This window comes from Neomonachus schauinslandi, chromosome 6, assembly GCF_002201575.2.
Source record: "Neomonachus schauinslandi chromosome 6, ASM220157v2, whole genome shotgun sequence".
In the NCBI taxonomy this organism is placed as follows: Eukaryota; Metazoa; Chordata; class Mammalia; order Carnivora; family Phocidae; genus Neomonachus; species Neomonachus schauinslandi.
Window position 1 is genome coordinate 126375262 of NC_058408.1, and position 71216 is coordinate 126446477.

Below are 71216 nucleotides of genomic sequence, written 5' to 3' on the forward strand. Positions count from 1 at the left end.
ACACCTGGACCCAGGGAGAGGCAGTGAGAAAAATAAGCAGCAGTTCTGAGGAAAAGTACAGTCTAGAATGCATATGCTCTTCACGCAGGCAGCAGCTTCCGATGGAAGGAAAACATGTAGAAACAGCAACTGGGAAAAACTAGAGACTCTACTCTCTTTTAACTTTATTCCTGGCTCGGGCCCTTAACCCCACTTCTTCCTGTTGCCTTCAAGACTTTGCTCCATCGACTTTCACCTTCCTTTCACCTACTGAATCTCTTCTTCTCAGCTGGCTCTTTCCCCTCAGAGAAGAATAGAGTACTAAACATACTAAGAGACATACTAATTAATAAAGGACCATGCCAATTAACACACATATGAACTGATAAAGGAACACACATACCGAAAAAGAAACCTAAGAAAGGAGCACACACACTAACTGAAAATGAAACTTCCAGGGCGCCTGGGTGGCTCAGTCGGTTGAGCGGCTGCCTTTGGCTCAGGTCATGATCCCGGAGTCCTAGGATTGAGCCCCGCATCGGGCTCCCCGCTCAGCGAGGAGCCTGCTTCTCCCTCTGACTCTCTCCCCTTTCATGCTGTTTCCCACTCTCTCTCAAATAAATAAATAAATATCTTTAAAAAAAAGAAAGAAACTTCCTTCTCTTCTGTTTCCAATTTCTCAAAAGAGCAGTCCATGCTCTCTAAGTGCTTTACCTCTTAGTTCCTGAGACCACTGCACTCTGGTTTCCCACTCCCACCATTCTCTTACCCTGTAACTGCCAATGGTCTCTCCTGGTCTCCAAAACCAGTCTCTCTTCATTTAGAGTCTACAAACTTGGTATCTTTACCTCTCCCAACACTGCTCTAACCACTTTCAGCTCTCTTTGCCTACCACCTAGATGAAGATATATGCCCCCACCAGAGTGGTGCTTTCCTTGTCATTCTATTTCCTCTGAAACAATTTGATCCTACTCAGCTTTGTTTTTCATCTTTATGGGACCAACTCCCCAAAGCCTACTCTTCCACATTGACATTGCTTATATACTCTATAGAAAGATCACTTCCAACTATATGTTGGATGTTCTGCCAACACTTCACTATCACATGTTCACTATCAAATTCATTATTTGCTCCTCCTACTGGGCCTCAAAAAATATCTTTCACAGAAATAACCCAAATACCTCCATGCTCTTTCCACTCCTGGCACTAAATTCATATGCAAAATGGCTACCATAAATATCTATAGCAGCGATCTTAATCCAAATCTAATAACTACTATAAGAACTGCCACAAGTCAGGCCTATGTTAAGATCTACAACAAAAGGATTTCAAAACGTATATCTCACCACAGTGGTTAAAAACAACAAACAAAAATCTGTCCCTCAATTTTTTGCCTAAAGGAGCCCCAGGTGATTGAAGCAAGGGGAGAGAAGATTGCTTACATAAGGGCCAAAGCCAGCTGCAGAGAATAAAGGCCAAGATGGACGATGATGGGGAAGGATGGGGAGGACACAGACAGCAAAGGAATTACAGAAGCTTTCCAGAGAAGTAAGAGACCAAGAAAGAGGAAATGTGAAGAGCAGTGGAGTCATTTTAGACAAAAATAAGTCGAATGATCCAAGAAGCCATAGACTGACAGCAGGTGAAGGGAAAACAAAAACAAAATCTGAGTGTTTTTTAAAATGGCCAGACATTAAAAAGAACCACTAAAAGAGATTCAGGGGACTAAAGAGGGAACAATTTTAACCTGAAATTAAAAAGTGGACCGGGAACCTAAGAAAAGACAAAGGGAGTGAGAAAGGTGAGGATCAACACTAAATACTTCAATTTCCAAAAGCTTAGTGAGATACAGAGCGATAGCTAGTTAGGAATCTAACAAACAAGCTGTATGTATCTAGCAGTGTTACACGGTGAGACCACATACATGGGAATTTTTTTCAACATAATTTATACGTTAAGTATGCCCTATACCATAGTCAAATAGTTGATTCCTCTGGTTGGCTGCAGGAGTATTTATTGGGTTGTGAGAGTACAAGGAGAGTAGGGAAGGGTGGGAGACTACAAAGGAAAAAAATGCCAGAGTCTCAAGGGTATAGACACAGACTTTGGGAAAGAAACCCACTCTCTCAGCAGTAATGGCAGAAGAATCCAGCCACAAATTTCCCAGGAGACTAATTCCTGGGACACTTTATTATGCTGATTACAAACACACAAAATTTCAACTTACCCAGATAAGTAATGTTTTCAGCTAACTCACACCCATCAACATCTTGGAAGTATTTTACTGTTTCCTGGTTATTAGCACCCAGCACATATGTCTGAATAGGAGCTAGTGAGAAAAACAGACATGACACCATACAGTTACCAGATCTGCTTTGGAATTTGAGAAATATTTCCCCATAGGAAAAATAATCATAGCAAAAGCAATGAATCTGCAATCCTATTTGTGGAATGTGCTCACCACTTAGGATATCCTACCCAACCTGTGGCCTATTTAATAGTATCAGTGGTTGATGAAGTGACATCTTAAAGAGGATGGTTAATGTATAATAAGGAAAACATAGACCCTAAAGAGCTTCATAAAAAAAACATTCAAACTGGAAAAAGGAAAGGACGCATGTGGTTGAATTTCTTCAATTCCTGCCTACTTAGAAGAGAATTATTTTTCTTCTTTTTTTTTAAGATTTATTTATTTGAAAGAGAGAGTGTGTGCGCATGAGTACGAGTGAGGGAAAGGGCAGAGGGAGAGAGAGAATCCTCAAGCAGATTCCCCATTGAGCACAGAGCCCAAAGCAGGGCTCGGTCCCACAACCCTGAGATCGTGACCTGAGTCAAAATCAAGAGTTAGATGCTCAACTGACTGAGCCACCCAGGCACCCCAAGAATTCTTTTTCTAAACCAAATCCAACCGAATTCAAAATGTGATCATTTAGATGTATAGGCATCCTTCCCAGCTCAATGAGGAGCTCAAAGGGAAATTCTTAAATAACTAATATGTGTGAAAAACAACCCAGCAAGAATTATATAACCTTGAAACCTTGTTAGAAATCATTTGTTAAATAAAAATAATTTCTATACCTTTCTTGATGCCAGTTTTATACTCCTCCCATTCAGCATCTGGAGTGGAGCCAAAGAAATTTCCTACACACAACAGCAGCTAAAATGAGTTTTTTAAACAGATATATGAGATTTTTTATCAAATTGTACATAATTGACAGTAACATAATTCAGCTAGTTATCCCACTTAATGGCCTCAAAGTAGGTTTTTTTCCTTAATCAATCTGCAGACTCTCAAAACATAATTCTTCAGCAGCAATTGCAGTAGTTGATCTGATTCTAATTACTAAATTTTGGCTCACTGGCCATCAAATTCAAGTTGGGATGGGGAAGAGGGCGTCAGGGAAAAATGGAGAAATCTACTTCCAAGAATCTCTCTCGAAATACAAAACATTAAATATTAGATACCCTGAGAGATACAGGACACAAAAAACACACTTCCTGCCTGTTGTCTTTACTCCATCTTTAACCCAATGAACAGATTGTCCCCATACCTAGAATACTCTTTTGTTCGCTAGGGATTTAGAGTCTAGTTGGCAGCCCTACATAACATTTACATAAGGCTCTTCAGTTTGTGAAGCATTTGTACATGTTATCTGACTTAATCCATACCAAACATCCATGAAATACATCTGCGGTTCCCAAACCCGGGGGTTAGAATCACCTGGGGAGGTTTTGCTCCTCTGTTTTCAGTTTTGTGCATGGTAAGAAAGTAACTAGATTCAAATTCAAAAAGTATAAAAAGGTAAAGAGGTCTCCCTTTCCCTACCATTCCACGGCTACTAAGTTCCTACGCTCACAAAAGGAACTCAGTCTCACAAAAAACGAGAGTGTGTGTTCCATCAAGAAAGGAATAAAGGAGTCCAAACTTTATTTTAGTGTGTTTGACTATAACAGTAAAATTAGATTCAGTAACAGGAAATGTCTTACATCAAAGTTTCCACTTTTCTTCTGAATTGCTCGAACTCTGTTGAATAAAACATCAAACTTTCCTTCAACATCTCCACAAGCCAAGCTGCAAACAAGAGATACATGTTAAGGCAATTCAGGAAACATGAATGGGCCTGCCGGGTTTAGTACATAGTGTCTTCCTGGATCGGGTAGATATGTGACCCAGTCTCTCTGAGGTTACTGGAGAGGTTCAGTGCATGTGAAGTATTACTGACCACGGGGCAGCTCCACCTAAAAGTCACCAAAACCTTCAACTCACCGCATCTACAAGTCAGCTTATCATTTCCTCCAAAATCGAACCAGCTTCTTCTCCTCGCTTCCCAAGCTTTGTGGATGGCTGTATTGCCAAGTTGGTCACCAAGAGTCAAAAATCCCCTATCCGGTCATCAAGTCTCATCAATCCCCTTTTCCAAACATCTTTCACATTCATCCCACCCTTTTCCTTTCCACTGCCACTATCAATCATCCATCCAACAACCATGTACCAGACACCTACAATACGCTAAGGCAATATGCCCCGTACTAGGCTAAGAACCTGCTAGGAGTACAAAGAGGAAAAAGACTCAGTTCAAACCTCAAAAAGTTGACAACCAGGGAAGGGGAGATACCCTGATAAAAATGTACATGAAAAAGGCTACAATAGGAGATATGTGTAAAGTGTTAAGGAGCAGAGAGGTAGAAAGTGGCAGGAGCTGAGGTTTGTAAGACAGACTGGCCCTAAGTTGTGAAGTAACTTGTTCTATCAACTCACTTCTGAGTTTTTATAATTCTAACTTCCACGGTTTTTCTATTTCTCATACCACTTCTTAACGTCTTTGAACTCATCTTAAAATATTATAGTTCTTATTGTTTTGTCAGTATGTCTTTCTGGTGTGTCCGTATCACTGAACATTTTCAAGCTGGGTAGTGAGCTGTTTTAAAAAGTTCCTTTTAGCAACAGTGAAATATGGTCTGCAGGAACAAGTAACTATAAGCAAAAATACCAGCAAAAAGGGCAATATTGAAGATAGGAAGGAGAGAAACGGATGAAAAATTTAGAATTCTGAACACTTGAACACAGTTTGAACTGGGGAAGTAGGGTGGGAAATGAGGGAGGAGGGAAGAACGGAGGACACTCCGAGGCAGAGCCACTAAGAGACCTGTGATATGGCAGAGGCAGAATCGGAGAGAGATCTAATGAATCAGGTACTGGATACAACGTAGGGAGTACGCTTACATTTATTTCCTCTAATGCCTACTCTTCTTCCTAACCATCCTATATAAAGCCAACAATTTAATGTTCTTTCCTCAAAAACATAAGAGAACTCCACTGCCTCCAGAGCCACGGCCTTCTACAAGTCTTTGGGCCCTCTCCCCAGGGCTTTCTCCAAGTTTCCATAACAGAAACCTCCCCTACTGTCAGTCTGGTCACTCTCTGCGTCTGCCATTCCCTAAGGTAGTTACCTCTCCTAACAGCCCCACCCTAGCCACTCTGAATCTAAATTTTTCCCATCCTTGAAGGCCCAGCACATCTTTAAAGCCTTCTTGACTGGCTCAGAAAATCACTCTCTTCTCAAACTTCAGAAACCCATACAGCATCTCAGAGCAAGCGCTGTAATAAACTACCAGTTGTTTTTTATTTACCTCCAAGCACCACCTCCTCTAGGAAGTCCTCCAGTCCCTATCAGTCACCAATTCCAGGTGTTCCCACAGGATCCTGACTTCCTCTATCATAGCAGTTGTCACATGGATTTATAATTGTTTCTTGAAGAGCCATCATCCAGTTTGTACATCACAGGACACCTCAAAGTTTGTCATCTCCCCAACCAGGCCCTTTTCCAGTGTTTCCTATCCCACTGAAGGGCAGAAATTTTGGACCCCACAGTGCCAACTCCTTTTCACAGCCCAACCACCTCCAAGCCCTGTTAATTTCATCTCCTTAATAAGCCTTGAATCCCTGCACTTTGCTCTGCCATCACTCTACCTAATCCTAGCTGCCCTCTTCTTTGACTCTAATTTGTTCACATTGCAGCCAGAATCGCTTTCCAAAACAAAAATCTGATCCTGCGAAGGAGTTCTTAAACATTTCAATGACTTTAGAATAAAGACAAAAATATTAACCAAGCCTCAATCCTCCCTCTCCTGATTCCTCACAATAAGCCATATACCCCTCTTATAACTGCTTCCAGAACCGTGAAGCTTTTCTTCCTGATATTTATCACCACCATAATTTTATATTAATCTGGATTCTTTGATTAATATCTACTCAACACTCTAAGCTCCATCAAGGCAGGAACTCCAACTGTGCAACGTCTAGCACAGTGCCTGGCACACTGCAACTGTTCAATAAGTATTTGTTCAATGGGTGGATGGACGGACGGACGGACGGAGTCTCTTCACTCCAGCGCCGCCTCCTCCCAAAAAAAAGTGCGCCTGCGCAGGAGCCCTATCTAGCTCGTCTGTTCACAACTGACCAGAGCCCACCAATGGGGCCCACGCCTAGGAATTTTCGTCGATAAATAAATGGGGTGTGGGGAGAAGTGAAGGGGAAATGTGTCAGAGTCCAGGACGGCCTAAGATGGAGGAGGCCTGACGCTGGGAGCTTCCGCCTCTTCCAGCGTGTGTCTCCGAGAATCCCCTCTCGGAAGCGAAAGGAGACCGCCTCCGGCCGAGCAAAGACGTGATCGGAGCTCACCAGCCGCCACCACGCTCCCACCCCCGCCTTTTCCTCCTCCCTTCCAGGCACGAGAAAGCCCCCGGCCAGCACATAGGCGCGCGCGCACACACAGACACACGCGCGCGCGCGCTTCTGAGCTACGGTCACTCACAGACGCAGCGGTTTCTCAGCCATTTGTTCCGACAGCCTGGACTGACTGGGACGACCACCAAAAATTGGAACCCTGAACCCACACTCCTCTGAAAAACGCGGCAGCACTACACTAAGACGTGAGTGCACCCAGCCAATGAGGGTTCGCTTATCTACGGAGAGCGCCGAGGGACAGACGCTTCTCTCAGGTGACTTGGCCTCCAAGAGGAATGGAGGAAGCGCAGTAGAGGAAGGAAGGGGTAATGGCAAAAAGGATTTCAATTATGATTTTTTATTTCGGAGCAACTGAAGTTATGGAGCTGCTAGAAGGTTCCCAACACAGTGGGCCCTAACCATATCAGTCCAGTGGGCAAGACAGACTCCCTTCGCACACACTTTCTTGGTTAAGTTTTTAACCCATCCTAAAGTTAAAAGGTCATCACCTTGATTCAGTAAGTGTCAACATATTGCCACATTGTCTTCCTCCCTCTCCCTCAAGGTGAACAGCACTGTTATTCTCACTGAATCATGTGAAAGTAAACTGCAGACATCAGAAATACCTCAGAGTGTATTTCCTAAGAATAAGGACATTACCTATTAACACACCTAAAAAAAATTAATTCAATAATATCATCGGGCGCCTGGGTGGCTCAGATGGTTAAGCGTCTGCCTTCGGCTCAGGTCATGATCCCAGGGTCCTGGGATCAAGTCCCACATCGGGCTCCCAGCTCAGTGGGGAGCCTGCTTCTCCCTCTGACCCTCTCCCCTCTCATGCTGTTTCTCTCTCGCTCGCTCTCTAAAAAATAAATAAAATCTTTAAAAATAATAATAATATCATCTAATACACATCCATATTTAAAGTTCTCCATTTGTGCCCCCCCATTTTTTTTTTTTTTATATCTAGGGCTTGTTTTAATTCAGGATACACTTAAGTTTCACACTAATATTCAGTCTGTCTCTAGTCTTTTCAAATCTACAATAGCCCACCTACCTTTTGGTTTTGTTTTTCATGACATTGACTTTTTGGAGGAGTTCAGTCCAATTTGTAGGAGACAACAGTGTATGAGGAAATGGAAACTAAGGTGTTTCTGAAAACTGAGGGGCAGGGAAAATTCACTAAGGTCTGCCAAGTAACTAGAAATTACCTAAAACATAAATAAGTTTAAGGAAGAACCACAAAGTTCTAGTTTTCCTCACTTTAGAGAGAAATGTTAAATTCCCTGTCTCATTAACTATTGATGCCCCTGCTTTGATGGCACACAAAGCATGTGTTTTTTCTACTTTGGGGGCAATCCAGCACAGCCCAGGAGTAGAAATCAGGACTGAATCTAGAAGAGTAGAAGTTTGCCAAATATGGGCAGGTAATCACTTCAGGAAGAGGAAACAATAGTAAGATATGAAAACTCATCAGTGGAATTCTGTATTATCTTTATAACTCTTACAAATCTAAATCTACTCTGAAATATAAAGTTTATGGAAAGAAAGCTCATCCATGGGAATTTAAGCTAGCTCAAGATAGCTGAATACAGTGTAAGTGTCAGAGTAATAGAAAATGAAATTGGAAAAAAATGAAAGAAATAGGGGTCTTGATGCATGCTAAGAAATCTGGCTTTAAAATACACATTCTTTTCAAGTGCATGGAAAATTTCTCCAGGATAGATATGTTAGGCCACAAACCAAGTCTCAACAAATTCAAGTACATAGAAATTACATCAAGTATCTTTTCAACCACAATGATTTGAAACTAGAATTCAATAAGAAATAAGGAAGAAAATTAGAAAGTTAAAAAATACATAGAAATTAAACAACACACTCCTGAACAACTAATAGTCCAAAGAAGAAATCACAAGGAAAAATAAGAAATATCTTGAGACAAATGAAAAGGGAAACACAACACACCAAAACTTGTGGAATGCAACAAAAGCAATTCTAAGAGGAAAGTTGATAACTGTAAATGTCTATATTAAGAAGAAAGAAAGGTCTCGGATAAACAACATTACACATCAAAGAACTAGAAAAAGAAGAATAACCAGGCCCCAAATAAGCAGACGACAGGAAATAATAAAGATTACAGCAGAAATAAGTGAAATAGAGAATAGGAAAACAATAGAAAAGATCAATGAAACTAAGAGGTGGTTTTTGAAAAAGATAAGCAAAATTGACAAACCTTTAGCTAAACTAATCAAGAAAAAGAGGGGACTCAGATAAATGAAATTATCAATGAAAAAAGAGACATTTCAACCAATACCACAGAAATACAAAGATCATATCAGACCACTGTGAATAATTATATACCAATAAATTGGACAACCAAGAAGAAATGGATAGATTTCTAGAAACGTAAAACTTAACAAGACTGAAGAAGAAATAGAAAATCTCAACAGACCAATAATGAGTAAGGAGTTTGAATCAGTAATCAAAAAACTCCTAACAAAGAAAATCCCAGAACCAGATTATTTCACTGAATTCTGCCAAACATTTAAAGAATTAATGCCAATCTTGGGTGCCTGGGTGGCTCAGTTGATTAAGCGTCTGCCTTCAGCTCAGGTCATGATCCTAAGGTCCTGGGATCGAGCCCCATATTGGGCTCCCTCCCCCCTGCTCATGCTCTCTCTCTCGCTTGCTCTCTCAAATAAATAAAATCTTAAAAAAAAGAATCAATGCCAATCTTTCTCAAACTCTTCCAAAAAACTGAAGAGGAAGGAACACGCCCAGACTCATTATATTACGAAAGCCAGCCAGATAAGGATACTATTAAGAAAAGAAAACCACAGGCCAATATCCCTGATGAGTATAGATATAAAATTCTCAACAAAATACTGGCAAACTGAATTCAACAGCACATTAAAGGGATCATACACCATGATCAAGTGGGCCTTGTCCCTGGGATATAAGGATGGTTCAACATACTGAAATCAATAAATGTAATAAGCCTCATTTATAGAATGAAAGATAAAAATCATGATCATCTCAATAGATGTAGAAAGAGCATTTGACAAATTTCAACATCCTTTCATGATTAAAAAAACTCTTAACAAAATTGTGCATAGAATGTACCTCAATATAATAAAGGCGCTATATGACAAGCCCACAACTAACATCATACTCAAAAAAGGGTGAAGGCTTTTCCTCTAAGATGAGGAACAAGACAAGGGTGCCCACTACCAGAGTTCTAGCCAGAACAATTAGGCAGGAAAAAGAAAGAAAAGGGATCCATATTGGAAAGGAAGAGGTAAAACTGTCTCTGTTTGCAGATGACATCATCTTATAGATAAAAAATCCTAAATAACCAAAAAACAAAACAAAAACAGAATAAATGAATTCGGTAAAGTTGCAGGATACAAAATCAACATACAAAAATCAGTTGTGTTTGTATACACTAATAACAAACTATCTGAAAAAGAAAACAATCCCGTTTATAATAGCCTCAAAAACAGTAAGATATTAGGGCGCCTGGGTGGCTCAGTTGGTTAAGCGACTGCCTTCAGCTCAGGTCATGATCCCAGGTCCTGGGATCGAGTCCCGCATCGGGCTCCCTGCTCTGCAGGGAGCCTGCTTCTCCCTCTCCCACTCCCCCTGCTTGTGTTCCCTCTCTTGCTGTGTCTCTCTCTCTCAAATAAATAAATAAAATCTTTAAAAAAAAACAAAACAAAACAGAAATAAGCATTTAAAAAAAAAAAAAAACCAGTAAGATATTTAACAATACATTTAACCAAAATGGTGAAAGATCTGTATACTGAAAACCATAAGATACTGATGAAAGAAACTGAAGAAGATACAAATAAGTGGAAAATATTTTGCCCTCATGGATTAGAATTAATAGTAAAATATCCATACTACCCAAAGCCATTTATAGATTCAATGCAGTCTCTATCAAAATCTAATGGCAGGGCGCCTGGGTGGCTCAGTCGTTTGAGCATCTGCCTTCGGCTCGGGTTGTGATCCCAGGGTCCTGGGATCAAGCCCCACATCGGGCTCCTGGCTTAGCGGGTAGCCTGCTTCTCCCTCTCCCTCTGCCTCTCCCCCTGCTCATGCTCTCTCTCTCTCTCTGTATCTCAAATGAATGAATAAAATCTTTAAAATAAATAAATAAATAAAATTTTTTAGGGACACCTGGGTGGCTCAGTTGGTTAAGCGTCTGCCTTCGGCCCAGATCATGATCCCAGGGTCCTGGGTTCGAGTCCCACATCGGGCTCCTTGCTCAGCAGGGAACCTGCTTCTCCCTCTCTCTCCCTCTGCTTGTGCTCTCTCTGTCAAATAAATAAAATCTTTAAAAAAAAAAAAATCTAAAATTTTTTAAAAATCCAGTGGCATTTTTCACAGAAATAGAAAAAACAATCTTAAAATTTGTATGGAACCAGAAAAGACCCTGAATAGCCAAAGCAATCTTGAGAAAGTAGAATAAAGCTTGAGGTATCACACTTCCTGATTTTAAACTATGTTACAAAGCGATAGTAATCAAAACAGTATAGTACTGATGTAAAAACAGATACATAGACCAATGGAGCAGAATCAAGAGCCCAGAAATAAACCCATGCATATACAGTCAACTAATATTTGACAAAGGAGCCAAGAATACTCAATGGGTAAAGGACAGTCTCTTCAATAAATGGTATTGGGAAAATTGGATATTCTCATGTAAAAGAATGAAACTGGACCCCTATCTTTCACCACTCACAAGCATTATTTCAAAATGGATTAAAGACTTAAATATAAGACCTAAAACTGTAAAACTCCTGGAAGAAACAGGAAGCACTTTGACATTGGTCTTGGCAATGATTTTTTGGATATGACACTAAAAGCACAAGTAACAAAAACAAACATTAACAAGTGGGACTATATCAAACAAAAAAGCTTCTGCACAGCAAAAGGAACAAACAACAAAATGAAAATGCAACCTATGGAATGGTAGAAATGGTAGAAAATATTGGCAAACTATCTATCAGATAAGGAGTTAATATCCAAAATATATAAGGAACTCAAATAACTCAATAGCAAAAAAGCAAATAATCTGATTTTAAAAATGGGCAAAGGATCTAAATAGACACTTTTCCAAAGACTACCAATGGCTAATACATACATGAAAAGGTGCTCAACATCACTAGCCATCAGGAAATGCAAATCCAAATCACAATGAGATATCACCTCACACCACACAACAGTGAGAATGGCTATTATCAAAAAGATAAGAGATAAGTGTTGATGAATTTGTGGAGAAAAGGGAACCTTTGTGCACTGCTGCTGAGAACGCAAATTGGTAGTCACTATGGAAAACAGCATGAAGCTTCTTCAGGAAATTAGAATAGAACTATCATATGATCCAGCAGTCCCATTTCTGGGTATATATCCCAAGGAAATGAAATCACAGTATCTGCAACCCCACATTTTCAGCAGCATTATTCATGATAACCAATACATGAAAACAACCTAAATGTCCATTGTTGGATGAATGAATAAAGAAAATGTAGTGTAATGAAAAAAGAAGGAAATCCTGCCATTTGCGGTAACATGGATGAAGCACAGGGGCATTATGCTAAGTGAAATAAGTCAGAAAAAGACAAGTAGTGTATGATCTCACTTATGTGAAATCTAAAAAAAAACAAAACTCATAGAAACAAAGTAGACTGGTGGTTGGCAGGAGTTGGGGGAGGGGGGTGGAGAGATGTTGGTCAAAGGGTGTAACTCCAGTTATGAATAAGCTCTGGGGATCTAATGTACAGTATGGTGACTGTAGTTAACAATACTGTATCATACACAGTTTACCCTTGAACAACGCAGGGTTAGAGGCGCTGACCCCTGCACAGTCAAAAATCTGTATATAACTTTGACCCTTCTCATTGTTGACTGGAAGCCTTACCGATAACATAAACAATTGATTAACATGTATTTTGCATGTTATATGTATTATATACTCTATTCTTAGAATAAAGGAAGCTAGAGAATAAAAAATGTTAAGAAAATAATGAAAAAATACACATATAGTACTCTATCTTAAAAAATCTGCATATAAGCCGACCCATACAGTTCAAACACATGTTGTTCATGGGTCAACTATATCTAAAAGTTGCTAAGAGTAGATTTTTTTTTTTTAAAGATTTTATTTATTTATTTGAGAGAGAGAATGAGATAGAGACAGAGAGAGCATGAGATGGGGGAGCGTCAGAGGGAGAAGCAGACTTCCTGCTGAGCAGGGAGCCCGATGCGGGACTCGATCCTGGGACTCCAGGATCATGACCTGAGCTGAAGGCAGTCGCTTAACCAACTGAGCCACTCAGGCGCCCGTAGATCTTAAATGTTCTTACCACACACGCACAGAAGGTAACTATGTGGAGTAATAGCTATGTCAGCTAAACTTATTATGTAGTCATTTCACAATATAAACATATACCAAATCATCACATTATACATCTTAAACTTACACAATGTTGTATGTCAATTATAGCTCAATAAAACTGGAAAAAAAAATAAAGTAGAACTTACAACCCCCCACCCCCCTCAACACACACACACACAGAAAAAAAACTGGTATTTTCAGATCTATCTTGGGAGAACCCTGTATCCTAAATATAACTGGGGAGCTTGTCCACTACATATATCAATTCCAAAATACTAGTTTCTGTGTCAGAATATATATCTGGCCAAATGTTTCAAATCTTATATAAAAAAGTTACAGAAAGTTTAATAAAGAACCCAAGGGAATTTCATTAGACAAGTTCATCCTGAGAAACACAAAAGTGAATTGAAATGTTTCATTAAAATTTTGGTTTCTGGGGTGCCTGGGTGGCGCAGTCAGTTAATTATTTGCCTTCGGCTCAGGTCATGATCCCAGGGTCCTGGGATCGAGCCCCACATCAGGCTCCCTGCTCAGCGGGTAGTCTGCTTCTCCCTCTGCCCCTGTCCCTGCCCCTGCTCTCACTCTCTCAAATAAATAAATAAAATCTTAAAAAAATAAATAAAATTTTGGTTTCTGGATAAAGAAACAAAAAGAGTCTGGCTTTTTCAAAGAGGCTATGAGAAGTCACTAAAGGATTCTAAGCAGGAGGGGAAGACTGTTCTGACAGCAGTGTGGAAGGCGCACTGGGGGATCATTACAGCAAGAAGACACAGCTATAGTGCAGCAGAGCAGGGGACAAATAACGGTCTGGAATAGAGACAGTGGGAAGGGACAGAAAAAGGGTTAAGAACTCTTTGGGAGAGAGAATTGAGGACGTCAGACCCCTTCCTAGCTGCTAACACCCAACTCTGAATAAGGATGCCTGTCCTCCAAACTAGACTAGCCAGTATCCTCCATCCATTGATGTCTTTAGTCTGAAAGGAAGACAATCGGGTCCCTAGGAGCCCCCTCTGACCCCGCAGGCACAAGTAGGAAGATGTTTTAGAAAATGCTTTATTTTCTGAGTGGCAGCCCCACCTCCCCACCTAACACATACACAGACATACACACTCTTTGTCTTTATCACATTTCCAAAAGGGACCATGTGTCAAGATGTCATCCATCTCCAGACATCTGACTCACACAGAGAAGAGATGGGGAGGGGCCCATTACATACATCAAGCTATCAAAACACTCCTTTCCCTGCTTCTGCTCAATCTAGAAGACTCGGCCTGAAATTATTTTAAGATTTTCTGTTATTTGCAATGTTATGGAAAAGTAAATTACTGACATTCACAAGGTGATAATCTGTAAAGAACAAGTTTGTTTTCCTTTTTTAATTTAGGATCTTATTAGCAATACATCAGCATCATTAATAGAAAAAAACACTGTTGACACAGAAACTCAAAAAAACCAGCCATTAAGAAAATAATGTAGTAATCAACCACTATGAGAGAAAATGGGTCCTCTCATTTGATTCTACTGGCAAGCCCAGGTTTATCCTGAACTCTGAGAGACTCTGTCCTGAGTGGATGATGAAACATTCAAGTAAAAGGTAAAGAGTTATAAGTGTGAGTTTCTGAGAGATACTGCCTCAAAAGAAGTTCAGGGGTAGCCACAGTCCTCCAGTTCACTCCAATGTTGGGACGTTTCTGGGACGACCAGCATAGTTTCCTCTTGAGGAGTTCTGACAATTCATCAGCCTCAGGATTCAGGTCTTATAAAACGTTCTTCCATGTTAAAAAAGACTTTGTTCCACAGGAATAAGTTTTTCATCGCTTCTCCAGCTTCTTGTACTTGGCTTCTGCCAGGGAGAAAGGGGGGAAATTAAATCTTTAAAACAAGCTCTTACAAAAATCTTTTTAGTCAGCGTTTCCAGGCAAATTCAACAACATCTATTACATTAAAAAAAAAAATCTATTGCCTTCAATCTCATAATCTGTCCAAACTGGGTCTAAATTGGAGGCACACCACAAATGTTAACTATCATATTAGCTAAGGACAGATATTTAGATATCAATCATCAACATGCACAACCTAAGATAAGGAGTCAAACACACACCCACCCACACACACACACACAATTAAGAAGAAGTTCACTAAGTTCTAACCCTGTCAACAGCACCTGCTCAGACATCTCCACCAGGAGTAAGCAGAGCTACTGGCACTGGAGTCACAGGGAGCCTTACTAAGCACAGGAAATTGCTTCTCCAGGCACTGTCCCCGGCACTCGCAGGGAGCCAGACTGGAACTCTCTGAACGTATAACTCTATTTTTCCCCTTTTATTTTCTTATTCCAATACCTCGCTATAGGAAAGCAATTTTGAAAGACACAGAGATTTAAAAGACCATCAAATAAGCCTCTTAATGTGATAGATTATCTTTTTCTTTAAAACCTTGAAAAAAACGGGACACCTGGGTGGCTCAGTCGTTAAGCGTCTGCCTTCAGCTCAGGTCGTGATCCTGGGGTCCTGGGATCGAGCCCCGCATCGGGCTCCCTGCTCAGCGGGAAGCCTGCTTCTCCCTCTCCCACTCCCCCTGCTTGTGTTCCCTCTCTGGCTATCTCTCTCTCTGTCAAATAAATAAATAAAATCTTAAAAAAAAAAAAAAAAAAAAAACCTTGAAAAAAACAAAACGAACCAAAACAAACCTTGAAAGCATCTGGTACAATGCCTTCTATACAGTAAGGTTCACCATGTAGTCACCACTTAGTAAATTTAATTGTGGACAATGAACTGTTATTCACCACTCATGTCACATCTCAGTCTGTTACAGACCTCTCTCCTGAAGTAGTCAACAGTTGTCCATGATGAAAATAAAATAATCTGTAAATTATATCTAGGATAAAGACAACTTCCTTGTTTTTAATCATGGATGTAAGAGCCAGAGCCAGTTAGCAAGCCATCAGCAATACAAGTACCAGTTTCCTCCTTAAAGGAAAAGTAGTCCTTCAAGAAAACTCTTGATTGACTTTTCTATTTTTTAAGACATATGTATCTACATTACTAAAGATGCTTCAGCCTGCTGAACCACAATTTTAAGAGCTTGAGCTTTGTAATCAAACAGACCTGGTTTGGAATATAGCTCTTTCACATGCTAGCTTGTATCCTTATGCAAGTTATTTAATCCCTTCGACCAGTTTCTTCCTTCAAAGAATGGGGATAAAAATCACGTACTTATCTCATAGATTACTGGGAGGATACAGAGGGTCAAACATGTAAAGCACTAAGAACAGTGCCTGACAGGGCGCCTGGGTGGCTCAGATGGTTAGGCGTCTGCCTTCGGCTCAGGTCATGATCCTAGGGTCCTGGGATCGAGTCCCGCATCGGGCTCCCTGCTCCTTGGGAGCCTGCTTCTCTCTCTCTCTCTCTCTGTCTCTCATGAATAAATAAATAAAATCTTAAAAAAAAAAAGAACAGTGCCTGATATGTATCATTAAGTACTCAGGAAATAGTATTTTTATTACTACTACTACCATTAAAAAATTACTCTCACTAGGTTTTTGTGAAGCTTAATTAAAATAGATCATCACTGGTGCACCATAAATGTGAACTATCCTATTAGCTAAGGTCATACTGGGGGGCAGGGTACTCTCATTAATCAAAATAGAAATAAAAATGGTTACCCAGTTTTTTTGAATATGCATCCAACTTGTAGGCTGCCTGCTCAAGAGCTGCTACTTGCTCTTCAATTACATTGATCTGATCCAGATAAGGCTGCAGTCCAGCATCTTTGAAAACAAAGACAGACCACATGTTCATACAGCCTCAACACAGAGTATAGAAAAGAGTAAGGAGTAAGAAAGTAAAAATGCTAGTGTCCCTCCAGCTCTGCCCAATACACACTAGGTGGGGTGACATGATTCTGATCACTCGCAGGACAAACACTAGCAGATCACGCAGAACTGTGACCTGGACAAAGCAAGTCTCTCTCATCCACTGATTTTCCTCTCTTTTAAATTCCTTGATCCTCAAGCAATCTTTCCATTACTGGTTCAGTTTCTTGAGTAATCCCCTACCAAGAATTAGTACCCTAGAGATAGGGAACACAAATATAAGGCAATGGAAAAATATATTCTACCAGTCTAAATTAGCATTTTCCATTTATAGATGTTCTGGTTTTCTGCTTATAGAGTAGTCCTTTACGGATTCCACTGTTAAATAAATTCACTAAAATCTGACTACCCTTTCTCCCCCCTCTCCCTTTTCAGGAATAAACTGATCGATCACATCAAGATTCAGAAGCAGAAATAACCATACCAAAATATGCTAATCCTCAAAATGGAAGAAATTCTCCGTAACTTTATAATTCACTTCTAGAGAATGAGCTCCCTCAGGACAGGTGCCATGTTCCCTCCACTTCTCCACAACCCCAAGCACAAAAGAACACTAAATACAAACATGTTTAATTATAAAAATTATTACTTACATTTCTGGTTTAAGTCCTTTAAGTTTCTACTAATGTTTATAGCAATATCTTTCATTTCAAGATACTTCAGGCTGGTTAGTTTATTCATATTTTCCAGGAGCTTATAGTCTTCGCTGGTGGCTTTAAAATAAACAGAAGATGTGATGCCTTTAAGATTTGTCATAGATTACTGGAATGTGGAATCATAGGCCAAATGGTAGTTCAAGAAGGGTTCAGTGAATGTCAAAGGAGCAGGCCACTACTGATTTATGACATTTATACTCAGAACTGTGTAGTCTGAATGTCTAAGTAGAAACTCAGGTAATAATTAGCAAACTATTTAAACCAAATAAGATCCAGAGACTTCAGAACCTTTGTTAAAAAGGAAAATAATAAATTCATGTCCTGGGGCGCCTGGGTGGCTTAGTCATTAAGTGTCTGCCTTCGGCTCAGGTCATAATCCCAGGATGCTGGGATCGAGCCCCGCATTGGGCTCCCTGCTCTGCAGGAAGCCTGCTTCTCCCTCTCCCACTCCCCCTGCTTGTGTTCCCTCTCTCGCTGTGTCTGTCTCTGTCATACAAATAAATAAAATCTTTAAAAATTTTTTTAATTAAAAAAAATAAATTCATGTCCTAAGAAAAGAGAAGGTGACATAATATTGGTATTTCTATGGTATGATAACATGTAATCTGGAGGACTGCATCATAAATACATATAAAATCAACTAGGAATCATTTCTTAGTAACTCATTTATTACTGTGTGATTCTGTATCGCATTTTATGCACTCCTTCTCCTATCCTTTGTTCCCTTCCCCATCCCTACTCAAAGCAAATGGCTTTTCCTCCAATTTTCCTGAAAAGTGGAAAATTCCACCTACATGAGCTGCCTCAACCTTTCTGCCTCACTTCAAAACTTCTCTGTACCTTTCTATCTTCCCAAGAGGCAGGAGTGCTCCTATTCTTGCCAAGACAACTTCTCCCGTGCTCTTGCTTCCACTTCTTCAGGGCCTCTTTTCAATCATCTCCTTTCCCTGGCATTTCCAAATTCTCTATCCTGGCAGTTTCCTCACTATCTAGAAATATATTCAGGTTTTTCTCCAGCCCAAAAGCACTCTCTCTCTTCTGCTACACCTACATCATTTGCTCAGTAAAGCAAAGGAGCTTCACTGCTAACCCTTGTGAAAGACCAGCTCATATTCACTGCTTCCTCTTCCTCACCATTCACTCATGTAAACCCTTGCAGCCTGGCCTTTGCCCCCACCAGCCAGGGAAATTACATGCTCCAAGGTCATCGGTGCTCTCCAAAGCACCAAATCCACAGCGGCGTTTTCTGTTATTATCCTCCTCAACCTCTCCATAGTACCTGACACGGTGATCTCCCTCTTTTCACAAAATGCTCATTTCCCTTGGCTGCTACATCATCGTATTACCCTGATTTTCTCATCTCTTTCAATCCACTCTTTGTAGGTTTCTATGCTAGATCCTTTCTCATTCATCCTTAACTATCACTTCCCAATTTTTTCTCAGCTGTGACCCAACTGACGTTTACATGGGTGGCACATTCCTATGGGCATTCCCAGGGTGATGCTAGCTTCCTTTCAAACTCAAAAAAGCATTTGTGCAAGTAAGAATGACAATCACAGGGAATTACATTCTGTTTAAAATTAATTTTATAAGTAAATCATTTATAAACCTAGGTACTTTAAGAACTGTTGTTAGAAAAAATTAATTGCCCTATACAAGCATTCACTGAGATTATAGTTGAGGCCCTCAGCTACCCCTAAGCACATCCCTGCCAATCTCATCCTGCAGAGCCTTGACTCACACTGCTGTGCATGTGACTCCCAAATCTGTTTCCCCTGCTCAGATCACTCGCTGAGCTCAGGACTCACAAGTGCAAGTCACCTGAGTGTCCTGGTAATATCTAAAATCAGCCAAGCCAAAACCAAAAATATTTTTTACACTAAACATGGTTCTGCTTTCCCACTTCCCTATTTTAGATGATGGTACCATCAGTTTAAAACCTAGAACACCTCTTAAGCTGCTCCCATCCCTCCATAGGCACTTCAACAAGTCCTATAAATTCCACTTCTGTGATATTCTTGCAGACATGCTCTCCTTTCCATTTCTTTTACCATCACCCTGTCACTGACCATCGTCATTACTCTTCATTCGAAATCTTGCTCATGTGTCTGAGCTCTCTCCTCCACAACCATACTCTGCTAGCAAATTAGTCTCTCTAAAAAAAAAAAAACAAGGGTCACACTCTAATACCTAGGAGCCTGCAAGATCATGTAAATGAATGAAGTAAGCCAGGTGTTTGCATGTTAAAAACATAATATTATTCACTTCCACAAAGAAATATGCTCTCTCCCATTTCTTAGAACATGCAGTCATCTTACCTATCATTTACTTTACCAACTTGGATAGAAATATTGGTCCAGAAAATCATTTCTCTACCACTACTAAAAAAAAAAACAACACTGTAAGAACAGTGATAAATGGCAACTGACCAGGTCCCAGTAAAAGGGAGAAAAAAGAGTAGTGGGGACACACTGCATTGCACTAGACCATTTAGAGGAGACAGCTGCTCAGCTCTAGTCAATCACAGCATCACAAGAATGAGGAACTAGTATTGCCAAATCTTTGGAATTTTTAAAGAGAAGCCAAAAATCTAGATTTTGTTACTTGGTTTCTCTTGCTCAGAAATAACTAAAAAAACTGATCAGACTGATAGAGCCTCACAAGCCCTCCCACTCTCCATCAGGCATTTTCTCATTAATCCTGGTTCCCAAATTTAGCTCACGGCAATTTCCTGGGGAAGTGAAACAATGCTTATGAGAGGCCACACAGGACCAAACTTCACTTTTTGGACCTTTCTCCACACACAGGTCATGTGTTCACCTGGAAATACACAAGGAACCCAAAATTAATCATGTCCCCAAGTGTGGGTCACCAAATCCTCAGACCAACCTAGTAGGTCCCTAAATCTGCAGGTCACTCTCCATTCCCCAATTTCATTTCTCTTTGCCCTAGTAAATACATCTGCTTTAAGGGAACAAACTGCTTGCTTATACGCCTCACTCACCAATCGTTTCCCCCTTTTTGGTCAGTCATTCCCTTCACAATTCTGCTCAAAATACACCTCCTCCAAGGAAGCACTTCTTGATGAATTCTTTTTTGTCTTCTCATACTTAGTCTACACCACCAAGGCTTGCAGTTATATTAGGTGTTTTTATGTATTTCTGAAATTAGCTAGTGAATTTCTCCAGGGAAGGAATGGACCTTCTTTCCCATTCATAACCTTCCCAAACTTCCAACAGGCACATTTCAGGGCATGGGGAGTGTTGGGGAGGGAGCCACAGACTGATGCTGCTAAAGCACCTCACAGCTCCCAGAGGCAAACTACAGCTCCAGCGAGTGGCGCAGGGCAGTACCCGAATCAGCCCACACCCCGCCTCACCCGTCAGTTCCCCAGTCAGGTAAGTTGCCATTTTGGAGAACATGTCCCGGCAGAGCTCAGTGATGTCAGCCTCAGCCGGCTCCTTTGCCTCCTCAGCTGTCTCCACGGCGGCATCGTCTGAATCAAAGGAGAACGAGTAAGTGTCCCGCCCTACTCCGGGTCCTAATCCAGCCACGGCACCCTCTCCCCACATCCCTCCACCTGCCTCATTCGATCAAGTCGGCTCCATTCTCCATGTGCCGTAATTCCAAGTCCCTTACTTTGTCCTTGCCCCACCTGACACGCCAACTCCGCTCCCCTGCACCGGCCCTTGGCTCAGACCCGATCCCGTGGCCAAACCACCCCAGTCCTCAGGTCAGGTGCGCCCCTCCGACCTGCTCGCTCCTGCCAGGTGAGCCCCCAGCCTCCTGCTGGACACTTCATCCCCAGCTACTCGACGTACCTCGAACCGGCTCCTCTCTTTGGGTCGCGGAGACACCCTGAGCCGCCGCAGCCGCCGCCGCCATGCCTGGCCCCGCGCTGCTTCCGGTTGTGGGATGCCCGCGCCTGCGCACCGGGCGTGCCCCGCCCTCCCCGCCCTCCCCGCCTTGGGTTCGCAGCCCTGGGATACACCCACCTCTCCACTGAGTCATGCGGTTTACGCTTACACGAGAAATAACAAAGAGTAAGCTTGAAGCTGAAATTGAAGCTAAGATAAGGTATTGTGAGTTGATCCGTTGCCAAGAGTCTCGACGTCTGGAACTGAGAATGCGCTCATCCCTGTCACTAGTGTAGTAAGACCCACGACCTCTCTGGGATTGGTTTACAGCTCTGGTGGCCTACTGACCAAAGTCACAGGGACAGGTTATCCTCTCCCTAGACACTCCCCACCCAGGCTGGTATTCGTCGCCAAAGACTGCTCAGGGAATCCATGCTTTTGAAGGTAGTCTCATCCAGCCTTTGGGAAACCTTCACTCATTGATCCCTGAGCCGAAATACTGGCCCTTCCAATGTCTTGGTTAAACAACTCATTTGCCCCTTTTTCTTGAGCTGCAAGTTGGCACCTACTTCTCTTCAGCTGATACAGTCTTTCTGGAAGAAAGCTTTGTAACTTTTTACGGCTGAGGATACACTCTGGTTATCTTGATTGCATTTAGCTGTTTCACAAGTCTCCTAGGTGTATAGAGTGTATGTGATGGGATGGTGAAAAGGGTGGGAGAAGGGAATGGATGAGAAAAAGCAACTGGGGAGCAAGGTGCAAAATGAGAAAGAGGTAAAGATTATAGGAGAAGGGAAAAAGGTATATAGTGGGTCTTGGGACACAGACCTATACACCCAAAATCCTAGTGTAGAAGTTTTTAGTCCTGTTCTTAGTTATTCTCCATCTCACCCTCTTACCTCCCACACCCTACACCACACACACACACACACACACACACACACACGCAACCCAGCTACCCCTCATACCAGTGTAAGGGCTACCTTACTCTTTTCATCCTGAGGACCAGGTCTCCCTAGGTCACTGTCTCCACTCTCTAAATGGTACAGTCATAATGCCCACCATTTCAAATCATTCCTATGAGCCAGAAGTTCTTATTTCAGCCCCTTCACATTGTCACAGCTGCCAGTCTACCCCTCCTGGCAAGGATGAGTGCTCCAGCCCAAATACAAGAATGGTTCACAGCTCCAGCCTCTCTTCTTCCCCCTACAATCCCAGAAGCAAATGCAAAGTCCTGATTTTTCTAAGGATTTTTATTGATAGTCACCAGAGAAACCCATATGTCCTTTGCAAGAATAGTGTCAGAGCCGACCACATTTTATTCCAAAGATCTCTGAATCCAGAAATCATTTCTTTGTCTGATTCTCCTAAGGCCCCATCTATGTCCCTGTTTACAGCCCTGTCAGTTCCCAGTGTTTAGTGGAATGTCGTGAGCAGCCTCCTCAACTGAGCCTTCATGGTCTTTGCCCTGGATGGAGGGGCATTCCAACACCTCTGCAACATTATAATCTCCACATGTGAGAAAGTTTCCTCTCCTCCAAGGCTTCCCCTTCTCTTTCACCTGGAAACTCTATGAGGAAGACAAGAATCCCATGGGTGCTAGCAGCAGATCTCTAGATGCACAAAGGATAAGATTCACTGGCAAATAGGAAGACATTTAGAGAATGCTGCTCTCTAGCCTTCTACTTTTTTCACAAATCGTGGCTATCCAAATGCCAGGTGCTTAGGGAACATAACCCTGCCTTCCTTTATTCTGTTTATTATTAACTTTTGTTTTTTCATCACAGCAGAGCTGAGAGCACAGGGAGTGAGGGGCCCAGTGGCAAATGTATCTCAAAGAGCTACACAGAGCTACATGGCTACACATAGAAACACTGAGTCACAAGCCTAAGCATGATGCAAGCTACACGTAGAAAATTGGTTCAAGAGGCCAAACACAGGGTGGGACTCTGCAGTAGCAGTGGAGGGAACTGCTGCCCTAGAAGTGGAGGGCATGTCCTGAGGAGGTCTCTGGGGAGGCAGTGAGAGAGGAGGCTGCTGTCTGATGCTTTAGGGCCCCTCCCCCACCACTCTCCTGCCCACCCTGGACTCCCCAGGGGGCTGGAGTCACAGCTGGGGTTTGCTGCAGGTGCTCCCAAATGCCTTGATCTCCCTGTTGGAAGAAAAAGGGACAGGTCATTTGAAGAAGGAGTTTGTGTCCCACTTCCTTTCATCTAGAAAATCTGGGTCTGATTCTTCAACCTCAGACTGTCTCCTGGAGGCCAAGGCAGCCCTCAGGCCAGAGCAACCAACTTCAGGCCTTCCCTCCACTTCAGGCCTTCCCTTCCCACTGATACAGTGACTGCTATGAACATGTTGCCCCAGGAGCCTGGAAACAGACTCTTTCAAAAATGGTTTGCTTCCACCCACTGAGTAGAAAAGATGGTAGAGTTCAAATGTGGGGAACCAAGAGGAATCAGGTGAAGGGCCACTCACCAGGCCTGGGGAGGAAGCTAGCTGCCCCTTCCTCTCCAGGATCTTTAGCTTTGAGCCCACAGCATCCACCTGGGACATGACTCCTTCCAGGACAATCTCCAACTGAAGAACTCTCCTTGTGAGTCTGCAGGATTTGAGAGAGACTGAGGGAGCAGAAATATGCATCTGTGGGGCTAAGCGTCTATAGGGGTAGGAGAGCCATTATGGTCTGTGTCTGGATGGGTGCAAGGAAGGTAAGGCCCAGCCTTGTAGGGAGAATTAAAGGGGGGCAGAGGTTCTCCCTGGACTAGGACGGAAAATTAGAAGGTTGAGAAAAAAGCTCAGGGTAGGACATTACAAACACACTCAGCCCTGGGCCCCTGGCTGCACATACGTGTAGAATTCTTCTCCTGAAACCCAGCCACCTGCTCTGGTAGCCTCTGGACCCGACTTGCCTGGTGGACTACTCACAATGGGCTGGCCCAGGTTCTCAATCTCGACGTTGAGGGCCACCTGATCAGGAAGTGAGAGAGGAGAAGATGACTCTGGGAAGTATCAGCTCCTATTTCATCACCTGCTCTCATGGTCTCCCAGGACAAGGCCCTTGGGCTCCAGTTCGTGCATTCCCCTTCCCTCCCAAACTCTAGAGATAATAGGATCAGTGTGGTGGTGCTGGACACAAAGCTGGACCAACCTCTGGGAGAGAATCACCTCCCACAGAAACAAAACATGAGCTCTTGGAAGCCTTGATTAATGAGACCTCACTAGAAGCCAACTCAGTTTGGGAAAGGAAGAACAGTACCAGAATTCCTGCCACTTTCCCTCCTGCCCTTGATTTTTGGGTCTACACTGGATAGGGATGAAGCAGGCACAGCAGGGGCAGCTAAGGATCCGAGTTTGAAAGTCCCAAGGAGAAGGCAAGTCCTCAGAAAGAATTGTCAGGGATTCTCGGGTAATTGAACCTTTCCCCCTCAGACTCTGTTTTAGAGCAGTGGTTCTCAACCTTGGCTATGCATTGGAATCAACTGGTGAGTTTTTTAAAGTACTGATGTCTGGGTCCCTCACTCCCCCAGAGATTCTGTCTAGGGTATGTGACCTGAGTATGAGGATTATTTGACTCCCCACCCCCACCCCACCAGGGTATTCTAATGTGCAACAGTTTGAGAACCACTATTCTAGAGACTTCTTTCCTGTCCATCTATTGAAGGGTTTTCAGTCTGGATTTGTGTTCTGGGTGTGTTCGCAGGGAGGGGAGAGTGAATGGTTTTCTTTCACTGCCTCTCCCCCAACCAACTGGGCTCACCCTCTTCTCCTCCAAGTCCTGTTGCATTTGTTCTTGCTCTTTCTTGTCCAGGATGTGATTCCCATCTTGATCAAACCTGGTGAAGGCAGCTGTGAGCTCAGTGATTTCATGCTCTGCGTGCCTGAGTCTGAGGAAAACAGTATGATGAAATGACTTCTGACTTGCTGTGGCTGTGATCTCTCAATTATGGACTCCCCCCTTTTTTTTCCAGACTCTCTGACTTTTGCTCTCTGTGGAAGAATGGGACCACATAGGAAAGCCAGGATTTCCAAGGTCTAGCAATTTTACCCCCAATAAATTGTTTTAAATCTATGTCTTCCTTCTCTTAGTCCTGCTGACTAGGTTCAGGCCCTCTTGGTGTTCTATAGGAATTATTGCAAAATCTCTTTACCTCTAAATAATCCATCCCCCCACTCCCACCCCACTGGCTTCCCCTTCACTCCCTACCCCTGAAATCCATCCTCTATAATGCAACTAAAGTAATTAATCTTTCTAAAGTGCATGTCTAAATACACCCCTTCTCTGCTTAAAATCCCTCCTGGACACCCTATTCTTTGGATAGAATGGTGGTATTCAAAGCCTTTCCCAATGTAGCCCTTGTTCATTACTCTGGTCTCATCTCTTGCTATGCCCCACTTTTATTTGATACCTTAGCAATGCTTAGCTACTTATTAGTCCTATACATGTTGCTCAACTTAACACTTTTATGCCTTTGTATGTGCTTTCATCTTTCTTGGAATGGACTTCCCCTGCTTGTCTACAGGTAGGCTATTCATCCTCCTGTAGGTATTCATGCATCACCTCTTCCTGGAAGCCTTCCCTTAAGCTTAAAAATAGAATTGAATACTCTCTTTACTTTGTGCTCCCTCTCTTCTAGTCACTTCTTTGTTGAACTTGTTCTGTGATTCAGTTTATTTGCTTACATGTGTATGAGCTCCTGGAGGACAAGGCTTTGTCTCATTAATTGTGTGCCCTACTTAGTGCCTGGCTTACAACTGGTGCTCACAATATATTTGTTCAGTGTTTGCTTATATGTTTAACTGGGAAACAGGGATGCTAAGAGAATAGGTCAATGTTTGTGGGGGAGCACAGAACCAACTACAGAGTTTTGCGGGAGTGAGAAATGTATGTAATGTTGAAGAAATTGTATTATTACATTAGTCCTACAAGTTGTTCAGTGAGGTCCAGAATGTTCTAGAGCATGGTCAGAGACCTTTAAACCAAGGGCACAATTCTGAAGATCAGAATCAGAGATATATAGGCCAAAGTCAAAGGCCAAAAGCCAAGGTCAGAGGCCCATAGGCCAACATCAGAGGTTTTTAGGCAAAGGGTATATGGTCGAGGGCCAAGGACTTATAGACCAATATCAGAAGGTTGGATTTCTGGTTGCTCACTCCCTCAAGGTGTTGGTGAAATCCTCAAATTGGATCTCCTGCTCCCCACCCTGCAGGACCTTCTGTGCATCTGAAACCTGGTCCTTCCTCAAACGCAGCCTCAGTAGGGTCTTGTTGTAGCCCTGGAAGGGAAAAGGAAATAAGTACCAGTTCCTATAGCCTTCTCATCATCCCTTGCCCCCTTCCTCACCCACAAGATGCCAGGCTTCCAGGGATAAGTCAAAGCCACACAAGGGTGGGCACAGGGCCCTACACCAGTCAGGAATAGACCAGGACACAGAGCCTTGGACCTGGTCCCTGACACAGATGTGTGGCTCAAGGAGACTGAGTGGTTACCTGTTTCAGGAGGTCAGAAAGTTGCAGCTCATCCTTCTGTCCAGCCAACTCTTCCTTGACCTCTGAATATGTGTCATTGATGATGGCCAGGAACATGTTCTGGAGATAAAGTAGGGACCTGGGTCTTCACCCCCAGACCCACTAACAGCAATCAGCCCACTAACCCTATTAATATCCCAGACACATGTTCTAAAGGAGCCAATGCTTTCAGTTGCAGCTCTGCAGCCCACTAACCCCCACATCTCAGGGTCCCCAGAGCCCCGTTCAGCACAATCCTATTAGGGATGGATCAAGCTCCCTCACCCAACTGCTATCCTCACTCAGTTGTTCTGCAGTAACCTGACTACAATGATACCCCATCATATGCAAGAGTTCACCTCCATATAGGGGCCAACCAATCACTGAGAGTATAGTTTTGCTATCTTTATCATATAACCCCAATCTAACCCATCTATCCCTAACTATGATCAAATAAAGAAACCTGCTGGCTTTGTTAATAAATATTAAACCCAGATCTTTCATAGTTGGCAGAGAGAAAGAGAGACTATAAAGTAATGGTGATAGAAACAGCCAGAGATGCCTAGAGGAAGGAGAGAATAGATATAGAAGCTTCTAGGTTCAACCACTTCTCTTCATGGGGCACATTTCTCTCCCTTTCCATCCTTGGAAAATAGAGGCTTCGTTTTACTGAGGGAGCCTGCAGATCTCCTTATACTCTGCAAATTACCTGGCTGTGCTGGCAATATTGAGCACATTAGCCAGCTCTCAGGAGACCCAGAGCTCCCCCACCTCATTCTCCACCCATGATTTGAGACACCCATCTTAATCCTGAGTACAGACCATGGTGGGGGGCAAAACCTCACCCTCAGGTCCTTTATGTTTCCACCCCTCAATCTCCCAATGCCCACCTCTCAGAGAGACCCTCACCAGAAGCACGAAGAAGACAAAGAAGACATAGGTGACAAAGTAGGCAGGTCCCAGGATGCGGTTGGCATTGTCAATAGCGTTGTAGTCAAAATCCCCAAGGATGATCCGGAACTGAGTGAAACTGAGAGACCAGTGTCTGGGCTTCACCCAGAGCCTAACCATAACCCTGACCCCTATTCACACCCCAACCCCCACTTTCCTAATTGCTGCTCTTTGGTGAACTCAGACCTCTCACTGCACTTCCAACCTGATAGAGAGTGAGGTACAGAGATACTTGAGCACACACACCAGAGATTCTGGGGATTCTCACACAGATGCTTTAAGCACAGACACACCTGCACACATACACCCAGCTTCCCCAAGGATACACACACCCACAGAGCTGGAGGGTGAGGGCCCAGGGAGGAGTGAAGGGGGCAGGACACACACATGCACTTGATGAAAGTGCTAAAGTTTTCCACTTGGGTTCCAAAAAGCAGGTAGCCAAGTTGGGCATAGGCGAAGAAAACGATGAAGAACATGATGGCAAAGCCCAGGATGTCCTTGGCACAGCGGGCCAGCGTGGAGGAGAGCTGAGTCATGGTTTTGTTGAAGCTGATGTACTTGAATATCTGGAAGTGCCATGTTGAACCAAGCAGTGAGGGAAGAAAAGAGAAAAGCTTTGAATAGTCCACTCCAGGGGCCTATGGAGGTCACCAGAGTTGCCAAACCAGACAAGGAAAATGAGACAAGTACTGAGGAAGGGAGAATGAGTGCCGTGAGGTGTTGCTGGGGATGAGGGGTCCCAACGTACCTTGATCCAGGCAAAGAAGAGGTTCACAGCATTCATGTTGTTGTACTGTGTCTGCCAGAAGGCGAGGAACTCAAAGTCAGCATACATGTTTGGCTGCTGCAGGAGCTTCCCCAACAGCCGATTCACCTCAAGGGTTCGGAATGTGTGGAAGCCCACGGCCACAATGGAGAGCTGTCATCACAGGGGTCAGAGGCATCAGAGAAGTCGGGATCTCAAGGGAAGTTCAATGATAAGGTCCTAGGGGAGAGCTGGGGTAGGTAAGTCAAGTGGGAAAAAAAATCCTTCCCTTCTGAGTTGTTGACTATTTCAGGTACAAATGAAACTGAATAGGATGATTGGGGGAACGTCTTTTTTTTTTTTTTTTAAGATTTTATTCATTTATTTGAGACAGAGAGAATGAGAGAGAGAGAGCACATGAGAAGGGGGAGGGTCAGAGGCAGAAGCAGGCTCCCCGCCGAGCAGGGAGCCCGATGCGGGACTCGATCCCGGGACTCCAGGATCATGACCTGAGCCGAAGGCAGTGGCTTAACCAACTGAGCCACCCAGGCGCCCTGGGGGAACGTCTTAAATCCCAAGGAGAAGGCTTTGGAGCCTGTGGTACATATGTAGGTTGTAAAGGATCATGGAGAATTGGGGCCAAGTAATGTTATTTCTCCCACCACTTCCTAGCCTTGGTCAAGAAATTAATGTATCCTGTTAATAGGAAGAAGATGAAGATGAAGAGGCAGAATATTTTAATAGAAGAAAAGAGAGAAGGTAGGGGTTTCAAAGGGACAGGTCATTAAGGCGAAAGACAGAAGAGAAAATAGTACATAAAAAAAGGCAGCGCCTGATCACAGGTCAGAGGGAGAAGGCATATGGGAGACAGGGTTTTCCCAGGGGCTGAGCTAGGGGAACATAAGCCTCTGGCTTAGGGAGCTTTCACACAGTGATTTGACCAGAGGTGATAAAGAGGACTTGGCACTCCAAAAGGAAGAACTTGGAGTCCCTAACAGGGTAGATCCCCTTCCTCCTCCTACTATGTCCCAAGTATAAGATATCTGTCCCTCACCAAGATAACCACCAGGTCCAGAATGTTCCAGATGCTGCTGAGGTAACGAAGCCGGTGGATGTGGAGCTCCAGGATCTCCTCTACCACGTAGTAGAGGATGAAGATGCAGAAGATGATTTCACAGCCAATGATAAAGAAGTCCCAGTTGCTGACATAGCGGATCAGCTTAACCGTGCGGATTTGCCAGGATGGGATGGCACCTCCTGTAGCTGGAAACTCCACTACCAGTCTGTGGGAGGAGGGGGAGATAACTGGTGAGGCCTGGACTGGGGTAGTTCTTCCCATCCCCTCTCCTCCACAACCCCACCATAGGGTACAAGTTTAAGGAAGGGTCTCAATCAGAGAAGGGAACCAGGAACCATGGATGGAGGGAAGATAAGGAAAGGGGACCCACCTCAAAACACAGAAAAGATTGATGTTGGCATTGTAGACTGAGAAGTCGATGAAGACCACTCGAGTGCCCCTGTCTAGCCATAGGCCCTCCTGAAGGTCCTGGAGTGCTTTTGCACTGGCCTGTCGAGATCCTGGAAGGTCCAGATAGTAGCCACCTCCACTGTAGCTTGTCAACTGACCCCAGTGAGAGGAGCCCCCCAGCTCATCCTGTGAATGGTATGTCCACCTGTCACAGAAGAAACCACCTGAGCAGAGAGGTCTGAGCCAGTCCAAAAGCTGATCTCCCAAGGCAATGGCAACACTTTATGATTGCTTGGGCTTTACAATTTCATATATATTATATATACATATCACATATAATATATATTTCACATGTATTATCTTGTTTGATACTAACAACCATGTGAGAAAGGAAGGTAAATATTATCCACATTTGAAGATGAGGAACGTAAGACTCAGAGATGTCTGAGATAATGCAGCTAGTTAGTGGCTGAACTGAAACTCAAATATAAATTTCCTGATTTCTCATGATGTTCCCCAAAACTAAGGATGGCAAACTCATGCCTCACTTTTGACCCCAGTCTGAGTAGTTCCCACTAGGGAAACACCTGGCTCACATAACCCAGAAAAGACACTTCCTGTTCTTGTGGTTGTGCACCTGGCTGCTTCACCCCACCATTCTCTGTTCTGTCCACAGATTTCCTCCCTGGGCCCTCCCTTCCTTCCCCTTCTTTCATGTCCTATCCATCCTTTCCCCCCTTCTTTCCTAATTCTTCATCCATCCTCAACTCCTTGCTGCTTCCCCTGTCAGGTCCAAGGGTCAGACTCTTCCAATTACGATTTGTGTAGCAACATCAGTGTTTCATCCATTCTCCATACACCTAAGAACATCTGGGCAAGAAAGGATGCTTTCTCTGGCAGGACTGCCTCCAGAGTAGGGCAAATGTGACTGCAATCTGTGTAGGGAAACGAGTCCAGAGGCTATGGCTCTGTTTGCTAATGTACCTTCTCTGTTCCTGAGTGACCCAAACCAAGACCTCCAAACAGTCAAAGATGGGACTCAGAGAGATGCTCCCCACCCTCCGCTCCCCTAAGGCTCTTTAAGACTAGTGGAAATGGTTCCCAAACCTCAGGATGGTGTGTCAGGCTTAGAGAAGCAAGCCCGGCAACGTTGGTGGGGGGACTCACTCACGCTGTGCCATTGAGAGGCCCAAAGGGGAGCTGCTCTTCCTTGTCTGGAGAGTAGACATCGTAGCAGCTCAGAATGTCCTCGCGGAAGTCCTCATGCACCACACAGGAGTCATTGCGGACCCTCAGCTGCCGTAGCCTTGGAACCCCCAGCAACAGGTTCTCATAGTAGATGAAGGAGTGGGAGCCTTGGCCCAGGCTCTGGTTGTTGTACCATTTGGTCCAATACAAACTGTCCAGTAGTGGGCCCTGGGCAAACTAGACCACAAGCTGGGTTGAGCTTGACCCTGCCTCATCCTGACCTTTATTCTTGGAATGACCTTTGCTTTCACTCCTTGACCCCCCAGCTTTTCTCTAGTCTGCTTCTGTTGGACTCCAGCTGACCCATGAACCTTGACCAGTTCTTGACCTGATGTGGCCCTACTCTTTATTTAAAATGCATTTTGAATTTCAGCCTTACCTCTGACTCTCAGTACTAGTTTAACTCTGGCTTGACTCCCTGATCATCATCCCTTCACCTTCATCATCCCTCTCATCTACCTTCACCTAAACTCCAGTCTGACCCATTGATTCTTGCTTGACCCTTTGACTCAGCCTGGTCCCAGAATGATCTGGTCTCTGGATATGGCCTGGTCTACTGTCTGACACTCCTGAGCCCTGGCCTGTGGCTTTTTGCTTCAGGCCATTGAAAAGGAGAGGGGAGAGGTAGAGGGAATCTCATACTCACATCCCAGAAGTCCGCCATGCTGCTGATGGCCTGGAAGGAGACTCCGGTGTCTGACGGGGTATGTAAGAAGAGCTCGGACATCACTTTTGTGTAATAATAGGCACTGGAGCTTGTCATTCCGTAGGTCACTAGAAACCAACCCAAGAGGCTGTGTCCTGCTCACTGTTTCCTATATCCATTCTCCAGAGGAGACAGGAAAGCCCATTTGCCCTGGGGCCAGAGATGCTACCTAGATGGGATCCCATTGGGCCTACCCTCCCCTAGAGTTGTCTGGGGAGGCTAATAAGGCATTGGGGAAACCAGGTAATATCTTAGCCTACAAGGTCTCCTCTTCTCCTCTCAACTTACCTCAGAAAGACTGAACTCCACTCAGAAATTGTCTCTTGATATTGTCATTCTGAAAATTCACTTTTCTCTTCCTAAACCAGCTTAACTTCCTAGTTCTTATTCCCCAGAACCAAGATATTTCCACCTTCTGCATTCTTTCATTTGTCCTATATCTATGCCCTTGGGAAATACCTCCAAATTCTGGAATACTCCAAGGCCCTGGCCAAACACCTTACAGTGGAGATGGGGTCTCCTGGACCTGACACCTCTGGCCCCAGGGCATCCTGATGGGCACAGCTGTCTCCTGATGGAAGGACTCAGAGCATCCCCAGATCAAAAAAAGACCTGACCTTTGCCCTGGAGAACTCAATCTTCCTTAACCACCCTAACCCATACACCCAGTCTAAAGTCAGGCTGTTAGGGAAGCTATACGTTCTCTAGTTAAAAGGCAGTATTTGAAGAATATAAGCCATTTATTTTATAGATTGTCCCTCAATTTAGATTTGCCTGATATTTCCCTATGTTTAAATTCGGGTTATACATTAGGCAAAGAAGACCCAAAAAGTGATGTGTTCATCTCAGAGCTTCCTATCAGGAGGCACACACTGTCTAATTGTATCATTACTGGTGATGTTAACTTTCATCCCATGTTAAGGCAGCTGTCTTCCAGCCTTCTTCAATGTAAAATTATTTTTCTCTTTGTAATTAATATGTATTTTGTGGGGAAATACTTTGAAATTATGTAAACATCCTATTACTCAACAATCTTGCACCTACTAGTTTTAATATCCAATAATATCTAGTTTTAATGACTTTTACCTGATTATTACTACCATGGTTATCAAGTTGTGATTTTCTCATTCCATCATTCCTTTTGCATTTGTTAGTTAGCATTCTCCTTAGGAAGAACTTTTCCTTCTTCCTCATTTAGTTAGTCATTTATACATACCAGCATGAACTCATGGATTCTTGTTTTTTCTATAGTTTATAATTTGTTAGTATTAAGATATTGTTACTTAATTTTTAGCCAAGTCATGCAAGATAAAGAAAGACTAAAGAATTGTTCTAGATTTAAAAAGACTTAAGAAACATAAAAATTAAATGTAATATGTGCATTTAGTTAGGATTAAATCCTGGACAATAGTTTTTTCCTTTTACTATGAAGTCTGTTAGTGGAATAATCGATGAAATTGTAATAAGGTCTGTTCATTAGATGATAGTACTAAATCAATGATAATTTCCTGACTTTAGTAAGAGAATTTCCTTATTTTTAGAGTTACATATTAAAGTATTTAGGAGCAACAGGGAATTATGTCTGCAATTTATTCTCAAATAGTGTGTGTGTGTGTCTGTGTGTGTGTGTAAAGAGAGAGAGAGAGATTGGGAAAGAGAACAATAAAAGAAATGCAAGCCTGGTAAAATATACATATTTGGGAAACTGGGGTGAAATATATATAAGAATTCTTTGTATTATTCTTGCAGCTTTTCTGTAAGTCTGGAATTACACCAAAAAAATTAAAGTAGGATTTGTCAGTCTCTTGTGAGCAATTCTCTTTAAGAATTTTCCTTTTTAGGGGTGCCTGGGTGGTTCAGTTGGTTAAGCGCCTGCCTTTGGCTCAGGTCATGATCCCAGGGTCCTGGGATGGAGTCCCACGTCGGGCTCCCTGCTCAGTGGGGAGTCTGCTTCTCCCTCTCCCCCTGCCCTTGCTCTTTCTCTCTCTCTCTGTCTCTCTCTCTCACACACACACACACACACACTCTCTCTCTCTCTCACGTACGTGCACTCTAATAAATAAAATCGTAAAAAAAAAAAAAAAGAATTTTCCTTTTCAAATATTGGGTCACATTTGCTCCTACCACCCCTGGAGCTCATCCATAGAAAGAAGGACTTGTGAGTTGTCATAGATTAGGCATAAACAACATCACACTTTTCCAGGGGGAAATCAGCAAAGAAGGAAAGCATTATGATTTCACATTTCCCCACTCCACTCTATTAAGTTCAGGAAACAACTTTAATTCTCTCTGATTCAAATCTGTGATTACCTGCCCTTAGTATCTGGAGGACTCATACTCAACTTTTCCAGATCTAGAAAATGGATTGGAAGTCAAGCTTCTGTCTGCTGAGAACCCACCACAGAGTTATAAGGATGGTCAGTGTGCTGAATTTTTCCTAATGCCAAAGGATGATTAAATTGTTACAGCATCTGGATGGCCACTAGGTGGTACCCCTTGCTGTATCTTTTTCTCCTCCAATTCTCCAGTTCTAAATTACTACTCAGAATTAACCTGCTCTGAACTGGTTGTCAACGATTACGGAGGCATAACATCTTTGATTATTACCCAAGGTAGTAAAGACTATGTATTTTGAGAAAAATTATTTCACCTGGTCAAATGCCCACTGACACTCAGAAATTCAGTATTCTTTGTAACTTTTTAACTGAAGTACATGCAAACAGAAAAGACCAAGAAACTATTTTAAAACTTTCTAAATTAAGGTTTGTGCCTTGTGTAGTACCTATTAAATACCTTCTCTCCACCCAAATACCTTCTATTCCTTGTTAATTCTTATTTCAGCAAATTTTGTACTTTGTCTCAGGAGATGAGGTAGCCACCCCCCCCCACCTCTATGAAATTCAAATTACTACTTCTCATACCCCAAATCGATACTTGGTAGAGCATATTATCAGTCTACCAACCTGATTATTCTAAAGACACATTTTATATTCATTAAGCAAACATTACTCAAAGTCTAACGTGTGAAACACCTTACTGGGTCATTGGTTTCTATCCTTAAAAATGTCTATTGAGAAACATGTCCCAGAATTAACTTTTTTTTTAGTACATCTTTAACATTTAAAATTGAATTATACAGAATAGAAGCTTTTAATAGTATGCTGACCTACCTGCTCATGTATGCACTCAGAATGAATTTATTGTTGTAGAATGAGCATGAGCTTTGGAGCCAGACTGACCTAGGTTCAAATCCTAGTTCTGTCACTTACAGTATAGACTTGGACTCTGAGTCTCAGATTCCTCATCACTAAATGGGGGAATACAATATCTTTCTTGTAATATTATGAAGATGAAAGATGATGCCTTTAGAATGCATTGAACACAGTGGGTGCTTAACAACTAGTTCTAGTCACCCTATTATATGCTCCTCAGGGGACAAGGACTATGTTTCATTCAATTAGCAAAGTGCCTAGTATTTAATAGTTTCTCAGTAAGTGTTTGTTGGGCTGAACCAAAAGTGGTGGAAAAAACACAAAAAGAGTAGAATGAAATAAATGAATAATTTTCAAAAATAAAGTATTATGACTCCATATTTGACACATAGCAGCAAAGTCATCAAAATAGTCAAGGCTAATTCCTATTTAATAGATGTTGGAAGGAGGCTGGAATGTTCCTCAGTCCAAAGAGAGCAATAAATTCATAGTCTTGGGCAAGAGAAACAAAGCCAGTTCTTAGCTGGCCTAGGGAGCAAGTACAGTTGGCCAGGAATCCTTACACAATGTGATGGTAGAAATGTTGATAGCACAGCTCAATCTTCCTAATATGAACCATCCAGAATATCAGTTGAGTATCAAACTTAGAGATTACTGCAATCTGAACCCAAAAGCAGGGCAGAGGAAACCCAGGATTGTTAGATGGAGTGATGATTTCAGCTCCTATGTCTCATATGTCCCCATCATTATATGATATGGTGACTGCAACATGCATCAGAATTACTTGGAAGGCTTACTAAAACACAGACTGCTAAGAATGGGGCTCAATAATTTTCATTTCCAATACATTCCCATGTAATGTTTATGCTACTGGTTCTGGGACCACACTAGAAACACTGCCTTGACCTGTTGCTACATAATCCCACTTGTCTTTGATAGAGTTGTCAAGAAGGCAGGGTGTTTCCCAGTGCCCGTTTCCATGACTCGCACGACTGGGAGTGAGGAAGAAGAAATAACATCTTTCCCAAGAGGCTGTCAGAACCTTCCTTCTGCGATAGGGATGGATAGGAAAGCTTTTACAAACTACATAGACCTCTTAGAACACCCCCTCCTCCCTCCAAGGGAAAAATCACTGAATCTATTGCCCTATGGAGCCACAGGCAGTCATGGGAGTGGACCACATCCCTCTAGCATATTGTAGGAGAAGAAGATTGAAAACAACTTGTTGATCTTTCCTGCTGTCTCCCTTCCCCCACTCCACCCCATTAATTTCCATTCAGGTAAATCATTTGACTTTACCATGAAGAACCAGCTTGTCCAAGTGGAACACCCGGTTCAGAGATTTCTGAATCTGACAGGGACTCAGCGTATCCATTCTACCATCATCCTTCTCCATATCAGGAGAAAGAATAGACCAGACTAGCCATTTATTACCTCAGAACATCTATTATATGCCCTATGCTAAGTGCTTCACATGCTTCTTTCATTTAACCCGACAACAGCACTATATATATATTAGGTGCTATTATTATCATCCCTGTTTTCCAGTCTCAAACAGCTGAAGTAACTTCCCCAAGGAGCCAGGATTCAAATGCAAATCTATCTGCTCCCACAGTAAACTCATTCTGTTCTGCTCCTAGGACTGAGCTATATCCAAGGAGTAGAAGTTATAGGAGGAACCATGTAAACTCCATCAAAGGCAGAATTTCCTGACCACTAGTGCTTTCAGATTATGAAATGGACCACTTCACAAACACCCATTTCCTCTCTGAGAGTGTCAGCAATCCTGCCTGCTGAGGATCACATGGAGGGGGCTCCTGCAAGGGGCCTCCCTGGTTCTTTCCTTTAAGGTCCAGTGAAGGAGTCGAATTGTTCCATTTCAAAAAGCAACACTAGACCAGGGAATGGGTGGGAACTGGAAGGAATCAGAGTTTGAGTCAGTATATGGAAAGTCCATACGTCAGTACATTACTACCTTTTTAATATAGTGAGGGCCTCATTGCAGGAAGTTTTCAGACACTGGACAATGACTGCATGAGAATGCTATCAAGAAGATCGGAGACCAGGTGTTGGTCTCACCATCCAGCACAGAGTATCTGCTTTTTTTTCTCTTGGACAGAAATTAAGTTCTCTTGCATACACTATGTCATGCCTTTTAACCTTAGCCTCAGATTGAATTCACAGCTGCTGAATATTAACAATAACTGACATCACTGACACATATTGTGCACTGGGCTTTGCCACATTGTCTCCAATAAGCCCATAAAAACCTCATAAAGTAGGAACTACCATTGCATTTTATTAAATAACTTGTCCAAAGAGCATATAGCAAGTAAATAGAACTTGGATTCAAACTCAGGTCTGCCTTACTCCAAAGACCGTGAATTTAGCCACTATACATTACACTACCATATCCTCTACCACTCAAATCCTTCTGATTAGGGACTCTGACTCTCTTCCGAAAATCAAGCCAAATGTTTGGTATTACACAAGTTTATAAGGCACCCTTATAAGAAAACTCTATTTGGAGAGTCTAATATCTGAGTTAGGAGGTGAATTGTAAAAAAGTACTTGGTAAACTCAAACATCACCATCATAAAGGAAGCGCCAAATTCCTTCATTATGGTATAAACAGATAATTGTATAAATCTGTATCAAGAGTCATACTCTGACATAGCTGAGTCCCAGAGGAGGAAAAACTCACATGCCCAAAAATGTGACCTGGGTTGTTCATACTATCAAAAGATTGTAAACAACCTAAATGTCCTACAAAGAGGCAATATTGAAGGAAAGTATGATATCATTGAGCCACTTAATGGAGTATTATACAGCCATTGACATGGTAGTAAACACAGAATGCAAAATTGTTTGTGCTGTTGTGACAATTAAATATTTTACAAAAATACTAGGTATGTAAAAACTTGAAGGAAAAATGGACTTTTTGACAAATGAGTAGTATAATAGGTGGGTTTTATTTCTCCTCATTCTCATGGAGTTCAAGTAATGCTATCATAATAATACAATATAAAAATAATAAAATTATCCTTAAAAATCTGTCCACCTCTTTGTTTCCAAGTTACAGGCTGAAATTTCTAGGTGCTGGATGCTGTATTGGATTTCGTGACTGCTTCCTTAAGAGCCTCTCCTGGTTAAAACCATGATTTTATTTGAGATATCACACCTCTGTGGGTCATCTCACATATGTGGCTAGAAGCTGAATTCAACCCTGGCTCTAGGATTTGGAAGGGACGCTTAGGCCCAGATTAATCCACAAATGTCCCTCCCACGACGCCATTACAGCTTCAGGGATGAGCATGTAACCCATTTCAGACCAAAGGGTCATGAAGAGAGAGTTCTGGAACCTTTTAGGACCTTCTCTCTCATAGTAGATATGAATGAGAAAGCCCCAGAGGATTCAGCCCCAAGATGAAACTGATCGCACAACTGGCAGAACTGAATAACACAAACAGACCGGGCTTTGATGATATCATTAAGCCACTGGATGGATCATCTCTGAACTCTGCCCTCCTTTGGACTTTCATTATCTAGACAATAAATCCCGTATGGGCTAAGCCAGTGTTCACTGCATTTTACTTCATTGTAACATGGTCCTTACCTATGTGAAAACCATGACATTTTCAAAGAGATTGCATTATTCCTGAGGAAAAGGGAGCTAGAAAAGCTTCTGCTACTGTTTGAACATCTCTGGAGTGCAGTCAATGACTTTAGCATATTTGTGCTGAAGTCCACATTAATTAAAATACATTATTACCTTATATTAAAGGGGGCCTGCTGACCAAATCAACTGATGATGATATTCTAGGAACATACCTACCATTAATTCCTCAAGGCTCTCCAAGCTTTATTTCTGGGTAAATCCAGGTCTCTAGAATACAATAAAAATTTACACACACACACACACACACACATATGTGTATGTGTGTTTATAAGCACTTATAAATGTATATATATGCATATACACATATATATGCAAATATGTATATCTGTATGTAAAGTATACATATATATCCCTACTCTTTTTTTTTTTTAAAGATTTTATTTATTTATTTGAGAGAGAGAATGAGAGAGAGCACAAGAGGGAAGAGGGTCAGAGGGAGAAGCAGACCCCACGCTGAGCAGGGAGCCCGATGTGGGACTCGATCCCAGGACTCCAGGATCATGACCTGAGCTGTAGGCAGTCGCTTAACCAACTGAGCCACCCAGGCGCCCCAGTATATATCCCTACTCTTAAAAATGCTTTAAGAATGAGGATTTAATATGGATTTTTAAAGGAGGCAGATATAAAACACAGTCAAAAGAGAAGTAGCCTCAGTCTTGAATATTGCTTTTATCCTGACTCATATAAAATCCAACAAAGCCAGCTCTTCCCAGAGCTAGGGTCTCCTTATTAACTGGTGTGCTTTCTCTTAGTCACCAGTGAGAACTGTGCAACCTATTTATGTTTTCTTCTTGCTTTTGGTTGCCAGGAACCTCAGGCTTTGTTCTTATTTGCTGTACTTTGTTGATCTTAGGTTTTCCGGTACAAGGTATCTTCCTCCCCTACCTTTTCCCACTTTTTTTGCTAACTCTTTTTATTATAGTTCTAATGGGCTATATTTTATTGTGTCTGTGCTTTGTAATGTAAGCTGGCTTAGGTCGCTTTTAGACACAGGTGGGGCATAAATATATAATATATATAAATATATATATTAATATTATTATTAAAGAAGTATGACTGTAATAATCATTATTAATCATCATGAGCTTGGATAATAACTTGATTTTATCCATTCCAGTGTTTATAGTAGAGACTGAATATGACTGTCCTCTCTTTTGAACTGTTGAAAGACCTTCCCAGCTCAGAGCAATAGCAAGAAGTCAGCAGTTGCTTTCTGTGCCTACTTTCCCAGGTGATTGCCATATAGGCCGTCATATGCTACTGAGCTCCTTTCTTGTTCCTAATTACCATGTGATGGAATTTAGCTATCATTTTCCAACAGCAGTCTCCTTGGGCAGGAGGGTATCAACTAATTGACAAAGAAACTTGAAGGGCTGGGGTGCTTCTGCTAGCAAGTGTATAATTATAATTCCTTTATATGTTTATACTACTGCTCTTTTGGAAACTCTGTGCCTTCAAGTTTTTGAAACTCAAAAGACAAATACTCCTTCCTAAGCTGAATAGCTGTGAGGAAACGTATGGAAGATGCTTCTCTAGAAATCTGGAGGTCTCTTCCCTCTACCCCCAAAACCAGCCCTGACAGTCATTGTGTGGCTAGAACTCCCACTGTTCCATCCATCTTCCAGTTGTTGAAGAATTGGAAGTTCCTCGGGCTTTACCTATTTTATAAATTTACCCTGTGGCTACTCTGATGGCCTCTTCCTGAGTCCCTCTTATCACCTGGATTGCTGAGAAGCTCTCTGAAACATCTCTCTACCTATTTCTTAGGGACCTAAGAGCTGGAGCTGGAGCATGAGGTGGAAGCCGTATGTTGAGAATGACAACACAAAGAGGTAGAAGCAGTCTGGGCCCCATCTTAGTCCAGGGCTTCAGCACGCTCAGCACGGAGCCTGACCTGGGGCTCAATCTCATGACCCTGAGATCATGCCCTGAGCTGATATCAAAGAATCAGACGCTTAACTGACTGAGCCACCCACGTGCCCCCAGTCCAGGGCTTCTTACACAATTTAGATTATTATGTGAGTGAGAAATAAACTTCTATTCTATTTAAGCACTGTTACTACAGCTAAATCAATATCCCAACGGAAGCATTTCATATGATTACATCCATGTCAGATGGATATTTTGGAAAAGGAATTTTTCTAGGAAAATTAGGGAAAAAGTCAAATGTTCTGTTAAGAAAAAGTCAAATCTAATCACAGATCTCTTGGTTAAAACCATTTACTGAGTTTACAAAACCCTTTATCCTTTGCTTAGTAGGAAGTTCCCTATTAAGAAATCCTCTTAAGGTGCCTGGGTGGCTCAGATGGTTAAGCATCTGCCTTCGGCTCAGGTCATGATCTCAGGGTCCTGGGATCCAGTCCCGCATCGGGTTCCCTGCTCAGTGCAGAGCCTGCTTCTCCCTCTCCCTCTGCCACTCCTTCTGCTTGTGCTCTTCTGTCTATCTCTCTGTCGAATAAATAAATAAAATCTTAAAAAAAAAAAAAGAAATCCTCTTATTGCTGCTATTCTCCTTGGGCAATTCCTTCTTCCACTCACATATTCTAATTAATGCTATTAGGTCAGGTCATTTAAAATTGGATTCCAAATGCCTCATGTTTCTTAAGATGGAAAGTAGGCAGAAGAAAATTGCAACTTAGAAATGAGGGAAGGGTTAAATCCTCAGAGCATTCACTAGAGGATTATAAAACCAGTGCATTTCACTAAAATTCAAATATATTTCTATGTGCCCAGAAAATGGCTGAAATGATATATACCAAACTCTTAATAGTTAATAATAGTGGCCTTTAACATTTTCCATATTATTTGACTTTTTTTTTTTAAACAAGAACTATATTAGTTAAACTTTTAATAAAGATATTCCCATGGTTTGGGGGCGGGGGAAGGGGTAGAATTCTTTTGTAATGAAATGAGGAGAAACACTGCTTTATATTTTCCTTTCATACTTGCCCTTCCGAACTCTGACTCTGGCAAAGCTCTTGCATATTCATAGCCTGAGGCCTTAGTTGGCTCTTGGCTCCCACGCCTGCCTTCTCCAGGCTGAGAGCCAATAATGTTAAAACAAAGCAAAACAAAAAACACAAGCAAATGACAATGATTTTGGTCTCCTCAGACTTGAATGGTTGCCTGCTTCTGAGACCCACAAGAGTTCCCAGGTCTCTCTGAACATTTTGTCCTCCGACATCTTGCCATCATCCTGGAGCAACCCCACCCCCACCCCACCCCCAGTGTCCGTAGCACGGCAGGTCACTATGGGTTGAAGGCCGCCATTGGCTTCCACTGCTCCTTGAAGGCAGGTGTGTCTCCTGCATTTCAAAGCCTTTAACAGTTAGGAGGGTCTGCCACATAATAGGACTTTGTAAAATATGAATGAATGAATGTGTGAATAGCCAGGATCTTGTCCTTAGTTTGAACCTTTTGCTAATGAGCTCTTAACATTTCATTTGTTGAGCACTCCATGCTGTGAAATAATCTGATTTGACCAGCTCAAATTCATTCTCCAAACCAGTGGTTGTCAAACATTTCGTTCTCAGAACCACTTTGTAACTCTTAAAAATTATTAGGAACTCCAAAAAGGTTTTATTTGGGTTATAGCTAACTTTATAGAAATTACTTTATAGAAATTAAAACTGAGGAAAAATTTAGACATTTGTAATAATGATTCATTTTAAAATAATGATAACAAACCCCGTATACGTAAGCATGAACAACATATTATTATGAAAAACAACTATTTTCTAAAACAAAACAAATAAATTCAGTGAGAAAAATGGGATTATTTAATATTTTTGCAAGCCTGTTTAACACCTGGGTTTAAAGAAGATTGCTGGATTCTCATATCTGCTTCAGAATTCAATCTGCTGCTATAGGTTGTTTTGGTTGAAGTATGTGAAGAAAATATGACCTCCCACAAAGATGTAATTTGGTAAGGGAAAGGGTCTCAGGAAGCCCCAGGGGTCCTTGGAGCACACCTTTGAGAACATTGCCCTTTGCCTTGTATCTGTGACTAGAACTTCCACACAGCCTTAATGATCTGCCTCAACTTAAAATCCTAGATTTATTGCTGCCTCCACCTAATAGCATAAAGAGATCATTATCCATATTACTATAATCCCTTATGTGGGTCCCATGTTCCATAGTTTTCATAGTGTTTTCCCATGCAATGTCTCCCAGTAACTTACCAGGTATGGTCTGACCTTGCCAATGAGCAGTTTTTCTAATGTTAAATGTCACAATTCAATCAAGTAAGTTTTAAAGATCTAATTAGCTTTATTAGTTAAACCGTGAATCAGGCAGCATCCCATCTAGCAAGTAGAGGAGAGCCCCAAAGGGCTACAGAAAAGGAAAGGTTTTTAAAGGTACAGAATGGAAAAAAGGAAATTATTAGCAAAGAAGCCATTGTTTTTGGCAAGGTAGCCCTTCTGTGGGGAATGGAAGGGTTCTATCTGTAAATTTCCTAGTGCTGGCCAAGAAATTTCCATGTTGACTGGTTAAAGGTTACATTTTTGGGGGGTTGAAACTGCAGTTAGGTTAGGTATTAAGTCTTGATTTACTGACATGGGGCCTCAACCTAAGTGACACCATTTGGGACCTGTGGTTTTATTTTTAACACTATGAATCATGAAATTCAAATTTATATGATCTGCTCAGGGCCATTCAGCTGGGAAGAGACAGAGTCAACACTCAGACTCATGCTTTATGAATGCAAACTACATGTTCATTCTCTGACTCCTTATACCAGCAGAGCCCCAGACTGATCTCATCTACAAAAATGTAGAATATCTAGATTTTATCAGCCACTGCTGCCTACTCTTCTATACTTGATCAAAGCATAGTTATAGGTAAAAATTCTTTCCCTGATTCCAAGAACTGGCATTTAAATGTACTACAGTAGAGCGCCTGGGTGGCTCAGTCGGTTAAGTGTCTGCCTTCAGCTCAGGTCATGATCCCGGGGTCCTGGGATCGAGCCCTGCATCAGGCTCCCTGCTCAGCAGGGAGCCTGCTTCTCCCTCTCTCTCTGCGCCTCCCCCCTGCTCATGCTCTCTCTCTCTCTCTAATAAATAAATAGAATCTTAAAAAAAAAAAGAAAGTTACTATGATGAGAAAAACAATTTTAGTTTAAAAAAAAAAAAATGTACTACAGTATTCCTAGAGACCAGTGACAGCCCCACATCAGGGAAAACTATATGACAGGTTGTTACCTAGCATTGAACAACAGGATATGTCCAGGCTCACCAATCTTGTAACAGTGATCCAGGCCCTCAGAATTCTGGAGCACCAGGGAATTCTGCTACAGCAAATTTAGGGCAAAGCCTAAATAATCCCTATTATTTAGGTTGAGTTGACTCAGATGACCTCACCCTAGTACTAGAAGGACTTTGTAATTCTCTGTGTCTGGATAGGCCATGGGTAACTGAGCATGCTAGGAAAAGCATGAAATCATGATCCCATGGCCAGTCTTGATCCCTGGCAACTGCTTCTAGAGGACCTAGTCTTTCTGATCCTTGATAAGCATTATCCTGATGCTTTCTCAGATCTCAAGGTTCCAGTGGGTTAAACTTTACATTTCAATATTTTCCTAATTTATACCTTGACGTGGAACGACAACTGATATTTTTTGAAAGCCCACCATATGCCAGGCACTGTACTATTTGTACTTACTTATTTTCCACCAATCTCACAAAGGCAGTCATTACCATCATTAGATATATAAGGAAAACGGGGCTTCCAGAGATTTAAGTATCTTGACCTAGCTTGCCAAAGGCAGTGGCTAATAACTGGTTGCACCATCATTTGAACCATGTCATCTTATTCCAGGTCCCATGCTCTCTCCATCACCATTGCACCTTCACTAATGTCATGGTTCTTTGTGACCAATTATCTTCTGTCATCATTACAGTCACATAGGGTATAGGAGCTCACCCATAGACATTTTCTGAACCTCCAACATATTTCTATTCCTTTCCTTGTCAATTCGAGGAATGCTTAGTCAAGAAAGACATCTTCTATGGAGGTTCCTCAAAAAATTAAAATAGAATTACCATATGAACCGGCAATTCCACTCCTGGATATTTATCTGAAGAAAATGATATCACTATCTCAAAAAACATATCTGCACCCCTATGTTCATTGCAGCATTATTTACAATAGCCAAGACATGGAAACAATCTGAGTGTCCGTTGACAAACGAATGGATAAAGAAAATGTGGTACATATATATGATGGAATATTATTCATCCACCAATAAAGGAAAGGCTGCTATTTACAACAACATGGATGGACATTAAGGACATTATGCTAAGTGAAATAAGTCAGACAGAGAAAGACAAATATAGGATGTCACATATATGTGGAATCTAAAACAAAAACAAAACCCATCAAACTCATAGATACAGAGAACAGACTGGTAGTTGCCAGACATAGGGATGTGTGTGAGGGGGGGTGTGAAATTGGTGAAGGTGGTCAAAAGGTACAAAATTCCAATTATAAGATAAACAAATCCAGCATGGTGATGTAGTGTACAGCATGGTAACTACAGTTAACAATGCTGTATTGTATATTTGAAGGTTGCTAAGAGACTAAATCTTAAAAATTCTCATCACAAGAAAAATTAGTAACTACGTGTAGTGAGGAATGTTAACTAATTGTGATCATTTCCCAATATATACATATATCAAATCATTATGTTTTACACCTAAAACGAATACAGTGTTGTATGTCAATTATATCTCATAAAGAAAAAAAGAAAGACATCTTTTTCCTAGCCTCCAAACTTACTTCAACCTCTCCTATTAATATAAGATCCCACCAATCTATGGACAGAACCTTGACATCCACTCAAAAGAGGCAGAGTGAATAGAGGTATGCATTTCCTTACAACCAGTGATGAATAAAGAACATCCAGTGACACAAGTCACCAAAGGCTGAGGGTCTCTGCCCTCCTCCCCAACTGCATGGTGACCAGACCCAGCCTTGTCCTGTCTCAGAACCGCTCCTAAACAGGGCCAGGCCCAGGTGCACCTTTGAGATAACAATACTGTCTCCTAAAACAAACAGCCATTGTTTCCACACAAAGACCTTCAATGTTTCCTCCATCAACAAAAGGCTACAGCCATCCTGCCAAGACGACAAAGAGCTGGAAGCCCTTTCCTAAATATCATGATGGTGGGAGGGAAGGAGTGGAGGCAGGAAGATCATTCTCCAGTGCTTTCTATGTGGAGGAATAGGACCAACTCCACCCATCAGGGACCATTCTGAATTACTGATCATTCCTGGACTATTCATAATGACAATAATAACGGCTTCCTAGGGCGCCTGGGTGGCTCAGTTGGTTAAGCGACTGCCTTCGGCTCAGGTCATGATCCTGGAGTCCCAGGATCGAGTCCCGCATCGGGCTCCCTGCTCAGCGGGGAGTCTGCTTCTCCCTCTGACCCTCCCCCCTCTCATGCTCTCTCTATCTCATTCTCTCTCAAATGAATAAATAAAATCTTAAAAAAAATAAAAAAAAAAATAACGGCTTCCTAATCTATGAAATGGAAATAATATCTATCCCTTACAGGACTGCTGTCAGGATCAAATGAGATAATAGGTATACAAGCTCTTTGTAAGATTTAAAAGGCTACCCAACTGATATGGTTATTGTGGGAAGATAGATGGTTCACCCACATTGCCTGCATAAAAAAGATAGCTCTATTTCAGCTGATGAAAGTCCAAATAGCTCTGGTATCTAGCTCCACCCAGGTCCTTGAATAAAGCATAAGGGAGAAGAAATGTGGTCAGTATGGCTTACCACTATAATTTATGAGGGCCCATCCCAAGCCAAAGTTAGGCTAGTATTTCCTAGCTCCAGGAACCCAAATCCTGGAAATGAGTTCCCTGGTGTTTGGTCCCTCACCTAGGGTTTTAATACTCCAAACTTTACTCCCCACCCCCTCACTTATCCCTCTTAAAACATACCTTCCTTAAGCAATTTACACCAAAGTAGATTTACATAATAAATTAAAGCATGGGAAAACTATCCACCCTCACTGGTGATTAAAGACAAATTAAGGTTTTATGCCTACTTAATAATAAAAATTAAAAATGAGACTATCCAATGTTGGTGAGACTGTGACAAAATTGGTTTGATCTCAGAGTACTAGCAGCATAATAAATTTGTATGATCCCCTACAAAGGCAAAATGACAACACATAAGCAAGTACTAAGAAGGTATCCCTTTTTTTTTTTTTTAAGATTTTATTTATTTTATTTGAGAGAGAGAGAAAGCACGTACAGAGGGAGAGTGAGAGGGAGAAGCAGACTCCCCACTGAGCGGAGAACCCGATGCGGGGCTCGATCCCAGGACCCTGAGATCATGACCTGAGCCGAAGGCAGACGCTTAACCAACTGAGCCACCCAGGGACCCCTAAGAAGGTATTCCTATCTTTTGTCCTAGCATCTCCCTCCCTGGAAATTCCCAAGGAAATACTTCAACAGAAATGGCAAAAAGTAGCAAGTATAGATATATTTACCTGCGGTTGGCAAATATTGAAATAACGAGAGAATGTTTTAGTTAATTATGATGTGACTGTAGTCATTAAGATGAAAATATAAAAATGACTTACAAACATGAGGAAATATTTAAGATATAATTGTAAGTGAAAGGGAACCATATAAGGGGTGCCTGGGTGGCTTATTTGGTTAAGTGGCTGCCTTCAGCTCAGGTTCTGAGCAGGCTCCCTCCCTGCTCTGTAGGGGAGTCTGCTTCTGCCCCTCCCTCCCTGCTCATGCTCTCTCACTCTCTCTCTGAAATAAATAGATAAAATCTTAAAAAAAAAAAAGAAAGGAAGAAAATATAAGGGCTGGTTCAGTGACGATATCTTTGGTGTTGTGGTGGTAAATTATAGGTGAATTATATTTCAAAATGTTCTTTAATGTTTTTAAATCATTTAAAAAATACAGCAATAAAAAGAAAAAAGTAATGAGCCAGTAGAATTCAAAATTATGCTTCTACTAAGGTAGGACATGTAGTTATCCTTGCTAAGATGTTAACAGGTGTTAATAAATTAATGTGTAACACATTTGCATGCAGAGAGGCTGTAGTAGACTCTAGTTAAAAGCCTCAAAAATTGAGTCAGGTCAATAGTCACTGCATTGGATTCCTGCTTCTGCTACTCACTTGCTGTGTGGCCTTGGGCAAGCTATTTGACATATCTAAACCTTTCCTGATTTATAAAATGGAAGTGGTAACAGAACCAATACCCTAGAATCATTGTGCGTAGTCAATAAGATAAGGTACATGGTGTAATGCTTTTATTCAATAAAAGGTTGGTGTGCATGCTGTTAATAACAATGATGATAGTGGTGGTTGTAGTGATTTACTGAGGTCTTCCAGAGAAAATGCCCTAACTTAAATGATGCTGTTCAAATGATATTATCCCTTTTGTGAAGCCAACTACAAACCAAATAGATCTTACTTTTTAGAGCAGTTTTAGGTTCAAAGCAAAATTGAATGGAAGGTATAGAGATTTCCCATATACCCTTGCCTCTGCGTATGGACAGCCTTCCCTCTATCAAAATCCCCCACCAGAGTGGCCCATTTACTACAATCAATGAACCTGCATTGACACATTATTATTCAAAGTCCATACTTTACATTAGGTGTTGTACATTATATGGGTTTGGACAAATGTATAATGACATGTATCTACCATAATATTGTCATATAGAGTAGTTCCGCTGTCTTAAAAATTCTCTGCACACCACCTACTCATCTCCCTCTCCTCCCAGATCCCTGGCAACCACTGATCCTTTTACTACCTTCATAATTTTGCCTTTCTCAAAATGTCATACAGTAAAAATCATACAATATGTAGCCCTTTCAGATTTGCTTCTTTCTTGAAAGGTAATTTTTATAACCAGTCTAGAGGACCAAGTAAGTATTTTGAAATTCCACTAGAGAATACAAAGATGATTACTATCAGTGATTGTGTAAGATTATTTATATATGTTATCTCCATAAGATAAGTATTATTCTCTTTGTTCTACCAAAAGGAAGTACCCAAAGTCACGAGACCAGTAAGTGGCAGAGGTATTTGAATCCAGTTTGTCTGACTGCAATGTTTATATCTTTCCATTATGCCACAGTGTTTACCCTAATACCAAATATGGGTCCTAGAGCATCTGAACCCAGTCACAGGAACTGACAGGGAAAAGCACACTGATAAAGATGCGTATCCAAATACATGTCATTGAAGCTCTTAGAAGACAGCCTCCTGATGGAATAACACAACAGCCATTGTATTTTGTGTCAGATTTTATGGCTAGGACTTGCATCCTTATCATTAGGCAGGAGAGCTTAGCACACAGGCTAGCAAAATTACAAGGGTTTAGTTCAATGTTTCTTAACCTTTTTTGGCATTATCCCTCAACTCAGGGGCATCTTTAGACATTTTCTTCCCAATCACCCCTCACCCCAGTTAAATTTTAATAGCACATAAATACTACATTTGTTTATGTACTGTGGCCTTTTCCGGGGCCAAAAACTTTTGCAATGTCTAAGTTGGTTTTTCTCTTTTTTCTTCTTTCTTTGCCCTCCAAGAAACTATTTCTACTCCCTCGGGGGTATATGATCCCCACTGAGAATATGTAGTCTAGTTGCAGATGGTCAGAGCTCAGGGAGGCTGACAGGGAGCTGAGATGCCAGGGAGGTTGAGGTCAGAACCTTGGAGAGTGCCAAAGTAGCCCTACTGAGACCATGTCCAAGGCTCATGATTGCTTCTAGTTTTGCCTGAAAGAAGAAAGAGGCCTGGGAGAGGATGGGGGGTAGGAAGCTAGTAACAGTACTCTTTTACTTCATGTCTGAAGCATCAAAACGTAAAGGCCCTCAGAGCCCTAGGCACATGCTGTTCTCCCTTCCCAGGAACTTTCCTTCTTTTCACCTTCCTTTCAAGGAGCTAAATCCTCCTCATCTTTCAGCTTCTGGTTCAGATATCACTTCCTCTGCTGTTATCATAGATTTCCCAAATCTGAATACAACTGAATTGCATCACAGAACTCTGTACTGGCCATACGCCCATGGAGTATTTTGTCCAGTACTGGGCATCATATAGGGAGGCCCATCATATAGGGAGGGCATCAGGTCTGGAGACCAGGGTGGTGACCATTATGGAATATTTTTTACCATATGCCTATTTATTTACTGGTACTAGTTACTCTTTACTGGGGTAATGACTTCATGAATATTATCTCATGTGAACCTCATATAATCCTATTGGATTGGATAGGTATGGACTAGGAAACTGAAACTCAGAGAAATTAAGCAACTTGCTCAAGTTTCCTCAACTGGTGAATGGTAGAGCCTGGTGTTTGCACCCAAGTCTGTGTAAATTCAGAGCCTATACCTTGAATCTATAATTCTTTGACTCTATCCTTCCATGGTGCACTTGTTCTATCCTTTCACTTGGTATTCTCGAATCAGACACCAAACCTTTCCAGTTTGTATCTGTAGCTAGAACTTCAAATAAGCTTCCTCCAATGCCTGTGGCATGGTGGTCTCTCACATGGGAGAATCTTAGCTGCATTGGCCACACTACACCACTTGCATCTTTAGCCCTTTTATTGGGATTCTGAGCTCTAAGGCCTGCTGAACCTTTCTCCTTCTGCTTTTAAACAAATGGGGATCAGACCTAGCATAATAATCACATGAAACCCACCAAACTATTCTTCATTCCAAATAGAAAGGAACTGTTTTCCACTTTTTATAGAAGGGTAAAAACTTCCACTTGCCAACAGAACATGGTGGCTGCTGAGTTGGTGTCAGGAACGTGAACTTAAAAACTGTATTTCCCTTGCAACTCTTGACAAAGTAACTTTAACAGCTTTCTAACAATCTGCCTTCTTCTCCTGAACTCAGTGACAAGTTCTTTTTAATCAAAACATCTTAAGCTGAAAAGGTAATCAATCCCAGGACATAGCCGGCTCACAGATAGATGCTGTCTCCTCAGGCATTGCTGTGGAAGTGTGTATACAGATGTTGTACACATAGATGCTTCTTACAGCCAGAGGTACACAGAGACAGATGTTACTCACAGAAACAGATATCCACCAGGAACACGATGTATATTAACAGCTCCCGCAGGGTGGTCTTGACGTAAAGCTCCTGGTTCTCAGCTGTGTTCTCAGTCAGCGTTGTTCCCCAAAGTCCTAAGGGACAGAGATGCCTAGGATCGCTAGCAGCAGGTTCCTCCCAGATGCCCAACCCACCAGTCCCTGGATATTACTCCCATTTCTACCCCGGCCCTTTGCTCACCCATCACCATGTATCTTGGCTGAATCTGGCTACTCTAACCACACTCAAGCCTGCCCTCCTTCATCAAACACCCCGAGGTAGACAGTGGAAAAGACATTGGGTAGCAGAGAATGAAGACATGGAAAGGAGGTCCTTGTTTCAGGTGGGACAGCCTAGGTAGGGGATCATCACAAACATGTCCTCCTTCAAGCTAACTCCCTCCGTACCCTTCTGTGCCCCCAGAGATGACTCTACCAGGCTCTCCCTCTAAGAGACCACTACACTGGCCTCTGTGTTCTGGGGCCTTCAGCTCTAACAGACAATTCATAAAGCCCAAAGAGACTGAGATCCCACCTCTTCTTCAGGTCACATCTCCCCCGCCCTGCAAAGCTTTTGGGACTCCCTTCCTAACTCCAGTATCCGAGGAGAACTCTCCTCCCACCAGGTACCTCTGATGCCACGACAGATCTGGAAGCAGCAGCTGGATACCAGGGTCCTATAGGCCTTCTCCTGGGATCCATCTTCAGGCTTTTTGGGTTGGGGCTGGGGGGGCACTGCCCTGGAGATGGTGCAGATCCTCAGTGTCCCATGTGGGGAGGGGGGACCACTGTAGGCAGGGTTGTCCCAGGCTCCACTCCCCATCTTTTGGAGCTCTTGCCCCTCGGGACTTTCCACAGCATTCATGGGGAATGAGGTAGGGGGCCTGGCACCACAGGTACCCACTGTCCCCTGAAGAAAGGGGGAGCAAAGACACAGCCCAGTCTAGCCAGCAGAAGGCAAAGGAACGTGAGAGCAGCTGGTCTCAGGAAGCCTCTGCTTCCTGCCTTTTGTAGTGGGAATCTGTCCCCACTGGGGGAGGGGCAGGTGGGAGGGGGTGGGGAATGGCTATCAGTCCTGTCAGGGGCTCTCTCTCTCTTCCTCTAGCTTCAAGACAGGGCGTGGAAGGGAGCTGGAAGTCAGGGGTTTGGCAGGAGAGAGAGAAGCCTGGGAGGGAGATGTGGTGACTGGGGTGGAAGGAAGGAGGGGTGAGAGAGGCCAGTGCTGGGCGGGGGAGGAGGGCTGTTTACAGAAGCGGCCTGGTGGGGGGGGTGGTCCCAGTCAGACAGAAGAGGAGATGAGAGAGCAGTGGGAGGGGCTGGCGGACTCCAGCCAGTCTGGGCGAATTTCCACTAAAAGCTCCTGAAAGGGCCGCCATGGATTGGGCTGCAGGCCAAGGCCGGGGACAGGAGACTGGGAAGTGCTGCTTCCCTTCCAGGCTCATTCAATGGTGTCTGAGGCTCCTTTAATGTCTCACCTTGAGCTGTCCCTGGTGGAGTGGAAAAGGGGGGGCTCCCCTTCTTCACTCTACCCCTATAGCTGGGCGAAAAGCTAGTGGCAGGAGGAGCTTCTGTTTCAGACACTTAAGGGTCAGGGTCTCTGACTGCTGTTGAGGTTGGGGCGGGCGCAGAGACGGGGGGGGGGGGGGGGATTGGGGTTCCAGATTATCTGAATCCTTTGAGGGCTGCCCTCATACGGCTTATGAGAGAACTACACTGACAGAAAGGTGTTCCTTAAGGGTGTGGGGCTCAGCCTAGGGAAGAGCCTAAACCCTGATTGGGAGAATGCATGAGAGAGCAAAGGGCAAGGACAGTGTGACTTGGGACTCCTTAAGAGGAGTGGATGTCTGGACCCAGCTCAGCTGACAACTTTACCTAAGGGTTCGTAGTATTGGACTGAGGACTACTAAGCATGAGCACAAAATGGAACTAGGAGAGGTATCCGAACTGATCTGCTTTCTTTTCCATCTCTGGTGTCTGTGCCCCGAGCACATCCCTGCCTAGGCCCTGCTCCGGCCTCCGATCACTTGTCCTGGCTCCCCTAAAAGCATGTGCTGTGGCCCAGAATGGTACTGGCCCCACAGGGGCAGGGGGTTACCTTCTCCTTGACAGCTGCAGTGGGGGCTGCCCTCTCTCCAACAGCTGGTTCCCCATCTGGGCCACTCTATTGCCCCACTTGACCGAAGCCCATGTTCCCCCGCTCAGTAAAACACCAGCCTAGTGGAAGTCACCAGTCCTGAGTGTCCCCATAAAGAGATCCTGATCCCAGACAACCCAAGGCTGGCCTCGGGCCCTTGATAAATAGATGCTTTCCAACACCCGAGAAAGGGCTGGAAAAGCAGCAGCTCTCTTACCCCTGGCTCTGCAGCATGCATCTCCTGCCCCAGGCCCAGATACTGTTAGGGAATTAACTGTCTGGGCTGGAGTTAAGGCCTCTCTGTGAGCTTCCCTAGATGGAAGAGTTTCATCTCTACATTTTAGCAGCTAATGAGACATATTCCAAGGTGCTTGTTATCTTTGGAAAGACAAAAGATCCTTTTGTATGAAATCAGCGGATAGTGAAGGAACCGGAGCTGCTGCCTCTCACCTACAAGCTTTTCAAACAATTGGAAAAGGACCCCTGGCTTGCAAAACTGAACATTAGGACAGAGGTAATGAACAGGAAGCTAGCAGCAGAGTCCAAAGAAACAGCAAGAGGAACAGGAGATGGTTTCGGATTCCTTGGGGGATAATTTTATATTCTGAGAGAGGCTAGTGATCAACAAGGTTTTGGATAGACTCAAAGAGGTTCATCATGCGACAGGTCCCACACCCTTGTGACATTAAGGCCAGAGCTGGACTGCTTTATTCATGGTCACCCACCGAGGAAACATTGCTTTTCCCTGCTCAGTCTTGAGCATTCCCCACGGATCAATCATAATACCCCCGGGAAGCACAGGTTATATAACCAGCTTGAGAAATTTTCTCAAAAGATGCTGGGCAGGGGCGCCTGGGTGGCTCAGTCAGTTAAGCGGCTGCCTTCGGCTCAGGTCATGATCCTGGAGTCCCGGGATCGAGTCCCGCATCGGGCTCCCTGCTCGGCAGGGAGTCTGCTTCTCCCTCTGACCCTCCCCTCTCTCATGATCTCTGTCTCATTCTCTCTCTCAAATAAATAAATAAAATCTTTAAAAAAAAAAAAAGATGCTGGGCATTCCTAGGTTATTTAGTCTTACTCAAGAAGTCCTAAGTATGGTAATCAAGTGGGAGTTCCTGATGCTTTCGTCTGCCAGTTCTTCATGTCCTCAAGTTTCTGTGGCACTTGGTTTTTCCTGAGTGGCCAGTTAATAAGGGCAACCAGTATCAGAGTCCTGTGGCTCAGGTTGCCTTTTAGCAATTTAGCAAAACCCAAGAGGGTTGACCTTGAAACCCAAACTCCCGGTTTAACTCTTGGTTCAGCAACTTACTAACTGTATAGTTCCGGGCAAGTCCCTTTGAGACTTAGTTTATATATCTACAAAGTGTTCCCATTAAAGCCTGCCCTGCTGACCGAAGGACTGTTTTAGGATTCAAACAGTAGATATAGAAACCATTATAAACTGTGTGCTATAAAGCACCAAACAAATTTAGTTGTCTTACCACAGCATCCATCCTTGTGTACGCCACTCATCCGCAGCAATTCATGTTTCGGGGAGATACCTTCAGTCAGGACTCTGTTGTCATTATCTCTGAGAGACAAGGGTCCCAGAACCCTCTGTATCCACCCCCATTCCATTCCAGCTGACAACGGCAGAGTGGAACGATGGCATTTCACCTGAAGACTATTATAACAGTAGTCTGGAAAGAAAATAGCTCTTAGAAGAGTTTCATGAGGACATGGCAAGACTTGCTGTCCATCAGAACCCAAAGTACTTCTTTACCATGATGCCTCTTAGCCCACTTGGTGAATTAGTCCCATTGCTTCACTGGGATACATTTTTTGGTTGCATGCTATCCTATTGCACACACCAGAAAAAGATTACTACATTTCCACCACCAGTACCCTCCTTTTTCATGCCATGCACATCCTAGCCAGGCTCCTCAGTGCCACTCAGATCCACTAGGTCCTGACAAAGAGACCAGAGACAGCAAAGGCCATGGGATGGAAGCTTGTAGCTCATTTCCCTGTAAGTTCTCCATGTAAATTTCCCCCAGGAGAAACCACCTTCCATATTCTAGAGAAAGGAACCCTGGGGTGACTCATGGTCCAGATTCTACGGGGAGAAGCTTCAAATCACCTTCTGTGTTTTACATAGTGACCCTCAACCTTTTCCACCCCAATAAACATAAACAATAGAGCACACTCTATAAGTAACAATGGCTCACTAAGGCAATGATTCTCAATGGAAGACACTGGAGATCACTCATCTATAAGAAAACCCTGCACCTAAGGACTTACCCTTCACCAGTATACCACCAGTCATCTGTGTGGCAAAAATACCAAAATTTGAGTAGCTGAAGTTTTCAGCAACAAACACAGTGGACCAAGCAAACTGACATGAGAAGGCTAATCCCAAGGGAGTCCCCCCTCCCTGTTTTTGTACAATAAACATCATAGCACTGTGCCCGGGGCCACCACAAGCCACAACTCCTTAGAACAGACAAGCCAGATCCATTGGAAGATTCAGGTGTATGAAGTCCTGTTGCAGCTGTCCCAGCCCAGAAGGCCAAGAAAATAGCATTTTGTTGTATTTTGTCAGGGACCTCACAGAGAGGCTGGACGAGATCCACTTCCCTCATCGAAATGACCCACTTCAGTCTTTTACTTCCTTCCTGTGACCTCCTGGATTTAACAAGTCCTGTTGGAATACATTTTGCATCTTCTGTCTCTCCAAAGAGAACTTTTTTTTTTTAAGATTTTATTTATTCATTTATTTCACAGAGAGAGAGAGACAGGCAGAGAGGGAACACAAGCAGGGGGAGTGGGAGAGGGAGAAGCAGGCTTCCTGCCGAGCAGGGAGCCCGATGCGGGGCTCGATCCCAGGACCCTGGGACCACGACCTGAGCCGAAGGCAGATGCTTAACGACGGAGCCACCCAGGCGCCCCAGAGAGAACCTCTTTAAATGAGCCCTTCAGCTTTCCTCTCATTTCTAGAGACCCCTCCCGGACAACTATCCCCGTTTGCCCATGCCTTCTACAGAAGATTGGACAGGTAGAGGGGACCAACAAAACCCAGGTGGTGGGAGACAGATGATGTTATCAACAAAAATAAGGAAGTTAGTCTTCAGTTGCCTGGAAACTTGGGTCTGAGGCCACGATCATGCCCCCTGCTGAGCGGAGTCCAGACATGGAGTACTCACGTGGTCTTGAAGTAATCAGTCAGCGTTATCACTTCCAGGCAGAGCTCCAGCTGGGGCAGGCAGGGTTCTGTATAGGATGGTGAGTGTCAGCCCAGCCTCCTGCTAGAGAAGGTGGAGTGGGGGAGGAGAGAGCTCCACGTGAATTGGAGACACCAGGCTAGAAAGAAAGGAGGGAGGTGGAGGGGAAAGAAAGGCACGAGAGAGAAGGGGGATTATGGAGAAGAGAACTTGAGAGAACACAGTTCTTTCCTTCGGAGCAACTCACCAAATTTCACAGGAGGCTTGGCTGACTGAATGTCCCAAGCCTGTGAAGAGGGGAGACTGGAGCACCCGGGCAAATCCCTCAGGCACTCACCTTTCCAGCATCATTTCAGGGTCTCAGGGCAACCACCCAACACACCCCCTTGTCCCAGCTCCTCAGGGCCCCATCACAGGGGACACATGTTTTTCCATCTTGAGTCTTCATTCCAGTCATAATTCAGTCCACAGGTATTTGCTGAATGCCGACTATACAGGAGGGACTCTGGGATAAGCAGCAAATAAGATCATCAGGGCCCCTGCCTCACAGAACTTAGATTCTGGCAAAGAAGATAGGCATCAAGCAAATACACAGATAACTTAGGATTTGTCATCATAAAAAGCGCTGCAAGGGAGGAGTACAGAGAGCTAGGAGACAATGCAGCCAGAGACCTAAGGCTCTAAAGCAAATGAGGAATAGAACCACGATTTCTACCTCTCTTCCCACTTCTTGGCCCTGCAGCAAACAGGGTTTTCTGAGATTCAGAAATGTTTTACCGCTACTCTACGTAAGGAAACAGACTGAGTTAGATGACCAAACAAGGAAAAAGTCATGACAATGCAAGAAATGTTACAACTTACAGTAACCTTTATCCCTCGTGGTCACGGGCACATGAGTTGAGCTCAGCCTGAAGGCTTGTTTTAGATTCCTTCTGAGCACATGGAATCCAACCACTTGTCATTCCTGAAGTCGATTATCTCCTTGATACCTGGGAAAGAGGCAGAAATTAATAAGAGAGCTAGAGTAGTAAAACTACAAAGCGACGAAAAATTTCCCAAGGTGAAGGCTTTACAGGTGTATACTTATCTCCAGGCTCACCAAGTTGCGTACATTAAAGATGTGTAGCTTTTTGTATGTCAATCATACCTCAATAAAGGTCAATTTTTTTTTTAACTTCCTGAATGGGAATTTGGAACCAAGAGCTTAAGTTTCTTTTATTCTGTTCACCCTATACTCCCAAATCTAGAAATCTATCCTGATGTTTCTCTCAGCATAATTGATAACAATTTTTTAAAAGCTGAGAAAGAGGAAGTTCAAATATCCAACAATAGAAAAAATATTAGATAAATAAGGATACAAGTTTGAAAAATACCTGTGAGTTAAGGATGTAGTTCTTTTTAAAGGGCAGGCAGGCCTCATAAGAAGGAGAGAGTAATGTGTTTATGGTTTGTTAGTCCTTCTTTCTTTGGGGGCTAGAACTTGCTCTTCCTGCCCCCATCTCCTTGAGAAGAGAGAACTATATGGACTTGGATTCCCCCCAAGAAACTTAGGACCCATCCAGCCTTCTCTTCCCCTCACCTTGAGGTGGACTTTGGATGACACAAAAAGAAGCAGTTTTAGTATTAGAAAAGGCTTATTGGAAATTCTCACCCTGAACTCACCCAGAACTGCATGTGATATGGTGCTGCCATTCATTAAAACCAACTGGAAATTTGAAAAAAAAGGATACATACACATGATGGGTTGTTGTGCAGAAATCAACACTTTGGATAGTATTTAATGTCATGAGAAAATGCTCATCATAATTCTGGCATATATATCTACAGAGTCCATATTTTATATGTAAATTATACTTGGATGCATTTAAAAAAGGACTAATGTTAAAGAATTTAACAACGTAGTAATGATATCTCTGGGTGGATGCTTTTTATTTTGCTAATTTTTGTTTTATTTTGTTTATTTTATTTTCATTAATTTTTTTCTACGGTAATTATGAGTACTTTCACTTTCAGAAAAAAAAGTATTTTTAAAAGCCAGTAGTCAGTAGTTATTATGTTCATAAAGACTTGAGGTGCATTTTCATCTTAGACTCACAGAAGCTCTTGGGTGGTTGGCTTCGCCACACTGGCTCTCCACACCAGCCAGGAAACATGACAGTTTTTGTTCGTTTGTTTTGTTTTGTTTTTTAAAGATTTTATTTATTTATTTGAGACAGAGAGAATGAGAGAGAGCACATGAGAGGGGGGAGGGGAGGGGCAGAGGGAGAAGCAGGCTCCCCGCTGAGCAGGGAGCCCGATGCGGGACTCGATCCCGGGACTCCAGGATCATGACCTGAGCCGAAGGCAGTCGCTTAACCAACTGAGCCACCCAGGCGCCCGACAGTTTATTTTTTGACACGAGAGTCATACATGCAATCACTTTGCTTTTCACCTGTTTGCTCCAAGACTTTGTATTAATTGCTACTTCCTTGGAGACTACAGTTGGGCAAGAATATGGGTGAAGCATGTGATGAGTATGAGAATAGCTGCCGTGAGAAATACAGCATCTAACAGCAGCTCTGAGGAAGGAAGGTAACTGGGGTGGCAAGTGGAAAGGTCAAGAAAGGAAATTTGCAATGAATAGCATTGAAATGGATTTTGAGGGGCGCCTGGGTGCCTCAGTCAGTTAAGCGTTTACCTTCAGCTTGGGTCATGATCCCAAGGTCCTGGGATGGAGCCCAATGTTGGGCTTTCTGCTCCGCGGGGAGCCTGCTTCTCCCTCTCCCTCTGCCTGCCGCTCCCCAGGCTTGTGCTCTCTCTCTCTCTGTGTCAAATAAATAAAATCCTTAAAAAAAATGAAGTGGACTTTGGATGACATCCTTTGGAAAAGGAGGACAAATATTTTAAGAGACAAAAAGAAAGCATAGCTACCATTTATCAACCACCCACATGGCAGACGCCTTACAGTGCATTATATTAATTAATTCTCACACAATCCAATGGAGTAGACTTTTGTCATTCTATTTTACAGGTGATTCGAGAGATAAATTGTGCTGGAATCCATCTTTGAGTCAGATCTGTCTGACTACACAGAATGACTTCCTGGGTGTCATCCACACAGGGATAGCAGTGCGTGCAAAATCTGGCAGGTGGGAACATTGCTTGCTCTTGTGGAAGAACAGTCCCACTGTTCTCACTGGAGAATAAGAAAGAAGCCTGGAAAGAGGGTTGGGAGTGAATATGGAAGGCCTCAAATGCCAGACATTTAATTCATTCAGGCAATAGAAATTCACCTGGATTCAGGCAAAAGAAAGACAAAGAAAACTTCCAAACAGAGGAAAGAAATGAAAGCTATATTTTATGAAACCTAATCGGACAATAAGTGTTTGCTCTGGGGGGAGATTGGAAGCCAGGAAATCAGTTGGAAGTTTGCGGAGCTAGTTTAGGGACAGGAATGAAAGCCTGAATGATGATGGTTACAGACGAATAGAAAGGAATGGGAAGATATGTGAGGCCTCCCAGAGGCAGAACCTACAGGAATTAGCACCTGACTGGAGGTAGGGTACAAGGGAGAGCAAAATCAAAGCAGCTCCAAGGTCTCAAACCCCTACCTGGAAGGTCAGTGATGCTATTAATGGGGTGCGCGGGAGGAGAGGGATCAAAAGTAGGTTTCAGGAGCGCCTGGGTGGCCCAGTCGTTAGGCGTCTGCCTTCAGCTCAGGTCATGATCCCAGGGTCCTGGGATCGAGCCCCGCATCGGGCTCCCTGCTCGGCGGGAAGCCTGCTTCTCCCTCTCCCACTCCCGCTGCTTGTGTTCCCTCTCTCGCTGTGTCTCTCTCTGTCAAATAAATAAATAATATCTTTAAAAAAAAAAAAAGAATGCATTTGGTATTATGAATTTAAACAACTTCATATTGGGGCGCCTGGGTGGCTCAGTCGGTTAAACAACTGCCTTCGGCTCAGGTCATGGTCCCAGGGTCCTGGGATCAAGCCCCGCATCGGGCTCCCTGCTCAGCGGGAACCCTGCTTCTCCCTCTCCCACTTCCCCTGCTTGTGCTCTCTCTCTCGCTGTGCCTCTCTCTGTCAAATAAATAAAGAAAATCTTAAAAAAAAAAGTAGGTTTCAGCATGAGATTCAATTTTAGGTATGTGTAAGTCTAAAGTGCTAACGGGGGGCACCTGGGTGGCTCAGTCGGTTGAGCGTCTGCCTTCGGCTCAGGTCATGATCCCAGGGTCCTGGGATCGAGTCCCACATAGGGCTCCCTGATCAGCGGGGAGTCTGCTCTTCCCTTACCCTCTCCCTCTGCCTCTCTCTCTGTCTCTAATGAATAAATAAATAAAATCTTTAAAAAATATTTAAGAAATAAAGTGTTAATGGGACACTCAGATGTTGAAATTTGAGGGCTCACTGGACAATTTGGGTTAGAGTTTGAGACAGTAATAAACACTGGTGAGAGTGATGGTGTAGTTAGACGTGTTTATTGGAGCCACAGGAACAGCTGAAATTGCCAAAGGATTGCATGAAGGGAGAAAGGAACTGAAGTTGAGGGGGAAGGAAGAGGAGCCAGAAAGGGAGAGAAAAAGCCGTAAGAGAGGCAGGGGGAGAACCAAGAGTTTTCAAGACACAAAAGTCAGAGGAGGAGTATTTTAAGAAGGGAGTGATTATTGACTGTACCAAACAGTGCTAAAAGGTCAAGTGTTCTGATAAATTAAAAGCCTTCAGATGCTTTAGACTAGAATCTCTCAGGTGACCTTGGAAATTGAGAAGGCTGTGGATGCCTGATTTGGAGAAGTGGGGGTGTTGAGGTTAAAGAGCGGATGGTGAGACAATAAAAGAAGTGGCTCCATTTAACTACACAAGTAATTTATTAAGTATTTACTGAATACGGGCACTATGAACTTCTTGCATATCTGCTTGGGGATGTCCTAAGAAACCAAGACCAACCATACTCATCTTCATGTCCTAAAAGCTTCCCTTGATTCCAACTCCTATTATGGTGCTGGGTTTTATTTTTTTATAGTTTTTTTTAAAGATTTAATTTATTTATTTGACAGAGAGAGAGACAGCAAGAGAGGGAACACAAGCAGGGGGAGTGGGAGACGGAGAAGCAGGCTTCCTACTGAGCAGGGAGCCCGATGCAGGGCTCAATCCCAGGACCCTGGGATCATGACCTGAGCCAAAGGCGGACGCCTAACTGCTGAGCCACCCAGGCGCCCCCATGATGCTGGTTTAAAAAAAAAAAAAAACAGCTTTATTGAGATATAATTCACATACCGTACAATTCACCCATTTAAAGTATACAATAATTTTCCATGTGTTCACAGATATGTGCAACTATGGTGCTAATTTTAAAGGAAAAACACTTGGGCATACGGTTCAGAAGTCAACACCTACAATTAATGTTGCAAACGAGGGAGAAGGGGACCCCAACAAATTCTCCACGGGCACCCTATCGAGCAGAGTCACAGAACACAGTGGGAAGATGCCAAGGGGCTTTGCCTATCATGGCCACCAGGTGGCAGCAGAAGCGTTGCCCTCTCTCCGTCAGTCAGAGCCAAACCAGTTTGGAGAGATTGGCATTCAGAGGGTCCAGAGACCATTCCTCTCTCCATCTCCTTCCTGTTGTTTATTCTTTTCTTCTAGGTAACTCTAAAGGTTCACGACAGGTCCCACTAACAGGTCCTAACCCACAGGGATTTATCATTCTGGCAACCTAGTAGACTTCTGTGATGATCTGCGTCTTCTGAGACACAGACACCAAGGCTGGGAGGTGGTTGTAAGGTTCTGAGGAAGGAAACAGCTGTGAGAGAAAATTGGGCAGGTGCCCAGGAAGCCTAGGAGAGCTGTCAGACGTTGAGGTAAGTGTGCCCCTGAGTGAAGGAGAGAGTGTGGGAAGGTTGGGTGGATTTCTGCGGCAGAGTTAGTCTAAGAAAGTTCTGCCAAGGCCTTCAGCGAGCCAAAATAAACCATCAGGGGAGTTCGATGTCTCGCAGGATGGGGGGCCCACCTTAGTATCCTTGCTCAGCTCAATTAGTGGCCAGGCAGCTCCTAGGAAGGGGAAGTTCCCAGGCTGCCCACCTGGAAGTCTGGTCCAGGTGAATGCTCTTGGTCAGTTATTCATAGTTGGAGGTCCATGAAACCCGTTCTCATGGTCTCCACACCTTCTTTTGGAGAAGGGACAACCTTAGCCCTCAGGCAGCCCTCACTCTACCAAGTGTCATCTGCGTTCCCCTCTGAGGGGGACAGTTCAATCCCTACCTCTCACCTACCCCCACCAGAGACTAGGCTACTCCCATACCCTGCATCTGACTCTGTTCCTGCTCTCCCGGATTAATCCAGATACAAGCATCCTCCCAAGCAAGCCCTACATTTTCGTGCCTCTGTCTTTGGTTCCTTCTTGCTGATAAACCTGGAAACTTGAAGGTGGTGACAGGACTAGCAGTGTGTTGAGTTTAGTCCTGACCCATGGGCCCAGCAGCCAGCCTGTCCTGGCAGGAAGCTGATTGGCCAGCACCAGGCCCCATCCCTTTCCTGGGGTCCCCACTGCCTCAGGTGACACTGCCCAGGCACCTGAGTGGTTGGCAGTGTGGTTCTGGCCTCAGTCAAGGCCAAGTACATAATAGGGCAGCCATAGCTTTGCCAGGTGGTTCAGAGGGCCAGGTAGCTCTTGGGGGTTCAGGATGAAGAAGCTGGCACTTGTCTAGGGAAAGCAGAGGTTTGGTAAGGAGGGTGTTAGGGGAGAAGACTACTGGGTATCCAGCATGACAAGGACCAACTGGGTCAATGGCCCCTGTGGGCCTCCCTGAGTGCCCTTGGGGCTGAGGGGCCTGCTGCTTATGGGGCTCTGGGTTCTCAGAGAACCCATACTCCCCTTGGCTGGTTCTCAGCTAAAAGACAGGCTTGGGAGGGATGGGATGAATACAGCTGGCTCTCTGGGCTGCTTCTTGAAAGGAGGGCATGGGGAAACCAACAAGTCTGCAAGAGTATGTCTGGGCCAGATGACTTTGCAAATCCTGAGTCCTCAAGGTAAATAAAAGGCAACAATTCTAGGCTTTAAAAGGGAATCCAGCCAGGGGTGCATGGGTGGCCCAGTCGGTTAAGCATCTGCCTTTGGCTCAGGTCATGATCCCAGGATCCTGGGAGTCCAGCATGTGGGCTCCCTGCTCACTGGGGACTCTGCTTCTCCCTCTCCCTCTACCCTTCGTCCTCCCTCTACCCCTCCCCCTCTGCCCATGCTCTGTCTCTCACTCTCTCTCAAATAAATAAAGGAGGGGGGAAAACATGGCGGAGGAGGAGGGGACCCTATTTCAGCTGGTCCCCGGAATTGAGCTGGATATCTACCAGACCACTCTGAGCACCCACGATACCAACCTGAGATGTAAGAAGATCTGGATCTCTACAAGCAGAATATCGCAGGCGGTTGGTTTTGAGGTACGAAGTGGGGAGCTGTGATTCCGCGGGCAGATATCGGAGGGTAAATGGCAGCGGGATGCCTGGCCGTGGGGATCCTACACCACAGGTGAGCGACAGCCTCGCGCGCTGCGGAAGGGCACAGGCTTGCAGACTGGTAGCATCGGGGAAAGGACTTTAGGGCAGCCCCCAGGGTGGAAACCCAGAGCGGCGGGGGTGCGCGCGAACTGGGAGCGGCTGGCGGTTTTAGAAGCACAAAGGGCAGAGACGTGCCCCGACCTGGAGGCAGGACTGGGAGCGCTGCGGAGGGGCGCACAACCCAGGCCAGTGCAGTTTATAGCAGCAGGGACAGAAACGGAGACGGTGTGGCCTGGAGAGCTCACTGAAGAACAGACTGCAGTCTCTCTGCTCTGAGGCCGAGGGTTGGAAACGGTCTCTTCTGCTCTGACTCGCGGAAGAGATGCGGAAAGCCACCAGGGAAAGCCGCCAGAGAACAAAAGCCCCCAAAACTGATTCCCGCTGAGCCCATCCCCTGCCACAGGGGCGCAGGGAAACTCTGCCCAAACACGGTTGCCTGAGTAACAGCGTGGCAGGCCCCTCCCCCAGAAGACAGGATGGGAGAACAAGAGGCCAGCAACCCTAAGGTCCCAAGAAAACAGGTGCATCTTGCTTGGGTTCTGGTCAATAATTTGGACTCTATACATTCCCTCAAACACCCATCAACGGAATGACAAGGAGGAGGAGCCCCCAAAATAGAAAAGACTCAGAGATTATGACTTATGCTGCAGATTTACAAATGGATGCAGATATAACCAAGATGTCGGAGATGGAATTCAGGCTGGCAATTGTGAAGACAATGACTAGAATGGAGAAATCAATTAATGGCAACATAGAGTCTCTAAGGGCAGAAATAAAAGGTGAATTGGCAGAACTTAAAAATACTATCAGTGAGATCCAATCCAATCTAGATAATCTAACAGCTAGGGTAACTGAGGCAGAAGAGAGAATAAGCGACCTGGAAGACAATATAATAGATAAAAAGGGAAAAGAGGAGGCCAGGGAAAAACAACTCAGAATCCATGAAAATAGAATCAGAGAAATAAGTGACACCATGAAGCATTCCAATGTCAGAATAATTGGAATCCCGGAGGGAGGGAGAGAGAGAGAGGACTAGAAGATGTATTTGAGCAAATCGTAGCTGAGAACTTCCCTAATCTGGGGAATGAAACAAACATTCGAGTCCTAGAGGCAGAGAGGACCCCTCCCAAGATCAAGGAAAACAGGCCAACACCCCAGCATGTAATAGTAAAACTTGCAGATCTTAGAACCAAGGAAACCATCTTAAGGGCAGTTAGGGGGAAGAGATTCCTTACGTACAGAGGGAGGAACATCAGAATAACGTCAGACCTATCCACAGAGACCTGGCAAGCCAGAAAGGCCTGGCGAGACATATTCAGGGCACTAAATGAGAAGAACATGCAGCCAAGAATACTTTATCCAAAAACAGAAATTTACAGGGACAATCTATAAAAACAACGTCTTCACAGGCAACATGATGACAATTAATTCACATCTTTCAATAATCACTCTCAACGTGAATGGCTTAAACGCTCCCATAAAACGGCACAGGGTTGCAGATTGGATAAAAAGACAGGACCCATCCATATGCTGTCTACAAGAGACTCATTTTGAACCTAAAGATACATCCAGACTGAAAGTAAAGGGATGGAGATCCATCTTCCATGCCAGCGGACCTCAAAGAAAGCTGGGGTAGCAATTCTTATATCAGACAAATTAGATTTTAAACTAAAGTCTGTAATTAGAGACACAGGAGGGCACTATATCATTCTTAAAGGGTCTATCCAACAAGAAGATCTAACAATTGTAAATATCTATGCCCCCAACATGGGAGCAGCCATCTACATAAGCCAACTGTTAACCAAAATAAAGAGTCATATTGATAACAATACATTAATTGTAGGAGACCTCAATACTCCACTCTCAGCAATGGACAGATCATCTAAGCAGAAAATCAACAAGGAAACAAGAGCTTTGAATGATACATTGGACCAGATGGACCTCATAGATATTTACAGAACATTCCACCCTAAAAAAACAGAATACTCATTCTTCTCGAGCGCACATGGAACTTTCTCCAGAATAATCCACATACTGGGTCACAAATCAGGTCTCAACCGATACCAAAAGATTGAGATTATTCCCTGCATATTCTCAGACCACAATGCTCTAAAACTGGAACTCAATCATGAGAAAAAATTTGGCAGAAATTCAAACACTTGGAAGCTAAAGACTACTCAAGAATGTTTGGGTCAACCAGGAAATCAAAGAAGAACTTAAACAATTCATGGAAATCAATGAGAACGAAAACACATCGGTCCAAAACCTATGGGATACTGCAAAGGTGGTCCTAAGGGAGAAATACATAGCCATCCAAGCCTCACTCAAAAAAAAAAAAGAAAAATCCCAAATTACCCAACTAACTCTACACCTTAAAGAACTAGAGAAAAAGCAACAAATGATGCCTAAGCCATGCATTAGAAGAGAAATAATTAAGATTAGAGCAGAAATCAATGAATTAGAAACCAGAAACACAGTAGATCAGATCAACGAAACTAGAAGTTGGTTCTTTGAAAGAATTAATAAGATCGATAAACCACCGGCCAGACTTATCCAAAAGAAAAGAGAAAGGACCCAAATTAATAAAGTTATGAATGAAAGGGGAGAGATCACGACTAACACCAAGGAAATAGAAACAATTATTAGAAATTACTATCAACAACTATATGCCAATAAACTGAGCAATCTGGATGAAATGGAGGCGTTCCTGGAAACCTATAAGCTACCAAGACTGAAACAGGAAGAAATTGACAACCTGAATAGGCCAATAACCAGTAATGAGATTGAAGCAGTGATCAAAAACCTCCCAAAAACAAGAGTCTGGGGCCTGATGGATTCCCTGGGGAAGTCTACCAAACATTCAAAGAAGAAATATTACCTATTCTACTGAAGCTGTTTCAAAAAATAGAAACAGAAGGAAAACTTCCAAACTCAGTCTATGAGGCCAGCATTACCTTAATCCCCAAACCAGGCAAAGACCCCATCAAAAAGGAGAATTTCAGACCGATATCCCTGATGAATATGGATTCCAAAATCCTCAACAAAATCCTAGCTAATAGGATCCAACAATACATTAAAAGGATCATCCATCACGACCAAGTGGGATTTATCCCTGGGATGCAAGGGTGGTTCAACATTCGCAAATCAATCAATGTGATAGAACACATTAATAAGAGGAGGGAGAAGAACCATATGGTCCTCTCAATTGATGCAGAAAAAGCATTTGACAAAATACAACATCCTTTCCTGATTAAAGCTGTCCAGAGTATAGGGATAAAGGGAACATTCCTCAAGTTCATAAAATCCATCTATGAAAAACCCACAGCGAATATCATCCTCAATGGGGAAAAGCTGAGAACCTTTCCCTTAAGATCAGGAACACGTCAAGGATGCCCACTCTCGTCACCATTGTTCAACATAGTACTAGAAGTCCTAGCAACAGCAATCAGACAACAAAAAGAAATAAAAGGTATTCAAATTGGCAAAGAAGAAGTCAAACTCTCTCTTTTTGCAGATGACATGATACTTTATGTGGAAAACCCAAAAGACTCCACCCCCAAATTACTAGAACTCAGACAGCAATTCAGTAATGTGGCAGGATACAAAATCAATGCACAGAAATCAGTTGCTCTCTTATACACTAATAACGCAACTGTAGAAAGAGAAATTAGAGAAATGATTCCATTTACAAATAGCACAAAAACCATAAGATACCTCGGAATAGATCTAACCAAAGAGGTAAAGGATCTATACTCTAGGAACTACAAAACACTCATGAAAGAAATTGAAGAAGACACAAAAAGATGAAAAATATTCCATGCTCATGGATCGGAAGAATAAACACTGTTAAAATGTCTATGCTACCCAGAGCAATCTATACCTTCAATGCCATCCCGATCAAAATTCCAATGACATTTTTCAAAGTGCTGGAACAAACAATCCTAAAATTTGTATGGAATCAGAAAAGACCCTGAATCGCCAAGGAAATGTTGAAAAAGAAAAACAAAGCTGGGGGCATCACGTTGCCCGATTTCAAGTTATATTACAAAGCTGTGATCACCAAAACAGCATGGTACTGGCACAAAAAGAGACATATAGACCAATGGAACAGAATAGAGAACCCAGATATGGACCCTCAACTCTATGGTCAAATAATCTTCGACAAAGCACGAAAAGACATGCAATGGAAAAAAGACAGTCTCTTCAATAAATGGTGCTGGGAAAATTGGACAGCTACATGCAGAAGAATGAAACTCAACCATTCCCTAACACCATTCACAAAGATAAACTCAAAGTGGATGAAAGACCTCAATGTGAGACAGGAATCCATTAAAATCCTAGAGGAGAACATAGGCAGTAACCTCTTTGACATCGCCCACAGCAACTTCTTTCAAGACACATCTCCAAAAGCTAATGAAACAAAAGCAAAAATGAACTTTTGGGACTTCATCAAGATAAAATGCTTCTGCACAGCAAAGGAAACAGTCAACAAAACAAAGAGGCAACCCACAGAATGGGAGAAGATATTTGCAAATGACACTACAGATAAAGGGCTGGTATCCAAGATCTATAAAGAACTTCTCAAACTCAACACCCAAAAAACAAATAATCAAGTCAAAAAGTGGGCAGAAGATATGAAAAGACACTTCTCTGAAGAAGACATACAAATGGCGAACAGACACATGAAAAAATGTTCATCATCATTAGCCATCAGGGAAAACCAAATCAAAACCACATTCAGATACCACCTTACACCAGTCAGAATGGCAAAAATGGACAGGGAAAGAAACAACAAATGTTGGAGAGGTTGTGGAGAAAAGGGAACCCTCTTACACTGTTGGTGGGAATGCAAGTTGGAAAACACTTTGGAGAACAGGGTGAAGGCTCCTCAAAAATTTAAAAATAGAGCTACCCTATGACCCAGCAATTGCACTCCTGGGTATTTACCCCAAAGACACAAATGTAGTGAAAAGAAGGGCCATATGCACCCCAACGTTCATAGCAGCAATGTCCACAATAGCCAAACTGTGGAAAGAGCTGAGATGCCCTTCAACAGATGAATGGATAAAGAAGATGTGGTCCCTATATACAATGGAATATTACTCAGCCATCAGAAAGGATGAATACCCAACTTTAACATCAACATGAATGGGACTGGAGGAGCTTATGCTAAGTGAAATAAGTCAAGCAGAGAAAGTCAATTATCATATGGTTTCACTTATTTGTGGAACATAAGGAATAACATGGAGGACATTAGGAGAAGGAAGGGAAAAATGGGGGGGCGGGGATTGGAGGGAGAGATGAACCATGAGAGACTATGGACTCTGAGAAACAAACAGGGTTTTAGAGGGGAGGGGGAAGGGGGATTGGTTAGTCCAGTGATGGATATTAAGGAGGGCACGTACTGCATGGAGCACTGGGTGTTATACGAAAACAATGGATCATGGATCACCACATCAAAAACAAATGATATATTGTATGGTGACTAACATAACATAATAAAATTTTAAAAATAATAAATAAATAAATAAATAAATAAATAAATAAATAAATAAATAAATAAAATATTTTAAAAAGGGGGGGAATCCAGCCAAATCCTGTTGTGGAGCAGCAGAGAAATAGCCTGGAAATCCACCATGATTATATTATATTATTTTACTCCTTAAATGTCAAATGCGAGGCAGAAGGCAAGCAGGGGATTTTTCCCTTTTCCCTCTTGGACAGGGAGAGTGGAGAAAAAAGGTAAAATGGCAAGTGGAGTAGAAGGAAGATGCCTCTGGGTAACCAGGGGGCCTTCAGACTGTAATTTGCCTGGGGGCCAGACCCTAGGTTCCAGGGTTTATGGAGCCTGGATGGGACCATGGGGGCAGGGGTGGGTGGTGGCAGGGCAGAAGAGAGATGGGACCCATCAAGTCTCCCACCCACTCTCTGCTTAGCATATTTGTTCTGTGCTTGGAAAGAACTCCTTGCTGGATAGTCTGTGAAGTACCTACTACACACCCAGCAGCTGTACTATTTCTACCACATCACACTACCACCTCCGCCCAAGCCCTGAGCTGGCACAACTTTCCTGAGCCTTCCAAAATAAGGTTAAATATAGGGGTAAATATTAATAGACAGCCAAAGCACTTAGCACAGTGCACATAAGTAGACACTAAAAGAATGCTAAGTGGGTCTGTTTCAAGCCCATCCTCTCCCCCTAACCAGGTCTGAAGCACCTTTGTTAGGAAAGGTGAACCTGTACTCCACGTCTTATATTCACACTGTGCCATGAGCAGACATTATCTTGCCCAAATGACTACTGTGCTTTGTCTTGTTTCTCTTAGAAATCTGTGAGCTCTCTAGGGGTGGGACAGAACTCTGGCTCCATTCTCCCCGCTGCAGAGCACAGCTCTGACTTTCTGCTGGGCACATGGAGGCTCGGTCAACATTCAATCCCCAGGTGGACACACTAGTTCAGAGGGACAGCATGGGCAAGCAGCAGGCTCTTGGCTGGAAAAGGCTAGCAGAGAGGACACAGAGGGAAGCTTTGCTCGGGACACAGCCAGCTGCCCTCTGGACCCTGTGCTCCGCTCAGCTGCTGTGTCAGTGCAAAGCAGAGGTGACATCAGCTATGGAAGAGGTTACTATCAGGCAAAGGGAAGGCCATGGGAGATAAAACTATCTGTGCTCCCTGGCATGGGATTGAAGGGGGAAAGGTTGTGGGGTTGGGGCCCAGTTCTGGCAGGGGCCTGCAGGGAGCTACAGAAAGGGAGAAAAAGGGGAGGAGAGAAACAAGAGTGAGGGGGGAAGGGCTAGCAATGGCTAGGGTCCTGGCCCTTTCACTTGTGGGAGAGAGGCACTGGTTTGGAATTCTGGAATACTGATGGTGATGCCCTCAGGGCACTCTTAGCAACTAAGGGAAGCAAATGGGCATATACTTCTCTCTGACCACAGAAGAAAGGCTGAGACCCCCCTCTCCTCTTCCCACTTTGGCTCAGAGCAGAATCAGGACAAGAAAGACTTTCTTTCAGCTCATATGTTATGGGAGCTGCTGGGCCTGTTTCTGTCCTGTATCCTGTGCTATCCATCTATATGGAATCCTCAAATGTGGGGCTGCCTTCCCAGAATGGGGAAAGATGCCCTGCAGCAGGTCAGGCCACCAAAGAAATCTCCAAACTGGCCTGGTCTGTGATCTTCTTGTCCCCAGGGTCTTACCTACCCAGGCTGTCACTCCCAAGGTCACATATTATGACCCAAGACATTAAGTGTCCCAAATCACA

General features: G+C 43.3%; 3 protein-coding genes and 1 long non-coding RNA gene across 10 annotated transcripts in view; all 4 read right to left on the reverse strand.

The window, feature by feature from the left end:
* Nucleotides 1-6892, reverse strand: part of CWF19L1 (CWF19 like cell cycle control factor 1) — a 27551-nt gene extending 20659 nt beyond the window's left edge. For 2 of the 6 annotated variants that reach the window (XM_021699829.2, XM_044916579.1), the window contains exons 1-4: nucleotides 6795-6892; nucleotides 3967-4051; nucleotides 3058-3136; nucleotides 2207-2308 (exon numbers count right to left, since the gene is read on the reverse strand). In XM_021699829.2, coding sequence (XP_021555504.1) covers nucleotides 2207-2308; nucleotides 3058-3136; nucleotides 3967-4051; nucleotides 6795-6817 — 289 coding nt within the window. In that variant the 5' untranslated portion in view covers nucleotides 6818-6892. Of the gene's footprint in view, nucleotides 1-2206; nucleotides 2309-3057; nucleotides 3137-3966; nucleotides 4052-4246; nucleotides 4499-6794 lie in introns of those variants that run through there. The other 4 variants (XM_021699831.2, XM_021699833.2, XM_021699834.2 and 1 more) reach the window with 4 other exon arrangements.
* Nucleotides 6893-14449: 7557 nt separating this feature from the next.
* BLOC1S2 (biogenesis of lysosomal organelles complex 1 subunit 2) lies at nucleotides 14450-21542 on the reverse strand. Of its 2 annotated transcripts, none has more exons than XM_021699722.1 (5): nucleotides 21458-21542; nucleotides 21016-21132; nucleotides 17574-17693; nucleotides 16771-16875; nucleotides 14450-14949 (listed from the first exon to the last, which is right to left on the reverse strand). In XM_021699722.1, the coding sequence occupies exons 1-5, from the start codon at nucleotides 21519-21521 to the stop codon at nucleotides 14918-14920; spliced, it is 438 nt and encodes a 145-aa protein (XP_021555397.1). In that variant the 5' UTR covers nucleotides 21522-21542; the 3' UTR covers nucleotides 14450-14917. The 2 variants fall into 2 exon arrangements, with proteins under 2 accessions (XP_021555397.1, XP_044772515.1); XM_044916580.1 differs by having other exon boundaries at nucleotides 14450-14946; nucleotides 21458-21538.
* Nucleotides 21543-22763: 1221 nt separating this feature from the next.
* On the reverse strand, nucleotides 22764-51995 carry PKD2L1 (polycystin 2 like 1, transient receptor potential cation channel). The gene is made up of 16 exons (XM_021699941.2): nucleotides 51728-51995; nucleotides 51080-51193; nucleotides 32060-32187; nucleotides 31337-31590; nucleotides 30146-30370; nucleotides 29752-29980; nucleotides 28701-28871; nucleotides 28337-28518; nucleotides 27908-28028; nucleotides 26981-27079; nucleotides 26645-26766; nucleotides 25251-25377; nucleotides 24342-24460; nucleotides 23969-24092; nucleotides 23561-23645; nucleotides 22764-23063 (listed from the first exon to the last, which is right to left on the reverse strand). Exons 1-16 carry the CDS (start codon nucleotides 51960-51962, stop codon nucleotides 22996-22998), a joined length of 2403 nt encoding a protein of 800 aa, XP_021555616.2. The 5' UTR covers nucleotides 51963-51995; the 3' UTR covers nucleotides 22764-22995.
* Nucleotides 51996-56665: 4670 nt separating this feature from the next.
* Nucleotides 56666-60104, reverse strand: LOC110589410. The gene is made up of 3 exons (XR_002480887.1): nucleotides 60019-60104; nucleotides 57290-57417; nucleotides 56666-56933 (listed from the first exon to the last, which is right to left on the reverse strand). It is a non-coding gene; the product is annotated as an uncharacterized LOC110589410 (long non-coding RNA).
* Between the last annotated feature and the right edge of the window lie 11112 nt (nucleotides 60105-71216).

What these genes read in the sequence shown, in the direction of transcription:
- BLOC1S2 (XM_021699722.1), bottom strand. Translation starts at nt 21,521, where the DNA reads ATGGCGGCGGCGGCTGCGGCGGCTCAGGGTGTCTCCGCGACCCAAAGA. An exon ending in AAGAGAGGAGCCGGTTCGAG is followed by an intron (nt 21,133 to 21,457) that starts GTACGTCGAGTA and finishes CCTTTGATTCAG; the next exon opens with ACGATGCCGCCGTGGAGACA. An exon ending in CCTGACTGGGGAACTGACGG is followed by an intron (nt 17,694 to 21,015) that starts GTGAGGCGGGGT and finishes TTTATTTTAAAG; the next exon opens with CCACCAGCGAAGACTATAAG.
- PKD2L1 (XM_021699941.2), bottom strand. Translation starts at nt 51,962, where the DNA reads ATGAATGCTGTGGAAAGTCCCGAGGGGCAAGAGCTCCAAAAGATGGGG. An exon ending in TGGACCTGGTGGTTATCTTG is followed by an intron (nt 28,872 to 29,751) that starts GTGAGGGACAGA and finishes CTGTGATGACAG; the next exon opens with CTCTCCATTGTGGCCGTGGG. An exon ending in TTCACCAACACCTTGAGGGA is followed by an intron (nt 25,378 to 26,644) that starts GTGAGCAACCAG and finishes TGTTTTCCTCAG; the next exon opens with ACTCAGGCACGCAGAGCATG.